Raw genomic sequence first — 72,089 nt, forward strand, 5'->3', positions numbered from 1 at the left:
CCACCACTGACACGACCGCTGCTGCTTACAGCTGCTGCTGAGAAACCAGGGGAGACTGAAGTACTAACACTAATTGATAATTGCCTCACAGAGGTGGAGAGCACACCTTCCTGTACTAATTACTGATTGCCTTGGAGAGGTGAAACCACTTCCTCTCCAATACAGCCACTGATTACCAAAACTAGTCACAAATTTCCCTGCCCCTTGATCCTGGATGATGTGTCAACAACTATCTGCAAATACTGAGCAGTCAGCAGCTCTCACACACCAAGTAGGCTGCTGGGAAGACAGGCCCTAGTTTGCAAAAAGACAGTACTATACCACAACAGTAAAGACAACAAAAAATGATACTTCTCACTCCTGGAGATATCAGGAGTCCTCTAGCTATAGAATGAAGTCCCAAGCCGTTGCAGCTTTCAGGAGTTGCCTGTGTTACAATGAGTTGTCTTTCAATTCAGTTCATACAATAAGTTATATAACATATTATAACGTTTTCCCCACATGTAGTTATCTATTTCTATTATCACTGCTAGTCTTGGGTGGCAAGTAGCCTCGTGGTTAGAATGTTGGGCCAGTAATCAAAAGGTTGCTGGATCAAATCCCAGAGCTGACAAGATAAAAATCTGTCATTCTGAACAAGCCAATTAACCCATTGTTCCCCAGGATGCCGTCATTGTAAATAATAATTTGTTCTTAATTGACTTGCCAAGTTAAATAAAGGTTTCATTTAAAAAAATGGTCTGTACCTTGTAGTTAACTCTCCATCCACATAGAGGCGCTGTGGTATTGTCTTGCCACCCGCTGATACAGGCGGAAGTGAGCTTGCGAGTGGACTTTTCTTTCTTGTGAACATCGTTGTTTCCTCGTGGAAGAAGCTAGCAGCTGAATAGCTAACTAGCTACCAGTCAACTTAAAATGTCGAAACAACAGTCGTTTCGTGTGTTTTTAAATGAGCGCTTAACTTCGGCTGCTGTGGAGATTTTCGGGGAAGTTGAGAAAACGGTAGTGAAATACCAGGAGGAGAATGATCGGCTACGGAGACTGCTGGAGATCACATCAGAGGTTCAGCTATGTAGAACAGGTACGTATGTACAGTGCATTCGGAAAGTATTCAGACCCCTTCACTATTTCCACATTAGGTTAAAAATCTGTCCATGTGCACTTGAGCAAAGCACTTAACCCTGATGTATCCTGTAATTGCTGCAGATAAGAGCGTCTGCTAAATGACACACATTTCAAGTGTAACGTATTGTACTTTTGCAGTCATTGTTTTTTATTGTAAATAAGAATATAATGTTTCTGAACACTACTACATTCATGTGGCTGCTACTATGATTACGGATAATCACGAATAAATCGTGAATAATGAAGATCATACACCCCTCCCCAATAACAGGGGAGGTCAGCATTTTGGGATGGATGTTTATTTATTTTTTATTTCACCTTTATTTAACCAGGTAGGCCAGTTGAGAATACGTTCTCATTTACAACTTTGACCTGGCCAAGATAGTGCAAAGCAGTGGGACACAAGCAACAACACAGAGTTACACATGGAATGAACAAACTTACAGTCAATAACACAATAGAAAAATAAATCTATATGCAGTAAGATTACAATTACAATTTAGCAATAAACACTGGAGTGATAGATGTGCAGAAGATGAATGTGCTAGTAGAGATACTGGGGTGCAAAGGAGAAAAAAATAACAATATGGGGATGAGGTAGTAGGATGGGCTATTTACAGATGGGCTATGTACAGGTGCAGTGATCTGTGAGCTGCTATGACAGCTGATGCTTAAAGTTAGTGAGGGAATTATCAGTCTCCAGCAAATTTTATAAATTTTTTATATAAAAAAAACATTCATAAAAAATGTTTTGCAATTCGTTCCAGTCATTGGCAGCAGAGAACTGGAAGGAAAGGCGGCCAAATTAGGAATTGGCTTTGGGGATGACCAGTGAAATGTACCTACTGGAGCGCGTGCTATGGGTGGGTGCTGCTATGGTGACCAGTGAGCTGAGATAAGGCGGGGCTTTACCTAACAAAGACTTATAGATGACCTGGAGCCAGTGGGCTTGGCGACGAATATGAAGCGAGGGCCAGCCAATGAGAACGTACAGGACGCAGTGGTGGGTAGTATATTGGGCTTTGGTGACAAAATGGATGGCACTGTGATAGACTGCATCCAGTTTGTTGAGTAGAGTGTTGGATGCTATTTTGTAAATGACATCACCGAAGTCAAGGATCGGCAGGATAGTCAGTTTTACGAGGGAATGTTTGGCAGTATGAGTGAAGCATGCTTTGTTGCGATATAGGAAGCCGATTCTAGATTTCATTTTGGATTGGAGATGCTTAATGTGAGTCTGGAAGGAGAGTTTACAGTCAAACCAGACACCTAGGTATTTGTAATTGTCCACATATTCTAAGTCAGAACCGTCCAGAGTAGTGATGCAGGACGGGCGGGCAGGTGCTGGCAGCGATCGGTTGAAGAGCATGCATTTAACCTCTTACATCTAGACGTTCCGCTAGCGGAACACCTGCTCCAATATCCAATGATAGGCGTGGCGCGAATTACAAATTCCTCAAAAATACAAAAACTTCAATTTTTCAAACATATGACTATTTCACAGCATTTTAAAGACAAGACTCTCCTTTATCTAACCACACTGTCCGATTTCAAAAAGGCTTTACAGCGAAAGCAAAACATTAGATTATGTCAGCAGAGTACCAAGCCAGAAATAATCAGACACCCATTTTTCAAGCTAGCATATAATGTCACAAAAACCCAGAAGACAGCTAAATGCAGCACTAACCTTTGATGATCTTCATCAGATGACACACCTAGGACATTATGTTATACAATACATGCATGTTTTGTTCAATCAAGTTCATATTTATATTAAAAAACAGCTTTTTACATTAGCATGTGACGTTCAGAACTAGCATACCCCCCGCAAACTTCCGGGAATTTGCTAACAATTTACTAAATTACTCACGATAAACGTTCACAAAAAGCATAACAATTATTTTAAGAATTATAGATACAGAACTCCTCTATGCACTCGATATGTCCGATTTTAAAATAGCTTTTTGGTGAAAGCACATTTTGCAATATTCTAAGTACATAGCCCAGCCATCACGGGCTAGCTATTTAGACACCCGGCAAGTTTAGCCTTCACCAAAATCAGATTTACTATTATAAAAGTTTGATTACCTTTTGTTGTCTTCGTCAGAATGCACTCCCAGGACTGCTACTTCAATAACAAATGTTGGTTTGGTCCAAAATAATCCATCGTTATATCCGAATAGCGGCGTTTTGTTCGTGCGTCCCAGACACTATCCGAAATGGTAAATCAGGGTCGTGCGCATGGCGCAATTCGTGACAAAAAAAATCTAAATATTCCATTACCGTACTTGAAGCATGTCAACCGCTGTTTAAAATCAATTTTTATGCAATTTATCTTGTAAAAAGCGATAATATTCCGACCGGGAATCTCCCTTTTCGGCAAACAGAGGAAAAATCACAAAGACGGGGGCAGCCAGGGCACACGCCTAAGCCCGCAGTCCCTTGATCGGCCACTTGAGAAAGGCGATAATGTGTTTCAGCCTGGGGCTGGGATGACGACATTCAGGTTTTTTCCGGGCTCTGAGCGCCCATGGAAGACGTAGGAAGTGTCACGTTAGAGCAGAGATCCTTTGTAAAAGATAGAGATGGCAAAGAAGTTCAAGAAATGGTCAGACAGACCACTTCCTGTAAAGGAATCTCTCAGGTTTTGACCTGCCATTTGAGTTCTGTTATACTCACAGACACCATTCAAACAGTTTTAGAAACTTTGGAGTGTTTTCTATCCAAAGCCAATAATTATATGCATATTCTAGTTACTGGGCAGGAGTAGTAAGCAGATTAAATCGGGTACGTTTTTTTATCCAGCCGTGAAAATACAGAATGCGGTCGGATCATCACATAATTGGCATATATATTACTCTTACAGAATTTCCACGTGGTCGAGGGTATTGGAAATTTAATCAAAGCTTACTAGATGATAAATTGTTTAGAACTAGGACAGAAGAATTTATAACTGACTTTTTCAGACATAACATAGGTACAGCAGATCCCCTTATTGTATGGGACACTTTTAAATGTGCCTTTAGAGGCCATGCAATTCAGTACTCATCTATAAAACAAAAGCAATTTAGATCATAAGAGTCCATATTAACAAAGGAAATTGAAGGACTAAATGTACAGTTAGATAGCAATAAAAACGGTTCCATAGAGGCACAGAATAAGTTAGAGGAAAATAAAAATAAATGAAGGAACTTATTCAAGAAAGATCCAGTGTTATATATTAGAAAATTAAAGCGAACTGGATGGAATCTGGGAAAAAATGCACCAAATTATTTTTCAATCTTCAATATAGAAATGCTTCCAAAAAAATGTATTAAAACTTGTTACAAATGGAGTCACGCATGATTCACCAAATTATATTTTGAAAGAGGAAGTAAAGTACTTTTTAAGAATATGTTTTAGTTTTAGTCTCCTACATCTCCACTAACTGAAACAAATTTTATGGATTTTTTTCCTAATAATAATGTAAAATTAACATCTGTACAGAAAGACTCATGTGAAGGCCAAATTACAGAGGAGGAACTTCTTGATGCAATTGGGGCCTTTAAGGCTGGGAAATCTCCAGGGCTGGATGGCATACCAGTGGAAGTATACAAAACTTTTTTTGATATAATCAGAGGACCATTATTAGCATGTTTTACCACTCCTATATAAACGGTAGATTATCAGACACGCAACAAGAAGTTCTGATTTCATTATTACTGAAACAGGATCCAAGTGGTATATATAAAGATCCAGTCCATTAAAAAAATTGGAGACCTCTTACACTTCAGTGTTGTGATGCAAAAATCCTAGCAAAATGCTTGGCGCATGGAATTAAAAAAGTATTGTCAGATATTATTCATCCTAATCAGACAGGTTTTTTACATGGGCGATACATTGGAGATAATATACAACAGTTAATGGAAGCAATAGAACACTATGAAATATCGGGGACACCAGGCCTGGTTTTCATAGCTGATTTTGAAAAGGCTTTTGATGAAGTACGACTGGAGTTTATATATAAATGCCTAGAATATTTCAATTTTGGGGAATCTCTTATAAAATGGGTTAAAGTTATGTATAGTAACCCTAGGTGTAAAATAGTAAATAATGGCTACATCTCAGAAAGTTTTAAACTATCTAGAGGAGTAAAACAAGGTTGTCCACTGTCGGCATATTTATTTATTATTGCCATCGAAATGTTAGCTGTTAAGATTAGATCAAACAATACCATTAAGGGATTAGAAATCTGTGGCTTAAAAACTAAGCTGTCATTGTACGCTGATGATTTATGTTTTCTTTTAAAATCACAATTAGAATCCATCCACAGCCTCATAAAGGATCTAGATACTTTTACTGTCCTCTCTGGATTAAAACCAAATTATGATAAGTGTACTATATTATATTGGATCACAAAAAAATGCTAATTATACATTATCATGTAGTTTACCAATTAAATGGTCTGACGGAGATGTGGACATACTCTGTATACAAATCCCAAAAGAAAGAAATGATCTCACTCCAATACATTTTTATAGAAAGTTAGCAAAAATAGATAAGATCTTGCTACGATGGAAAGGAAAATACCTGTCTATATGTGGAAAAATCACCCTGATTAACTCTCTAGTCATATCACAGTTTACCTATTTGCTTATGGTTTTGCCTACACCTAGTGACCTGTTTTTAAATTATATGAACAAAAAATATTCATTTTCATTTGGAACGGCAAGCCAGACAAAATTAAAAGGGCCTATTTATATAATGAATATATGAATTCGGACGGCAGAAATTATTAAATATTGAAGCATTAGACCTCTCACTAAAGGCATCAGTCATACAAAAGTTATACTTAAATCCAAACTGGTTCTCTAGTAAATTGGTTGCAATGTCTCATCCTATGTTCAAGAATGGTCTTTTCCCCTTTATTCAGATTACACCTGCCCACTTTCGGTTGTTTGAAAAAGAAATAATCTCCAAAATATCTTTATTTTTTAAACAAGCCTTAGAAGGTTGGTTTCAATTTCAGTTTAATCCACCTGAAAAGACAGAACAAATAATACAACAAATATTGTGGTTAAATTCAAATATACTAACTGATTAAAAAAATGTATTTTTCAAATAAATGTTTAGAACAGGTATAATTTTAGTGAATGATATTATAAATAGGACCGGTGGAGTTATGTCACACATGCAGCTAACACAGACATATTGAAATGTCTGCTCTACCCAAAATTACAACCAATTAATTGCAGCATTACCACAAAAATGGAAGAGGCAAGTAGAAGGGGAAAAAAGTAAGGAACTTGTATGTCGGCCTTGTATTAAAGAACATAAATGGTTAAACTCTAAGAGGAAAAAAGAATAAAAAGAATAAGCAACGTGGTGAGTTGATGCCTATTCGGCAGCTAGTTAGCTAGGTGGTGAGTTGATGCCTATTCGGCAGCTAGTTAGCTGGGTGGTGAGTTGATGTCTATTCGGCAGCTAGTTAGCTAGGTGGTGAGTTGATGCCTATTCGGCAGCTAGTTAGCTAGGTGGTGAGTTGATGCCTATCCGGCAGCTAGTTAGCTAGGTGGTGAGTTGATGCCTATTCGGCAGCTAGTTAGCTAGGTGGTGAGTTGATGCCTATTCGGCAGCTAGTTAGCTAGGTGGTGAGTTGATGCCTATTCGGCAGCTAGTTAGCTAGGTGGTGAGTTGATGCCTACTCGGCAGCTAGTTAGCTAGGTGGTGAGTTGATGCCTATTCGGCAGCTAGTTAGCTGGGTGGTGGGTTGATGCCTATTCGGCAGCTAGTTAGCTGGGTGGTGGGTTGAAGCCTATTCGGCAGCTAGTTAGCTAGGTGGTGAGTTGATGCCTTTCGGCAGCTAGTTAGCTAGGTGGTGAGTTGATGCCTATTCGGCAGCTAGTTAGCTGGGTGGTGAGTTGATGTCTATTCGGCAGCTAGTTAGCTAGGTGGTGAGTTGATGCCTATTCGGCAGCTAGTTAGCTAGGTGGTGAGTTGATGCCTATCCGGCAGCTAGTTAGCTGGGTGGTGAGTTGATGCCTATTCGGCAGCTAGTTAGCTGGGTGGTGAGTTGATGCCTATTCGTCAGCTAGTTAGCTGGGTGGTGAGTTGATGCCTATTCGTCAGCTAGTTAGCTAGGTGGTGAGTTGATGCCTACTCGGCAGCTAGTTAGCTAGGTGGTGAGTTGATGCCTACTCGGCAGCTAGTTAGCTGGGTGGTGGGTTGAAGCCTGTTCGGCAGCTAGTTAGCTGGGTGGTGAGTTGATGCCTTTTCGGCAGCTAGTTAGATAGGTGGTGAGTAGATGCCTATTCGGCAGCTAGTTAGCTAGGTGGTGAGTAGATGCCTATTCGGCAGCTAGTTAGCTAGGTGGTGAGTAGATGCCTATTCGGCAGCTAGTTAGCTAGGTGGTGAGTAGATGCCTATTCGGCAGCTAGTTAGCTAGGTGGTGAGCAGATGCCTATTCGGCAGCTAGTTAGCTAGGTGGTGAGCAGATGCCTATTCGGCAGCTAGTTAGCTAGGTGGTGAGCAGATGCCTATTCGGCAGCTAGTTAGCTAGGTGGTGAGCAGATGCCTATTCGGCAGCTAGTTAGCTAGGTGGTGAGTTGATGGTGAGTTGATGCCTATTCGGCAGCTAGCTAGGTGGTGAGTTGATGCCTATTCGGCAGCTAGTTAGCTAGGTGGTGAGTTGATCAGGCTACGTTGTATGCATTGTTTGTTGACATCCTTGTTATTTACGTAGTTTTGAGAACAGATTCCTGTTGGAACGTTCCCCAAGTTATACCCACCCCTGCTAATGTATTCAACAAGTATGTGGTTTCACAAGCTTAATGTGTGTAAGGAATATGGGATCAAATACTACACTTCTGACTACTGTAATACACTAAGTTAATTTATCCAAACGCTTTTGACTTCTTCACGTTGGGGGACTAGATGCATAAAGTGCTTTGATTTCTAAATGGTTAAAACAGATCTTATGAAAATTCCCTCAAATAAAAGGTGACATTCTGTATTGTCACCACATATAAAACATTTGATCTCAAATCCCAAATTCTGGAGTATAGAGCCACATTTGTAAATGTTAGTTTCACTGTCTAAATAAATACATAGGGGAGTGTAAACCTCTGCTATTCCTCTCCTTCCCTCCAGACTCCCTGCAGCTCTCTGTCTCTGAAGAGGAGGTTCCCCCTGAGCAGCAGGAGTGGAGCCCCAGTCTGGGACAGAAGGACCCAGAGACCAGAAAGATGAAAGAGGAACAAGAGGAAGTCAGGACCAGTCAGCAGGAAGAGCAGCTTCAAGGGTTCTTTGATACCAAAGACTCCACATTCACTCCTTCCTGTGTGAAAAGTGAATGTGATCAGATGGACCCACATCAAGAAGCCATACTAGCTGAACACCCAACTCTCAGTCCACTGAAAACGTCTAAACTACAGTTGTTTCGTGTGTTGTTAAATGAATGTTTAACGGAATCTGCTGCTGTGGAGATTCTTGGTGCGGTTGAGGAAACTGTAGCAGAGTACCAGGAAGAGAATGATCTGCTACGGAGACTGCTGGGGAGGACACCAGAGATAAAACTATGTAGAATAGGTTTGTACGTAGATCTACCGTAATTTCCGGACTATTAAGCCCACCTGAATATAAGCCGCACCCACTGAATTTAAAAAATATATATTATTTGGAATATAAATAAGCCGCACATGTCTATAAGCCGCAGGTGCCTACCAGTACATTGAAACAAATTAACTTTACACAGGCTTTAATGAAACACGGCTTGTAACAAAAATAAAAAATTAGCAGTAAGCTTTAGTTGTCTTTTTGCACTGAGTCAATTCCTCACGCTGCTGTTTCCAACGTCTTATCATCGACTCATTAAGACCAAGCTCCCGTGCAGCAGCTCTATTTCCTTTTCCAACAGCCAGATCAATCGCCTTCAACTTGAAAGCTGCATCATATGCATTTCTCTGTGTCTTTGACATGATGAGGGTGACAAAATGACTACCGTAATCAGAATGATGGGAAATTTGAGAGCGCTCAATTTAATCTAAACAGTAAACAAAAAAGTTGTTTGACCTTAACCCGTTCGGCAATTTCATTGGTCTAATGAAAGCTTCATGCCGCCAAAAAACTGAGCACGTCACAGAATGTGCGTTTTTTTGAAAAAAATTTTGAAAGCGGGAAAAATCCATATATTAGCCGCGTCATTGTTTAAGCCGCGAGGTTCAAAGCGTGGGAAAAAAGTTGCGGCTTATAGTCCAAAATTTACGGTAATACCTAGCTAGCTACGGTTCTACTTAGTTAATAAATTGTTTCCGGTGTCGTGTCTTTGGCTATGCCGGATTAAGTGATATGACATGCTAACTTATAAAATGATTTCTCTGTAATTAATATTACCTGATTAAGCTAATCATGTAAATGTAATTAACTAGAAAGTCGGGGCACCACGGAAGAACGCTTTACAGAGCCGTTATCTTCCGAATAAACTCTTAAAATACTTTGTAATATTTTACATCGATAGCAGTCAATATTAACCCTTGTTTTATTTTCAGTCTCATAATGAAAGTTGTAAATTCTTGGTTATCTTCACGAACCCTGGCTAACAAGTTGAATCAGCAATACAAAATTGGGTTTAATTATTTATTTACTAAATACCTAACTAATCACACAGAATTACAAATACACAGAATACAATGATGTCATACAGAAAACGTCCTGGTGGACGGAACCTGTATGAAAGCTGGTTACACAAAGGAAAGGGGGATGGGCTTGAATGAAAGAGCGGGAAGATTTAGGAACACAGAAACAGCAGCTATGCTATCGTAAATACATTATCTTATGCATTCTAAATTACTGCCCATTTGGAAAAGGAAAATGCAATAAATATTTACTCTGAGCTGCGCTCGGTAGATTGGTCGTAGATGCTGGCCGGGTTGGCCAACAGACCTTCCTGTCCTCGCAAGAATGTCTCTGGTGGTAAATTGGATACGTGGTGGTATCTTCGTCCGTCTGTTAGACTGGATCCGTCGTCCGTCCTTTCCTAGCCCACGTTACAGCGGCTAGGAAGTAGCACTTCTGTAGTGAATAAGCTCAAAGTTCATACCAGTTCATACCATAGCTCACGCCGAGGTTGGCTTAGTTCTGTCCTTGACATGTGTGTCCTTCTAACGTAGAGGCTGCAGACCTCCTGTACTGGAACAACGTGGTTATCTTTTCATCAAAGGCTTATATAGTGGAGAGGGGGAGGGAGGTGTTTCATCGTTTATAACCCCTGACTCTTCACAGGGGTGGGCCACTGATCAAGCAGGGCACTTTCCTTATGAAAACCCAATTCTCTCATTTGGAAGCTAAAATTACATTTCATCTCCTAACAAACATTTTCAATATCAAACATTTCAATTGCATAACAATTCCATGTGACTCTGATAACTAGAGGGCGTATACTTTCTCAGGTACAGTTTATGTCGTCCTGTCATCAATCATAATGTCTCAGATGACAACTGATATGAAATCCATACTCATTACGTTATCAAGCATATTTCCAACTGGTTTTATTAACAAAATATGGTTCCTTTCCCCATTTGTTTGATGTTCCCAGACTCTCTATATTTAACACAGGCTATTCAAGTCCTTCAGTAGATTCAGAGAGGGGAAGGGAGAAATGTATTTATTGGGGGGGGGGTGTCATAAAACTTACCCACAGGCCAACGTCATGACACCGGTAACAGGGATCTCCATTGCATCCATTTTTAAAGAACAGTTTATAATATAGCTAAGATTCACCGGGCATAATTAAAAAGTTATTTGTCAGGGAAAGATTATTTAAAATAGCTTATATAGCACAGCCTTTCTGACTCCAATGCATTTCATTAGAGACTGTGAGTACGTTTACGTTCACACTAGTAATTCAATATTATATTGATGATGGCAGTAGGCAGAGTACGGCTTCAGTCCTGTAGACCCCTGACTCTGCTCATCTTAAACGCCGTGAGGTCATAATAGAAGTAAGCATACGGTGATCAAAACATCTAGTTTTCTGAGAAATATCTCAAATTATTAGGACGTGTACAAGCTTTATTAAAATATCAAGTTTGGGAGCAGTAAAAAATGTTTTATCTGTTTTGCACATTATTTTAGCTCCTGTTATTATGTTGGATCAATGCCAATAAAGACGTTTTCAATTAAAAAATATATATAATTCACATTTGTGATTCAAGTGTTCTATTTAATTCTGTAGTATATAAATAACATCTGTTCCTCCTCTCCTTCCCTCCAGACTCCCTGCAGTTCTCTCTTTCTCTCTCTGAAGAGGAAGTTCCCCCCTGAGCAGCAGCACTGTGAGCTGGAGTGGAGCCCCAGTCTGGGGCAGGAGGACCCAGAGCCCACACAGATTAAAGAGGAACAGGAGGAAGTCAGGACCAGTCAGGAGGAAGAGCAGCTTCAAGGGCTCTTTGATACCAAAGACTCCATATTCACTCCTTCCTGTGTGAAAAGTGAATGTGATCTGGAGGACCCACTTTGGTCCTTGACTCTTCCCCAAACCCGGACTGTGGAGAACGGAGAGAGTGACTCTAAACCAGTGGATCTGAAACCTTTTGTCACTGTGACCCACATTAAGGGTCTCAACATTCCCTGTGACCCTCCAGATAATCAAAACAATGCCTCCAGCCACAGCTCAGCTGTAAGCAGCGACACAGTAGGACTTGACAGCAGCCCACCATTGGATCCAAGCCCACCATTGGAGAAACACTGTTCCAAACCCAGCACCACAGCTAGAAAAACTCATCACTGCCGTGACTGTGGAGAAACGTTTGCTCTGAAAGCTGATCTGCAGAGACATGTGACTCTCAGCAAGAAGAGACCCAGTGAATGTAGATTCTGCAAACAACGCTACAATTCCACCTGTAAACTGAAGGCCCATGTCCGACTCTGTCACGGTGGGAAACCCTATACCTGCCCTGTTTGTAGCAAGACCTTCAAACACAAAGGTGGTCTCCCCAGGCACATGAGGATTCACAAAGGAGAGAAACCTTTTAGCTGTGGTGACTGTGGGAAAAGCTTCAATCAGAAGATGAGCCTAACTGAACATTTACTGATTCACACAGGAGAGAAACCATTTAGCTGTGGTGACTGTGGGAAAAGCTTCAGTCAGAAGGGATCCCTTACTGTTCATAAACTGATTCACACAGGTGAGAAACCTTTTAGCTGTGGTGACTGTGGGAAAAGCTTCAGTGTCAAGCAGAACCTAGCCAGGCATAAACTGACTCACACAGGAGAGAAATCATTTAACTGTGGTGACTGTGGGAAAAGCTTCAGTGTCAAGCAGCACCTAACCAGGCATAAACTGACTCACACAGGAGAGAAATCATTTAGCTGTGGCGACTGTGGGAATAGCTTTAGTCGCAGAGCGAACCTAACCTTCCACATATTGACTCACACAGGAGAGAAACCATTTAGTTGTAGTGACTGTGGGAAAAGCTTCACTCAGAAGGGGGACCTACAGAAGCATAAACTGATTCACACAGGAGAGAAACCTTTTAGTTGTGGTGACTGTGGGAAAAGCTTCACTCAGAAGGGGGACCTACAGAAGCATAAACTGATTCACACAGGAGAGAAACCATTTATGTGTGGTGACTGTGGGAAAAGTTTCAATCGCAAGGAGGCCTTAACTACGCACAAACTGACTCACAGCAAAGAGAAACCATTTAGCTGTGGTGACTGTGGGAAAAGTTTCCGTGTCAAGCACAACCTAACCACTCATAAACTGACTCACACGGGAGAGAAATCATTTAACTGTGGTGACTGTGGGAAAAGCTTCAGTGTCAAGAGCTACCTAACCAGGCATCAACTGACTCACACGGGAGAGAAATCATTTAGCTGTGGTGACTGTGGGAAAAGCTTCCTTGTCAAGCGCAACCTAACAGCTCATAAACTGACTCACACGGGAGAGAAACAACATGGCTGCTCAGTCTGTGAGAAAAGATTCACTCGTAAGACTCATCTGCTGAGGCATGTAGATTCCGTCCACAAAGGAAAGAACGGATGAAAACGGGTAGACGAAAGAAAACAAGGACAGAGTGGAAAAACTTCCTGCTTCCAAAATAACCTAACTATTCATATAATGACTCACACAGGAGAGAAATCATTTAGTTGTGGTTGCTGTGGGAAGAGCTTCAATCGCGGGGAGACCTTAACCACGCACAACTGACTCAAATGGGAGAGAAACCCTTTAGCTGTGGTGACTGTGGGAAAAGCTTCAGTCAGAATGGGATAGTTTTACCATGTTTTGAGGCTATAGCATAAAGTGTGTTCGTAATTACATTGCTTACAAACCATGGAGTAAAACAATCTTAGCATTTTTGTATTTTTATTTTTTGAATTAGAATCATTTATTTACAATACAACATATCTCAGACACATTACAACATTGTTTGTCGCTCATCCTGGTGAAAATAGATTAAGGGATGAATACAATTGTTTTTTTTGTTGTTTTTATATGTAAGAATGTTAGTTCCCATCAAGGTGAATGCTGCATTTGTGTGTAGTCTACACTGAGTATACCAAAGGACATCCAGCCAACTTGCCACAACTGTGGGAAGCATTAGAGTCAACATGGGCCAGCATCCCTGTGGAAAGCTTTCAGCACCTTGTAGAGTCCATGTCCAGACGAATTGAGGCTGTTCTGAGGGCATAAAGGGATTCAACTCAATATTAGGAAGGTGTTCTTAATGTTTTGTCCACTCCGTGTATAATTCATTATCATTTTTTTTTTTTTTATGGATGTGGCAAATGCATAACGGCCTTCCCTGTGGCTCAGTTGGTAGAGCATGGTGTTTGCAACGCCAGCATGGTGTGCAACGCCAGGGTTGTGGGTTCGATTCCCACGGGGGCCAGTACAAAAACAAATGCATGAAATGAAATGTATGCATTCACTACTGTAAGTCGCTCTGGATAAGAGTGTCTGCTAAATGACTAAAATGTAAATATTTAACATTTCCCTAATTAAACTTGTGTTGACCTGCTTCCTCGTTCTGAACTATTGCTCAACTTACAGTACCAGTGCAGTAATAGCACCAAGCGACCACTAGATGGGGGTGTAGGACCACTACATAAGGAAGAGCAGTGTACTGTACTGTGTAGTATAGTAACAGTCTACCCACAACTAGGCTTCTGCAGCCACAGAGGAGCTTTACAAGTCAACTCTGCATTACAAGCCAACATCTCATCAAAACACAAAAATAACTTATTAACTGTATAACTGATCAACGCACCATTATACCAGGTCATGTAATGCTTAACCCCCCCCAAAGAGATGAATATGATATTTGGCTACAGAAGTGGTATTTATTACTGATCTCTACAGCTTTTGTTTAAAAATAAATCCTGTGAAATGATGTCAACACATACTGGAGGAGTTACTGACTAGCTACAGTGGCTAGCTTAGCTAACGAACTAGCTACATCACATCAACACATACTGGAGGAGTTACTGACTAGCTACAGTGGCTAGCTTAGCTAACGAAGTAGCTACATCACATCAACACATACTGGAGGACTTACCGACTAGCTAGAGTGGCTAGCTTAGCTAACAAACTAGCTACATCACATCAACACATACTGGAGGAGTTACTGACTAGCTACAGTGGCTAGCCTAGCTAACGAACTAGCTACATCACATCAACACATACTGGAGGAGTTACTGACTAGCTACAGTGGCTAGCTTAGCTAACGAACTAGCTACATCACATCAACACATACTGGAGGAGTTACTGACTAGCTACAGTGGCTAGCTTAGCTAACGAACTAGCTACATCACATCAACAAGTTATTCAATCGTTGCACCCACACTGCTCGCGCACGTCGAGCATCTATACTGGACTAAACTATACTGGACTGAACTGAACTGGACTATACTGGACTAAACTATACTGGACTGGACTATACTGACTGAACTATACTGGACTGGACTGGACTATACTGGACTAAGCTATACTGGACTAAACTAGACTGGACTATACTGGACTAAGCTATACTGGACTGGACTAAACTATACTGGACTGGACTATACTGGACTGGACTATACTGGACTAAACTAAACTATACTGACTGGACTATACTGGACTGGACTATACTGGACAAAACTAAACTATACTGGACTGAACAAAACTATACTGGACTGGACTATACTGGACTGAATTAAACTCTACTGAACTAAACTTTTCTGGACTGAACTATACTAGACTGGACTATACTGAACTATACTGGACTGGACTATACTGAACTATACTGGACTGAACTATACTGGACTATACTGGACTAAAATAAACTATACTAGACTGGACTATAGTGGACTATACTGGACTATACTGAACTAAACTTTTCTGGACTGGACTATACTGAACTATACTGGACTATACTGAACTATACTGAACTATACTGGACAAAACTAAACTATACTAGACTGAACTAAACTATACTGGACTGGACTATACTGGACTAAAATAAACTATACTGGACTATGCTGAACTATACTGGACTAAACTATACTGGACTATACTGGACTGAACTACACTGAACTGAACTATACTGGACTGAACTATACTGGACTGAACTATACTGGACTAAAATAAACTATACTGGACTATGCTGAACTATACTGGACTAAACTATACTGGACTATACTGGACTAAAATAAACTATACTAGACTGGACTATAGTGGACTATACTGAATAAACTTTTCTGAACTGAACTATACTGGACTATACTGAACTATACTGGCCTGGACTAAACTATACTGGACTGGACTATACTAGACTGGACTATACTGGACAAAACTAAACTATACTAGACTGAACTAAACTATACTGGACTGAACTATACTGGACTAAACTATACTGGACTAAACTATACTGGACTAAACTGGACTATACTGGACTATACTGGACTAAACTATACTGGACTATACTGGACTAAAATAAACTATACTAGACTGGACTATAGTGGACTATACTGGACTAAACTGTACTGGACTGAACTAAACTATACTGGACTGGACTATACTGGACTGGACTATACTGGACTGAACTATACTGAACTATACTGGACTGGACTATACTGAACTATACTGGACTGGACTATACTGAACTATACTGGACTGGACTATACTGAACTATACTGGACTGAACTATATTGGACTGGACTATACTGGACTATACTGGACTGGACTATACTGAACTATACTGGACCGGACTGGACTGAACTATACTGAACTATACTGGACTGAACTATACTGGACTGGACTATACTAGACTATACTGGAATAAACTGAACTCTACTGGACAGGACTGGACTAAACTATACTGGACTGGACGATACTGGATTGAACTGGACTGGACTATACTGGACTATACTGGACTGAACTATACTGGACTAAACTCTACCTGACCGGACTGGACTAAACTATACTGGACTGGACTGGACTATACTGGACTGCACTGAACTATATTGGACTGAACTATACTGTACTGAACACTACTGGACTGAACTATACTGGACTGAACTATACTGGACTGAACTATACTGGACACAACTGGACTGTACTATACTGGACTGGGCTATACTGAACTATACTGGACTGGACTATACTGGACTATACTGAACTGGACTATACTGGACTGGACTATACTGAACTATACTGAACTATACTGGACTGAACTATACTGGACTATACTGAACTAAACTGTACTGGACTGAACTATACTGTACTTTACTGAACTGAACTATACTGGACTATACTGAACTAAACTGAACTGAACTATACTGGACTGGACTATACTGGACTGGACTGAACTGGACTGAACTATACTGGACTGAACTATACTGGACTGGACTATACTGGACTGGACTACACTGAAGTATACTGGACTGAACTATACTGGACTGGACTACACTGAACTACACTGGACTGAACTATACTGGACTGGACTACACTGAACTATACTGGACTGAACTATACTGGACTGGACTACACTGGACTGGACTATACTGGACTATACTGAACTAAACTGAACTGAACTATACTGGACTGGACTATACTGGACTATACTGAACTAAACTGAACTAAACTATACTGAACTATACTGGACTGGACTATACTGGACTGGACTATACTTGACTGAACTATACTGGACTGGACTATACTGGACTAAACTATACTGGAATGGACTATACTGGACGGAACTAAACTATACTGGACTAAACTATACTGAACTATACTGGCCCGGACTATACTGGACCGGACTGGACTGAACTATACTGGACTGGACTATGCTGAACTATACTGGACTGAACTATACTGAACTATACTGAACTAAACTATACTTTACTGAACTAAACTATACTTGACTGAACTGGACTGAACTATACTGGAATGGACTATACTGAACTATACTGGACTGGACTGGACAATACTGGACTGAACTAAACTATACTGGACTGAACTGGACTGAACTATACTGGACCGGACTGGACTGAACTATACTGGACTGGACTATACTGGACTGAACTATACTGGACTGAACTATACTGGACTATACTGGACTGAACTAAACTGGACTGGACTATACTTAACTAAACTATACTGGACTATACTGGACTGGACTATACTGAACTATACTGGACTGAACTAAACTATACTGGACTGGACTATACTGGACTGAACTCTCCTGGACCAGACTGGACTAAACTATACTGGACTAAACAATACTGGACTGAACTATACTGGACTATACTGGACTATACTGGACTGGACTATACCGGACTGAACTATACTGGACTGGACTATACTGAACTACACTGAACTATACTGGACTATACTGGACTGAACTATACTGAACTGAACTATGCTGGACTATACTGGACTGGACTATACTGGACTGAACTATACTGGACTGAACTATACTGGACTACACTGAACTACACTGAACTATACTGGACTGGACTATACTGGACTGGACTATTCTGTACTGGACTATACTGGACTATACTTAACTCTACTGGACGGAACTGGACTATACTGGACTGAACTATACTGGACTGAAATACACTGGACTGGTCAAGATGTATAGTGGCAGTTTCTTGAGAACAGGAGGCACCACCAGGGACATCAGCTGCAGGCACCAACTTTCCTCAGAAAGTAACAGGGTCACAATCACCAGCCTGCTCCTTCAAATATAAAGGGTTTGGCCGGGGGGCTTTAATTGGCTCATCACGCTCTAGCGACTCCTTGAGGCGGGCCGGGCGCCTGCAGGCTGACTTCAGTTGAACAGTGTTTCCTCCGACACATTGGTGCAGCTGGCTTCTGGGTTAATCAGGTGGGTGTTAAGAAGCGCGGTTTGGCGGGTCATGTTTCAGAGGACGCATGACTCAACCTTCGCATCTCCCGAGCCCTTTGGGGAGCGGCAGCGATGAGACAAGATCGTAATTGGATATCAGGAATTGAGGAGAAAGGAATATTTTTTTTAAACACATTTGAAAAAAATACAAAAGAGCAAAATGGGAATCTGTAAATAACTAGGTAAGATAATGAAGTGATTGAGTGGTGTGGAGAGTTCCTACAATAACTCGGCAGAACCGTCGTTGTTTCGGTGACGGTCTTAGTTTTGCCACAAAACCACCACTGACACGACCGCTGCTGCTGAGAAACCAGGGGAGACTGAAGTACTAACACTAATTGATAATTGCCTCACAGAGGTGGAGAGCACACCTCCCTGTACTAATTGCTGATTGCCTTGGAGAGGTGAAACCACTCCCTCTCCAATACAGCCACTGATTACCAAAACTAGTCACAAATTTCCCTGCCCCTTGATCCTGGATGATGTGTCAGCAACTATCTGCAAATAATGAGCAGTCAGCAGCTCTCACACACCAAGTAGGCTGCTGGGAAGACAGGAAGCACCTAAAGTAGATGGCCCTAGTTAGCAAAAAGACAGTACTATACCACAACAGTAAAGACAACAAAAAAATGATACTTCTCACTCCTGGAGATATCAGGAGTCCTCCAGCTATAGAATGAAGTCCCAAGCCGTTGCAGCTTTCAGGAGTTGCCTGTGTTACAATGAGTTGTCTTTCAATTCAGTTCATACAATAAGTTATATAACATATTATAACGTTTTCCCCACATGTAGTTATCTATTTCTATTATCACTGCTAGTCTTGGGTGGCAAGTAGCCTCGTGGTTAGAATGTTGGGCCAGTAATCAAAAGGTTGCTGGATCAAATCCCAGAGCTGACAAGATAAAAATCTGTCATTCTGAACAAGCCAATTAACCCACTGTTCCTCAGGATGCCGTCGTTGTAAATAATAATTAGTTCTTAATTGACTTGCCAAGTTAAATAAAGGTTTCATTTAAAAAATGGTCTGTACCTTGTAGTTAACTCTCCATCCACATAGAGGCGCTGTGGTATTGTCTTGCCACCCGCTGATACAGGCGGAAGTGAGCTTGCGAGTGGACTTTTCTTTCTTGTGAACATCGTTCTTTCCTCGTGGAAGAAGCTAGCAGCTGAATAGCTAACTAGCTACCAGTCAACTTAAAATGTCGAAACAACAGTCGTTTCATGTGTTTTTAAATGAGCGCTTAACTTCGGCTGCTGTGGAGATTTTCGGGGAAGTTGAGAAAACGGTAGTGAAATACCAGGAGGAGAATGATCGGCTACGGAGACTGCTGGAGATCACATCAGAGGTTCAACTATGTAGAACAGGTACGTATGTACAGTGCATTCGGAAAGTATTCAGACCCCTTCACTATTTCCACATTAGGTTAAAAATCGGTCCATGTGCACTTGAGCAAAGCACTTAACCCTGATGTATCCTGTAATTGCTGCAGATAAGAGCGTCTGGGAAATTACACACATTTCAAGTGTAACTTATTGTACTTTTGGAGTAATTAAAAAAAAATGTAAATAAGAATATAAATGTTTCTGAACACTACTACATTAATGTGGCTGCTACTATGATTACGGATAATCACGAATAAATCGTGAATAATGAAGATCATACATTGGGGAGGTCAGCATTTTGGGATGGATGTTTATTTATTTTTTATTTCACCTTTATTTAACCAGGTAGGCCAGTTGAGAATACGTTCTCATTTACAACTTTGACCTGGCCAAGATAGTGCAAAGCAGTGGGACACAAGCAACAACACAGAGTTACACATGGAATGAACAAACTTACAGTCAATAACACAATAGAAAAATACATCTATATACAGTGTGTGCAAATGCAGTAAGATTACAATTACAATTTAGCAATAAACACTGGAGTGATAGATGTGCAGAAGATGAATGTGCTAGTAGAGATACTGGGGTGCAAAGGAGAAAAAAAATAACAATATGGGGATGAGGTAGTAGGATGGGCTATTTACAGATGGGCTATGTACAGTGATCTGTGAGCTGCTCTGACAGCTGATGCTTAAAGTTAGTGAGGGAAATATCTGTCTCCAGCAAATTTTATTAATTTTTTATTAAAAAAAACATTCATAAAAAAATGTTTTGCAATTCGTTCCAGTCATTGGCAGCAGAGAACTGGAAGGAAAGGCGGCCAAATGAGGAATTGGCTTTGGGGATGACCAGTGAAATGTACCTACTGGAGCGCGTGCTATGTGTGGGTGCTGCTATGGTTACCAGTGAGCTGAGATAAGGCGGGGCTATCTAGCAAAGACTTATAGATGACCTGGAGCCAGTGGGTTTGGCGACGAATATGAAGCGAGGGCCAGCCAACGAGAACGTACAGGTCGCAGTGGTGGGTAATATATGGGGCTTTGGTGACAAAATGGATGGCACTGTGATAGACTGCATCCAGTTTGCTGAGTAGAGTGTTGGATGCTATTTTGTAAATGACATCGCCGAAGTCAAGGATCGGCAGGATAGTCAGTTTTACGAGGGTATGTTTGGCAGCATGAGTGAAGCATGCTTTGTTGCGATATAGGAAGCCGATTCTAGATTTAATTTTGGATTGGAGATGCTTAATGTGAGTCTGGAAGGAGAGTTTACAGTCAAACCAGACACCTAGGTATTTGTAATTGTCCACATATTCTAAGTCAGAACCGTCCAGAGTAGTGATGCAGGACGGGCGGGCAGGTGCTGGCAGCGATCGATTGAAGAGCATGCATTTAAGAGCAGTTGGAGGCCACGGAAGGAGAGTTGTATCGCATTGAAGCTCGTCTGGAGGTTAGTTAACACAGTGTCCATAGAAGTGCCAGAAGTATACAGAATGGTGTCGTCTGCATAGAGGTGGATTAGGGAATCACCAGCATCAAGAGCGACATCATTGATGTATACATAGAAAAGAGTCGGCCCAAGAATTGAACCCTGTGGCACCCCATAGAGACTGCCAGAGATCCGGACAACAGGCCCTCCGATTTCTGTCAGAGAAGTAGTTGATGAACCAGGCCAGGCAGTTGTTTGAGAAACCAAGGCTGTTGAGTCTGCCAATAAGAATATGGTGATTGACAGAGTCGAAAGCCTTGGCCAGGTCTATGAATACAGCTGCACAGTATTGTCTCTTATCGATGGCGGTTATGATATCGTTTAGGACCTTGAGCGTGGCTGATTTGCTCCCATGACCAGCTCGGAAACCAGATTGCATAGCGGAGAAGGTACGGTGGGATTCAAAATGGTCGGTGATCTGTTTATTAACTTGGCTTTCGAAGACCTTAGAAAGGCAGGTTAGGATAGATATAGGTCTGTAACAGTTTGGGTCTAGATGAACGCAGCAGCTTTCCAATCTTTAGGAATCTCCGGCGATACGAAAGAGAGGTTGAACAGACTGGTATTAGGTGTTGCAACAATTGTGGCGGATAATTTTAGAAAGAGAGGGTCCAGATTGTCTAGCCCAGCTGATTTGTAAGGGTCCAGATTTTGCAACTCTTTCAGAACATCAGCTATTTGGGTGAAGGATAAATGGGGGAGGCTTGGGCAAGTTGCTGTGGGGGGTGCAGTGCTGTTGACCGGGGTGGAAAGCATAGCCAGCCTTGTTCATGTGATGATCATTCTTTTAACTTTCTCACTTGTCGTCATTGAAGATTCATTCATAATTATCCAGAAACAGATTCTATTGTATTTACAATAAAAGGGACTCCAAAGTTACACAATACATTATTCACCATTCACTTCCTATTGGGCAAAACCCACAACACAGCCAAAACAAACTGCAAATGGGGTGGGTATAATTTGTGGAACGTTCCAACAGGAATCTGTTCCAAAAACTTCGTAAACAACGCATACAAAATTGTATAGTGGCAGAGTAAGATACCAGGTAGGGAGTGAGCAATTTTGTTGAGTTTTTCACTCACCGTGTTGATAAGAGAATGATCTAATAAAGGTAAATGAATCAATAATCCATTATTAATTAGTAGTTATGTAGCATGGATAATGAATAATTAAAGTACTGAACGTTAGTCCCATAAGGTCTAGTAGAGACCCGGAAGGGAGAGAAATGTGTGTGTGTGATTAGTGGGCCTAAGGGAACTGTGGACATGTGTGTGGGTGAAGAGACCGGGAGTAGCCTTCAAGGTTCTCCTAATCTCGGGAGAAAGGAACAGGCAGCGCTGGATAGTGATTAACAGTGGTGGGAAGTCAGGGGAGAGATACTATTCACCTACTGTATGTGTGGAGGTGTGTGCGTAAACGGAGAGAGAAGATAAAATGAACTTCTTTGTTAATGTTGGGCAGAACGTTCTCTGAACAAACCGTACGAACCTTTTGCAGATGCTGAGTCTTTGAAGATCTGACCTGACTAAAATGTACCTGGTTAAAAGAGAAGGAATATAATATCTATTGTTTACAGGAAACCCATTCAACAATTTTAGAGGAAGTTTTGTGGGAAAAGAACTGGGGGGGCAAAATATATTTCTCCCATGGGCAAAGAAATTCAAAAGGGTTGATGGTTTTAATTAACAGTAATTTTGATCCAAATGTGCAAATTGTCCAAACAGATTATCAAGGTAGATGGATTATTTAAAATATGTTATTGGACAATAAACAGATATGGCTTATTAACCTATACGGTCCGAATAATGATGATCCAAGCTTCTTTGAAAATATATATAAGAATTGATCAACTCTACAAGCAACACTACACTCTATTATTATGGTGGGAGATTTGAATACGGTCTTAAATACCTCTATGGACCGGAAAGGAAATCACACTACAAACTATCACCCTCAGGCACTTAAGTAAATCATGAATGTCATGGATATATTGGAATTAGTGGATATATGGAGACTTAAATACCCTGACCAAGTGAGATATACATGGTGGAGGCTTAATCAAGCTAGTCGTCTTGACTACTTTCTTATGCCATTCTCTCTGGCACAAAAAGTTTAAAAAGTGTTGCTAGGGGACAGAATGCGGTCGGATCATCACATAATTGGCATATATATTACTCTTACAGAATTTCCACGTGGGCGAGGGTATTGGAAATTTAACCAAAGCTTACTAGATGATAAACTGTTTAGAACTAGGACAGAAGAATTTATAACTGACTTTTTCAGACATAACATAGGTACAGCAGATCCACTTGTTGTATGGGACACTTTTAAATGTGCCTTTAGAGGCCATGCAATTCAGTACTCATCTATAAAACAAAAGCAATTTAGATCATAAGAGTCCATATTAACAAAGGAAATTGAAGGACTAACGGTACAGTTAGATAGCAATAAAAACGGTTCCATAGAGGCACAGAATAAGTTAGAGGAAAAATAAAAATAAATGGAGGAACTTATTCAAGAAAGATCCAGTGTTATATATTAGAAAAATAAAGCGAACTGGATGGAATATGGGGAAAAAATGCACCAAATTATCTTTCAAACTTCAATATAGAAACGCTTCCAAAAACAATGTATTAAAACTTGTTACAAATGGAGTCACGCATGATTCACCAAATTATATTTTGAAAGAGGAAGTACTTTTTAAGAATATGTTTTCGTCTCCTACATCTCCACTAACTGAAACAAATTGTATGGATTTTTTTCCTAATAGTAATGTAAAATGAACATCTGTACAGAAAGACTCATGTGAAGGCCAAATTACAGAGGAGGAACTTCTTGATGCAATTGGGGCCTTTAAGGCTGGGAAAACTCCAGGGCTGGATGGCATACCAGTGGAAGTATACAAAACTTTTTTTGATATAATCAGAGGACCATGTTTTAACCACTCCTATATAAACGGTAGATTATCAGACACGCAACAAGAAGGTCTGATTTCATTATTACTGAAACAGGATCCAAGTGGTATATATAAAGATCCAGTCCATTAAAAAAATTGGAGACCTCTTACACTTCAGTGTTGTGATGCAAAAAAACTAGCAAAATGCTTGGCGCATAGAATTAAAAAAGTTTTGTCAGATATTATTCATCCTAATCAGACAGGTTTTTTTACATGGACGATACAATGGAGATAATATACGACAAGTAATGGAAGCAATAGAACACTATGAAATATCGGGGACACCAGGCCTGGTTTTCATAGCTGATTTTGAAAAGGCTTTTGATAAAGTACGACTGGAGTTAATATATAAATGCCTAGAATATTTCAATTTTGGGGAATCTCTTATAAAATGGGTTAAAGTTATGTATAGTAACCCTAGGTGTAAAATAGTAAATAATGGCTACATCTCAGAAAGTTTTAAACTATCTAGAGGAGTAAAACAAGGTTGTCCACTGTCGGCATATTTATTTATTATTGCCATCGAAATGTTAGCTGTTAAGATTAGATCAAACAATACTATTAAGGGATTAGAAATCCGTGGCTTAAAAACGAAGCTGTCATTGTACGCTGATGATTCATGTTTTCTTTTAAAATCACAATTAGAATCCATCTACAGCCTCATAAAGGATCTAGATACTTTTGCTATCCTCTCTAGATTAAAACCAAATTATGATAAGTGTACTATATTATATTGGATCACTAAAAAAATGCTAATTATACATTACCATGTAGTTTACCAATTAAATGGTCTGACGGAGATGTGGACATACTTGGTATACAAATCCCAAAAGAAAGAAATGATCTCACTCCAATACATTTTTATAGAAAGTTAGCAAAAATAGATAAGATCTTGCTACGATGGAAAGGAAAATACCTATCTATATGTGGAAAAATCACCCTGATTAACTCTTTAGTCATATCACAGTTTACCTATTTGCTTATGGTTTTGCCTACACCTAGTGACATGTTTTTAAATTATATGAACAAAAAATATTCATTTTCATTTGGAACGGCAAGCCAGACAAAATTAAAAGGGCCTATTTATATAACGAATATATGAATTCGGAGGGCAGAAATTATTAAATATTAAAGCATTAGACCTCTCACTCAAGGCATCAGTCATACAAAAGTTATACTTAAATCCAAACTGGTTCTCTAGTAAATTGGTAGGAATGTCTCATCCTATGTTCAAGAATGGTCTTTTTCCCCTTTATTCAGATTACACCTGCCCACTTTCGGTTGTTTGAAAAGAAATTAATCTCCAAAATATCTTTATTTTTTAAACAAGCCTTAGAAGGTTGGTTTCAATTTCAGTTTAATCCACCTGAAAAGACAGAACAAATAATACAACAAATATTGTGGTTAAATTCAAATATACTAACTGATAAAAAAAAATGTATTTTTCAAAGAAATGTTTAGAACAGGTATAATTTTAGTGAATGATATTATAAATAGGACTGGTGGAGTTATGTCACACATGCAGCTAACACAGACATATTGAAATGTCTGCTCTACCCAAAATTACAACCAATTAATTGCAGCATTACCACAAAAATGGAAGAGGCAAGTAGAAGGGGAAAAAAGTAAGGAACTTGTATGTCGGCCCTGTATTAAAGAACATAAATGGTTAAACTCTAAGAGGAAAAAAGAATAAAAAGAATAAGCAACGTGGTGAGTTGATGTCTATTCGGCAGCTAGTTAGCTAGGTGGTGAGTTGATGCCTATTCGGCAGCTAGTTAGCTAGGTGGTGAGTTGATGCCTGTTCGGCAGCTAGTTAGCTAGGTGGTGAGTTGATGCCTGTTCGGCAGCTAGTTAGCTAGGTGGTGAGTTGATGCCTGTTCGGCAGCTAGTTAGCTAGGTGGTGAGTTGATGCCTATTCGGCAGCTAGTTAGCTAGGTGGTGAGTTGATGCCTGTTCGGCAGCTAGTTAGCTAGGTGGTGAGTTGATGCCTATTCGGCAGCTAGTTAGCTAGGTGGTGAGTTGATGCATATTCGGCAGCTAGTTAGCTAGGTGGTGAGTTGATGCCTATTCGGCAGCCAGTTAGCTAGGTGGTGAGTTGATGCCTATTCGGCAGCTAGTTAGCTTGGTGGTGAGTTGATGCCTATTCGGCAGCTAGTTAGCTGGGTGGTGAGTTGATGCCTATTCGGCAGCTAGTTAGCTAGGTGGTGAGTTGATGCCTATTCGGCAGCTAGTTAGCTAGGTGGTGAGTTGATGCCTATTCGGCAGCTAGTTAGCTAGGTGGTGAATTGATCAGGCTACGTTGTATGCATTGTTTGTTGACATCCTTGTTATTTACGTAGTTTTGAGAACAGATTCCTGTTGGAACGTTCCCCAAGTTATACCCACCCCTGCTAATGTATTCAACAAGTATGTGGTTTCACAAGCTTAATGTGTGTAAGGAATGTGGGATCAAATACTACACTTCTGACTACTGTAATACACTAAGTTAATTTATCCAAACGCTTTTGACTTCTTCACATTGGGGGACTAGATACATAAAGTGCTTTGATTTCTAAATGGTAAAACAGATCTTATGAAAATTCCCTAAAATAAAAGGTGACATTCTGTATTGTCACCTCATATAAACATTTGATCTCAAATCCCAAATTCTGGAGTATAGAGCCACATTTGTAAATGTTAGTTTCACTGTCTAAATAAATACATAGGGGAGTGTAAACCTCTGCTATTCCTCTCCTTCCCTCCAGACTCCCTGCAGTTCTCTGTCTCTGAAGAGGAGGTTCCCCCTGAGCAGCAGGAGTGGAGCCCCATTCTGGGACAGAAGGACCCAGAGACCAGAAAGATGAAAGAGGAACAAGAGGAAGTCAGGACCAGTCAGCAGGAAGAGCAGCTTCAAGGGTTCTTTGATACCAAAGACTCCACATTCACTCCTTCCTGTGTGAAAAGTGAATGTGATCAGATGGACCCACATCAAGAAGCCATACTAGCTGAACACCCAACTCTCAGTCCACTGAAAACGTCTAAACTACAGTTGTTTCGTGTGTTGTTAAATGAATGTTTAACGGAATCTGCTGCTGTGGAGATTCTTGGTGCGGTTGAGGAAACTGTAGCAGAGTACCAGGAAGAGAATGATCTGCTACGGAGACTGCTGCGGAGGACACCAGAGATAAAACTACGTAGAATAGGTTTGTACGTAGATGTACCGTAATTTCCGGACTATTAAGCGCACCTGAATATAAGCCGCACCCACTGAATTAAAAAATATATATTATTTTGAATATAAATAAGCCGCACATGTCTATAAGCCGCAGGTGCCTACCGGTACATTGAAAAAAAATTAACTTTACACAGGCTTTAACGACACACGGCTTTAGTTGTCTTTTTGCACCGAGTCAATTCCTCACGCTGCTGTTTCCAACGTCTTATCATCGACTCATTAAGACCAAGCTCCCGTGCAGCAGCTCTATTTCCTTTTCCAACAGCCAGGTCAATCGCCTTCAACTTGAAAGCTGCATCATATGCATTTCTCCGTGTCTTTGCCATGATGAGGGTGACAAAATGACTACCGTAATCAGAATGATGGGAAGTTTGACAGCGCTCGATTTAATCTAAACAGTAAACAAAAAAGTTGTTTGACCTTAACCCGTTAGGCAATTTCATTGGTCTAATGAAAGCTTCATGCCGCCAAAAAACTGAGCACGTCACAGAATGTGTTATTTTTTTAGAGAGAAAAAAAAAATTGAAAGTGGGAAAAGTCCATATATTAGCTGCGTCATTGTTTAAGCCGCGAGGTTCAAAGCGTGGGAAAAAAGTTGCGGCTTATAGTCCGAAATTTACGGTAATACCTAGCTAGCTACGGTTCTACTTAGTTTTTAAAGAACAGTTTATAATATAGCTAAGATTCACCGGGCATAATTAAAAAGTTATCTGTCAGGAAAAGATGATTGAAATAGCTTATATAGCACAGCCTTTCTGACTCCAATGCATTTCATTAGAGACTGTGAGTACGTTTACGTTCACACTAGTAATTCAATATTATATTGATGATGGCAGTAGGCAGAGTACGGCTTCAGTCCTGTAGACCCCTGACTCTGCTCATCTTAAACACCGTGAGGTCATAATAGAAGTAAGCATACGGTGATCAAAACATCTAGTTTTCTGAGAAATCTCTCAAATTATTAGGACGTGTACAAGCTTTATTAAAATATCAAGTTTGGGAGCAGTGAAACTATTTTTTATCTGTATTGCACATTATTTTAGCTACTGTTGTTATTTTGGATCAATGCCAAAAAAGACGTTTTCAATTAAAAAATATATATAATTCACATTTGTGATTCAAGTGTTCTATTTAATTCTGTAGTATATAAATAACATCTGTTCTTCCTCTCCTTCCCTCCAGACTCCCTGCAGTTCTCTCTTTCTCTCTCTGAAGAGGAAGTTCCCCCTGAGCAGCAGCACTGTGAGCAGGAGTGGAGCCCCAGTCTGGGGCAGGAGGACCCAGAGCCCACACAGATTAAAGAGGAACAGGAGGAAGTCAGGACCAGTCAGGAGGAAGAGCAGCTTCAAGGGCTCTTTGATACCAAAGACTCCATATTCACTCCTTCCTGTGTGAAAAGTGAATGTGATCTGGAGGACCCACTTTGGTCCTTGACTCTTCCCCAAACCCGGACTGTGGAGAACGGAGAGAGTGACTCCAAACCAGTGGATCTGAAATCTTTTGCCACTGTGACCCACATTAAGGGTCTCTACATTCCCTGTGACCCTCCAGATAATCAAAAAAGGGAGGGATCCCTTACTGTTCATAAACTGATTCACACAGGTGAGAAACCTTTTAGTTGTGGTGACTGTGGGAAAAGCTTCCGTGCCAAACCCAACCTAACTGCTCATAAACTGACTCACACTGCTCAGTCTGTGAGAAAAGATTCACTCGTAAGACTCATCTGCTGAGGCATGTAGATTCAGTCCACAAAGGAAAGGAAGGATGAAAACGGGTAGAAGAAAGAAAACAAGGACAGAGTGGAAAAGCTTCCTGCTTCCAAAATAACCTAACTATTCATATAATGACTCACACAGGAGAGAAATCATTTAGTTATGGTTGCTGTGGGAAGAGCTTCAATCGCGGGGAGACCTTAACCACGCACAACTGACTCAAATGGGAGAGAAACCCTTTCGCTATGGTGACTGTGGGAAAAGCTTCAGTCAGAATGGGATAGTTTTACCATGTTTTGAGGCTATAGCATAAAGTGTGTTCGTAATTACATTGCTTACAAACAATGGAGTAAAACAATCTTAGCATTTTCGTATTTTTATTTTTTGAATTAGAATCATTTATTTACAATACAACATATCTCAGACACATTACAACATTGTTTGTCGCTCATCCTGGTGAAAATAGTTTAAGGGATAAATACTATTTTTTTTATGTAAGAATGGACTCTACAAGGTGAAGGCTGTATTTGTGTGTAGTCTACACTGAGTATACCAAAGGACATCCAGCCAACTTGCCACAACTGTGGGAAGCATTAGAGTCAACATGGGCCAGCATCCCTGTGGAAAGCTTTCAGCACCTTGTAGAGTCCATGTCCAGACGAATTGAGGCTGTTCTGAGGGCATAAAGGGATTCAACTCAATATTAGGAAGGTGTTCTTAATGTTTTGTCAACTCCGTGTATAATTCATTATAAAGTTGTTTTTTTTTTAAATGGATGTGGCAAATGCATAACGGCCTTCCCTGTGGCTCAGTTGGTAGAGCATGGTGTTTGCAACGCCAGCATGGTGTGTGCAACGCCAGGGTTGTGGGTTCGATTCCCACGGGGGCCAGTACAAAAACAAATGCATGCATTCACTACTGTAAGTCGCGCTGGATAAGAGTGTCTGCTAAATGACTAAAATGTAAATATTTAACATTTCCCTAATTAAACTTGTGTTGACCTGCTTCCTCGTTCTGAACTATTGCTCAACTTACAGTACCAGTGCAGTAATAGCACCAAGCGACCACTAGATGGGGGTGTAGGACCACTACATAAGGAAGTGCAGTGTATTTACAAGTCAACTCTGCATTACAAGCCAACATCTCATCAAAACACAAAAATAACGTATTAACTGTATAACTGATCAACGCACCATTATACCAGGTCATGTAATGCTTAACCCCCCCCAAAGAGATGAATATGATATTTGGCTACAGAAGTGGTATTTATTACTGATCTCTACAGCTTTTGTTTAAAAATAAATCCTGTGAAATGATGTCAACACATACTGGAGGAGTTACTGACTAGCTACAGTGGCTAGCTTAGCTAACGAACTAGCTACATCACATCAACACATACTGGAGGAGTTACTGACTAGCTACAGTGGCTAGCCTAGCTAACGAACTAGCTACATCACATCAACACATACTGGAGGAGTTACTGACTAGCTACAGTGGCTAGCTTAGCTAACAAACTAGCTACATCACATCAACACATACTGGAGGAGTTACTGACTAGCTACAGTGGCTAGCTTAGCTAACGAACTAGCTACATCACATCAACACATACTGGAGGAGTTACTGACTAGCTACAGTGGCTAGCTTAGCTAACGAACTAGCTACATCACATCAACACATACTGGAGGAGATACTGACTAGCTACAGTGGCTAGCTTAGCTAACAAACTAGCTACATCATATCAACACATACTGGAGGAGTTACTGACTAGCTACAGTGGCTAGCTTAGCTAACGAATTAGCTACATCACATCAACAAGTTATTCAATCGTTGCACCCACACTGCTCGCGCACGTCGAGCATCTATACTGGACTAAACTATACTGGACTGAACTGAACTGGACTATACTGGACTGGACTATACTGGACTGGACTATACTGGACTGGACTATACTGGACTAAGCTATACTGGACTGGACTAAACTATACTGGACTGGACTAAACTATACTGGACTGGACTATACTGGACTGGACTATACTGGACTAAACTAAACTATACTGGACTGAACTAAACTATACTGGACTGGACTATACTGGACTGGACTATACTGGACTAAACTTTTCTGGACTATACTGAACTATACTGGACTATACTGAACTATACTAGACTGAACTAAACTATACTGGACTGGACTAAAATAAACTATACTGGACTATACTGGACTATACTGGACTGAACTACACTGAACTGAACTATACTGGACTGAACTATACTGGACTGAACTATACTGGACTAAAATAAACTATACTGGACTATACTGGACTATACTGGACTATACTGGACTATACTGGACTATACTGAACTATACTGGACTAAACTATACTGGACTAAAATAAACTATACTAGACTGGACTATAGTGGACTATACTGAACTAAACTTTTCTGGACTGGACTATACTGAACTATACTGGCCTGGACTATACTGGACTAAACTAAACTATACTGGACTATACTGGACTGGACTATACTGGACTATACTGGACAAAACTAAACTATACTAGACTGAACTAAACTATACTGAACTGAACTATACTGGTCTGAACTATACTGGACTGGATTAAACTATACTGGACTGGATTAAACTATACTGGACTAAACTATACTGGACTAAACTGGACTATACTGGACTAAACTATACTGGACTATACTGGACTAAAATAAACTATACTAGACTGGACTGGACTATAGTGGACTATACTGGACTAAACTGTACTGGACTGAACTAAACTATACTGGACTGGACTGAACTATACTGGACTGAACTATACTGAACTATACTGGACTGAACTATATTGGACTGGACTATACTGGACTGGACTATACTGAACTATTCTGGACCGGACTGGACTGAACTATACTGGACTATACTGAACTATACTGGACTGAACTATACTGGACTGGACTATACTAGACTATACTGGAATAAACTGAACTCTACTGGACAGGACTATACTAGGCTGAACTATACTGGACTATACTGGATTGAACGAAACTGGACTGGACTATACTAGACTATACTGGAATAAACTGAACTCTACTGGACAGGACTATACTAGACTGAACTATACTGGACTATACCGGACGGAACTATGCTGGACTGGACTACACTGAACTATACTGGACTATACTGAACTACACTGAACTATACTGGACTATACTGGACTGAACTATACTGAACTGAACTATGCTGGACTACACTGAACTATACTGGACTGGACTATACTGGACTGAACTATACTGGACTGAACTATACTGGACTACACTGAACTACACTGAACTATACTGGACTGGACTATACTGGACTGGACTATTCTGTACTGGACTATACTGGACTATACTTAACTCTACTGGACGGAACTGGACTATACTGGACTGAACTATACTGGACTGAAATACACTGGACTGGTCAAGATGTATAGTGGCAGTTTCTTGAGAACAGGAGGCACCACCAGGGACATCAGCTGCAGGCACCAACTTTCCTCAGAAAGTAACAGGGTCACAATCACCAGCCTGCTCCTTCAAATATAAAGGGTTTGGCCGGGGGGCTTTAATTGGCTCATCACGCTCTAGCGACTCCTTGAGGCGGGCCGGGCGCCTGCAGGCTGACTTCAGTTGAACAGTGTTTCCTCGGACACATTGGTGCAGCTGGCTTCTGGGTTAATCAGGTGGGTGTTAAGAAGCACGGTTTGGCGGGTCTTGTTTCAGAGGACGCATGACTCAACCTTCGCACCTTCGCACCTTCCGAGCCCTTTGGGGTGTGGCAGCGATGAGACAAGATCGTAATTGGATATCAGGAATTGAGGAGAAAGAAAATTTTTTTTAAACACATTTGACAAAGCTACAAAAGAGCAAAATGGGAATCTGTAAATAACTAGGTAAGATAATCAAGTGATTGAGTGGTGTGGAGAGTTCCTCAAATAACTCGGCAGAACCGTCGTTGTTTCGGTGACGGTCTTAGTTTTGCCACAAAACCACCACTGACACGACCGCTGACACGACCGCTGCTGCTTACAGCTGCTGCTGAGAAACCAGGGGAGACTGAAGTACTAAAACTAATTGATAATTGCCTCACAGAGGTGGAGAGCACACCTTCCTGTACTAATTACTGATTGCCTTGGAGAGGTGAAACCACTTCCTCTCCAATACAGCCACTCATTACCAAAACTAGTCACAAATTTCCCTGCCCCTTGATCCTGGATGATGTGTCAACAACTATCTGCAAATACTGAGCAGTCAGCAGCTCTCACACACCAAGTAGGCTGCTGGGAAGACAGGCCCTAGTTAGCAAAAAAGACAGTACTATACCACACCAGTAAAAACAACAAAAAATGATACTTCTCACTCCTGGAGATATCAGGAGTCCTCCAGCTATAGAATGAAGTCCCAAGCCGTTGCAGCTTTCAGGAGTTGCCTGTGTTACAATGAGTTGTCTTTCAATTCAGTTCATACAATAAGTTATATAATATATTATAACGTTTTCCCCACATGTAGTTATCTATTTCTATTATCACTGCTAGTCTTGGGTGTCAAGTAGCCTCGTGGTTAGAATGTTGGGCCAGTAATCAAAAGGTTGCTGGATCAAATCCCAGAGCTGACAAGATAAAAATCTGTCATTCTGAACAAGCCAATTAACCCACTGTTCCCCAGGATGCCGTCGTTGTAAATAATAATTAGTTCTTAATTGACTTGCCTAGTCAAATAAAGGTTTCATTTAAAAAATGGTCTGTACCTTGTAGTTAACTCTCCATCCACATAGAGGCGCTGTGGTATATTCTTGCCACCCGCTGATACAGGCGGAAGTGAGCTTGCGAGTGGACTTTTCTTTCTTGTGAACATCGTTGTTTCCTCGTGGAAGAAGCTAGCAGCTGAATAGCTAACTAGTTATCAGTCAAATTAAAATGTCGAAACAGTCGTTTCGTGTGTTTTTAAATGAGCGCTTAACTTCGGCTGCTGTGGAGATTTTCGGGGAAGTTGAGAAAACGGTAGTGAAATACCAGGAGGAGAATGATCGGCTACGGAGACTGCTGGAGATCACATCAGAGGTTCAACTATGTAGAACAGGTACGTATGTACAGTGCATTCGGAAAGTATTCAGACCCCTTCACTATTTCCACATTAGGTTAAAAATCTGTCCATGTGCACTTGAGCAAAGCACTTAACCCTGATGTATCCTGTAATTGCTGCAGATAAGAGCGTCTGCTAAATGACACACATTTCAAGTGTAACGTATTGTACTTTTGGAGTCATTGTTTTTTATTGTAAATAAGAATATAATGTTTCTGAACACTACTACATTCATGTGGCTGCTACTATGATTACGGATAATCACGAATAAATCATGACTAATGAAGATCATACACCCCCTCCCCAATAACAGGGGAGGTCAGCATTTTGGGATGGATGTTTATTTATTTTTTATTTCACCTTTATTTAACCAGGTAGGCCAGTTGAGAATACGTTCTCATTTACAACTTTGACCTGGCCAAGATAGTGCAAAGCAGTGGGACACAAGCAACAACACAGAGTTACACATGGAATGAACAAACTTACAGTCAATAACACAATAGAAAAATAAATCTATATGCAGTAAGATTACAATTACAATTTAGCAATAAACACTGGAGTGATAGATGTGCAGAAGATGAATGTGCTAGTAGAGATACTGGGGTGCAAAGGAGAAAAAAAATAACAATATGGGGATGAGGTAGTAGGATGGGCTATTTACAGATGGGCTATGTACAGGTGCAGTGATCTGTGAGCTGCTATGACAGCTGATGCTTAAAGTTAGTGAGGGAATTATCAGTCTCCAGCAAATTTTATAAATTTTTTATATAAAAAAACATTCATAAAAAATGTTTTGCAATTCGTTCCAGTCATTGGCAGCAGAGAACTGGAAGGAAAGGCGGCCAAATTAGGAATTGGCTTTGGGGATGACCAGTGAAATGTACCTACTGGAGCGCGTGCTATGGGTGGGTGCTGCTATGGTGACCAGTGAGCTGAGATAAGGCGGGGCTTTACCTAACAAAGACTTATAGATGACCTGGAGCCAGTGGGCTTGGCGACGAATATGAAGCGAGGGCCAGCCAATGAGAACGTACAGGACGCAGTGGTGGGTAGTATATTGGGCTTTGGTGACAAAATGGATGGCACTGTGATAGACTGCATCCAGTTTGTTGAGTAGAGTGTTGGATGCTATTTTGTAAATGACATCACCGAAGTCAAGGATCGGCAGGATAGTCAGTTTTACGAGGGAATGTTTGGCAGTATGAGTGAAGCATGCTTTGTTGCGATATAGGAAGCCGATTCTAGATTTCATTTTGGATTGGAGATGCTTAATGTGAGTCTGGAAGGAGAGTTTACAGTCAAACCAGACACCTAGGTATTTGTAATTGTCCACATATTCTAAGTCAGAACCGTCCAGAGTAGTGATGCAGGACGGGCGGGCAGGTGCTGGCAGCGATCGGTTGAAGAGCATGCATTTAACCTCTTACATCTAGACGTTCCGCTAGCGCAACACCTGCTCCAATATCCAATGATAGGCGTGGCGCGAATTACAAATTCCTCAAAAATACAAAAACTTCAATTTTTCAAACATATGACTATTTCACAGCATTTTAAAGACAAGACTCTCCTTTATCTAACCACACTGTCCGATTTCAAAAAGGCTTTACAGCGAAAGCAAAACATTAGATTATGTCAGCAGAGTACCAAGCCAGAAATAATCAGACACCCATTTTTCAAGCTAGCATATAATGTCACAAAAACCCAGAAGACAGCTAAATGCAGCACTAACCTTTGATGATCTTCATCAGATGACACACCTAGGACATTATGTTATACAATACATGCATGTTTTGTTCAATCAAGTTCATATTTATATTAAAAAAACAGCTTTTTACATTAGCATGTGACGTTCAGAACTAGCATACCCCCGCAAACTTCCGGGAATTTGCTAACAATTTACTAAATTACTCACGATAAACGTTCACAAAAAGCATAACAATTATTTTAAGAATTATAGATACAGAACTCCTCTATGCACTCGATATGTCCGATTTTAAAATAGCTTTTTGGTGAAAGCACATTTTGCAATATTCTAAGTACATAGCCCAGCCATCACGGGCTAGCTATTTAGACACCCGGCAAGTTTAGCCTTCACCAAAATCAGATTTACTATTATAAAAGTTTGATTACCTTTTGTTGTCTTCGTCAGAATGCACTCCCAGGACTGCTACTTCAATAACAAATGTTGGTTTGGTCCAAAATAATCCATCGTTATATCCGAATAGCGGCGTTTTGTTCGTGCGTCCCAGACACTATCCGAAATGGTAAATCAGGGTCGTGCGCATGGCGCAATTCGTGACAAAAAAAATCTAAATATTCCATTACCGTACTTCGAAGCATGTCAACCGCTGTTTAAAATCAATTTTTATGCAATTTATCTTGTAAAAAAGCGATAATATTCCGACCGGGAATCTCCTTTTCGGCAAACAGAGGAAAAATCACAAAGACGGGGGCAGCCAGGGCACACGCCTAAGCCCGCAGTCCCTTGATCGGCCACTTGAGAAAGGCGATAATGTGTTTCAGCCTGGGGCTGGGATGACGACATTCAGGTTTTTTCCGGGCTCTGAGCGCCCATGGAAGACGTAGGAAGTGTCACGTTAGAGCAGAGATCCTTTGTAAAAGATAGAGATGGCAAAGAAGTTCAAGAAATGGTCAGACAGACCACTTCCTGTAAAGGAATCTCTCAGGTTTTGACCTGCCATTTGAGTTCTGTTATACTCACAGACACCATTCAAACAGTTTTAGAAACTTTGGAGTGTTTTCTATCCAAAGCCAATAATTATATGCATATTCTAGTTACTGGGCAGGAGTAGTAAGCAGATTAAATCGGGTACGTTTTTTTATCCAGCCGTGAAAATACAGAATGCGGTCGGATCATCACATAATTGGCATATATATTACTCTTACAGAATTTCCACGTGGTCGAGGGTATTGGAAATTTAATCAAAGCTTACTAGATGATAAATTGTTTAGAACTAGGACAGAAGAATTTATAACTGACTTTTTCAGACATAACATAGGTACAGCAGATCCCCTTATTGTATGGGACACTTTTAAATGTGCCTTTAGAGGCCATGCAATTCAGTACTCATCTATAAAACAAAAGCAATTTAGATCATAAGAGTCCATATTAACAAAGGAAATTGAAGGACTAAATGTACAGTTAGATAGCAATAAAAACGGTTCCATAGAGGCACAGAATAAGTTAGAGGAAAATAAAAATAAATGAAGGAACTTATTCAAGAAAGATCCAGTGTTATATATTAGAAAATTAAAGCGAACTGGATGGAATCTGGGAAAAAATGCACCAAATTATTTTTCAATCTTCAATATAGAAATGCTTCCAAAAAAATGTATTAAAACTTGTTACAAATGGAGTCACGCATGATTCACCAAATTATATTTTGAAAGAGGAAGTAAAGTACTTTTTAAGAATATGTTTTAGTTTTAGTCTCCTACATCTCCACTAACTGAAACAAATTTTATGGATTTTTTTCCTAATAATAATGTAAAATTAACATCTGTACAGAAAGACTCATGTGAAGGCCAAATTACAGAGGAGGAACTTCTTGATGCAATTGGGGCCTTTAAGGCTGGGAAATCTCCAGGGCTGGATGGCATACCAGTGGAAGTATACAAAACTTTTTTGATATAATCAGAGGACCATTATTAGCATGTTTTACCACTCCTATATAAACGGTAGATTATCAGACACGCAACAAGAAGTTCTGATTTCATTATTACTGAAACAGGATCCAAGTGGTATATATAAAGATCCAGTCCATTAAAAAATTGGAGACCTCTTACACTTCAGTGTTGTGATGCAAAAATCCTAGCAAAATGCTTGGCGCATGGAATTAAAAAGTATTGTCAGATATTATTCATCCTAATCAGACAGGTTTTTTACATGGGCGATACATTGGAGATAATATACAACAGTTAATGGAAGCAATAGAACACTATGAAATATCGGGGACACCAGGCCTGGTTTTCATAGCTGATTTTGAAAAGGCTTTTGATGAAGTACGACTGGAGTTTATATATAAATGCCTAGAATATTTCAATTTTGGGGAATCTCTTATAAAATGGGTTAAAGTTATGTATAGTAACCCTAGGTGTAAAATAGTAAATAATGGCTACATCTCAGAAAGTTTTAAACTATCTAGAGGAGTAAAACAAGGTTGTCCACTGTCGGCATATTTATTTATTATTGCCATCGAAATGTTAGCTGTTAAGATTAGATCAAACAATACCATTAAGGGATTAGAAATCTGTGGCTTAAAAACTAAGCTGTCATTGTACGCTGATGATTTATGTTTTCTTTTAAAATCACAATTAGAATCCATCCACAGCCTCATAAAGGATCTAGATACTTTTACTGTCCTCTCTGGATTAAAACCAAATTATGATAAGTGTACTATATTATATTGGATCACAAAAAAATGCTAATTATACATTATCATGTAGTTTACCAATTAAATGGTCTGACGGAGATGTGGACATACTCTGTATACAAATCCCAAAAGAAAGAAATGATCTCACTCCAATACATTTTTATAGAAAGTTAGCAAAAATAGATAAGATCTTGCTACGATGGAAAGGAAAATACCTGTCTATATGTGGAAAAATCACCCTGATTAACTCTCTAGTCATATCACAGTTTACCTATTTGCTTATGGTTTTGCCTACACCTAGTGACCTGTTTTTAAATTATATGAACAAAAAATATTCATTTTCATTTGGAACGGCAAGCCAGACAAAATTAAAAGGGCCTATTTATATAATGAATATATGAATTCGGACGGCAGAAATTATTAAATATTGAAGCATTAGACCTCTCACTAAAGGCATCAGTCATACAAAAGTTATACTTAAATCCAAACTGGTTCTCTAGTAAATTGGTTGCAATGTCTCATCCTATGTTCAAGAATGGTCTTTTTCCCCTTTATTCAGATTACACCTGCCCACTTTCGGTTGTTTGAAAAAGAAATAATCTCCAAAATATCTTTATTTTTTAAACAAGCCTTAGAAGGTTGGTTTCAATTTCAGTTTAATCCACCTGAAAAGACAGAACAAATAATACAACAAATATTGTGGTTAAATTCAAATATACTAACTGATTAAAAAAAATGTATTTTTCAAATAAATGTTTAGAACAGGTATAATTTTAGTGAATGATATTATAAATAGGACCGGTGGAGTTATGTCACACATGCAGCTAACACAGACATATTGAAATGTCTGCTCTACCCAAAATTACAACCAATTAATTGCAGCATTACCACAAAAATGGAAGAGGCAAGTAGAAGGGGAAAAAAGTAAGGAACTTGTATGTCGGCCTTGTATTAAAGAACATAAATGGTTAAACTCTAAGAGGAAAAAAGAATAAAAAGAATAAGCAACGTGGTGAGTTGATGCCTATTCGGCAGCTAGTTAGCTAGGTGGTGAGTTGATGCCTATTCGGCAGCTAGTTAGCTGGGTGGTGAGTTGATGTCTATTCGGCAGCTAGTTAGCTAGGTGGTGAGTTGATGCCTATTCGGCAGCTAGTTAGCTAGGTGGTGAGTTGATGCCTATCCGGCAGCTAGTTAGCTAGGTGGTGAGTTGATGCCTATTCGGCAGCTAGTTAGCTAGGTGGTGAGTTGATGCCTATTCGGCAGCTAGTTAGCTAGGTGGTGAGTTGATGCCTATTCGGCAGCTAGTTAGCTAGGTGGTGAGTTGATGCCTACTCGGCAGCTAGTTAGCTAGGTGGTGAGTTGATGCCTATTCGGCAGCTAGTTAGCTGGGTGGTGGGTTGATGCCTATTCGGCAGCTAGTTAGCTGGGTGGTGGGTTGAAGCCTATTCGGCAGCTAGTTAGCTAGGTGGTGAGTTGATGCCTTTCGGCAGCTAGTTAGCTAGGTGGTGAGTTGATGCCTATTCGGCAGCTAGTTAGCTGGGTGGTGAGTTGATGTCTATTCGGCAGCTAGTTAGCTAGGTGGTGAGTTGATGCCTATTCGGCAGCTAGTTAGCTAGGTGGTGAGTTGATGCCTATCCGGCAGCTAGTTAGCTGGGTGGTGAGTTGATGCCTATTCGGCAGCTAGTTAGCTGGGTGGTGAGTTGATGCCTATTCGTCAGCTAGTTAGCTGGGTGGTGAGTTGATGCCTATTCGTCAGCTAGTTAGCTAGGTGGTGAGTTGATGCCTACTCGGCAGCTAGTTAGCTAGGTGGTGAGTTGATGCCTACTCGGCAGCTAGTTAGCTGGGTGGTGGGTTGAAGCCTATTCGGCAGCTAGTTAGCTGGGTGGTGAGTTGATGCCTTTTCGGCAGCTAGTTAGATAGGTGGTGAGTAGATGCCTATTCGGCAGCTAGTTAGCTAGGTGGTGAGTAGATGCCTATTCGGCAGCTAGTTAGCTAGGTGGTGAGTAGATGCCTATTCGGCAGCTAGTTAGCTAGGTGGTGAGTAGATGCCTATTCGGCAGCTAGTTAGCTAGGTGGTGAGCAGATGCCTATTCGGCAGCTAGTTAGCTAGGTGGTGAGCAGATGCCTATTCGGCAGCTAGTTAGCTAGGTGGTGAGCAGATGCCTATTCGGCAGCTAGTTAGCTAGGTGGTGAGCAGATGCCTATTCGGCAGCTAGTTAGCTAGGTGGTGAGTTGATGGTGAGTTGATGCCTATTCGGCAGCTAGCTAGGTGGTGAGTTGATGCCTATTCGGCAGCTAGTTAGCTAGGTGGTGAGTTGATCAGGCTACGTTGTATGCATTGTTTGTTGACATCCTTGTTATTTACGTAGTTTTGAGAACAGATTCCTGTTGGAACGTTCCCCAAGTTATACCCACCCCTGCTAATGTATTCAACAAGTATGTGGTTTCACAAGCTTAATGTGTGTAAGGAATATGGGATCAAATACTACACTTCTGACTACTGTAATACACTAAGTTAATTTATCCAAACGCTTTTGACTTCTTCACGTTGGGGGACTAGATGCATAAAGTGCTTTGATTTCTAAATGGTTAAAACAGATCTTATGAAAATTCCCTCAAATAAAAGGTGACATTCTGTATTGTCACCACATATAAAACATTTGATCTCAAATCCCAAATTCTGGAGTATAGAGCCACATTTGTAAATGTTAGTTTCACTGTCTAAATAAATACATAGGGGAGTGTAAACCTCTGCTATTCCTCTCCTTCCCTCCAGACTCCCTGCAGCTCTCTGTCTCTGAAGAGGAGGTTCCCCCTGAGCAGCAGGAGTGGAGCCCCAGTCTGGGACAGAAGGACCCAGAGACCAGAAAGATGAAAGAGGAACAAGAGGAAGTCAGGACCAGTCAGCAGGAAGAGCAGCTTCAAGGGTTCTTTGATACCAAAGACTCCACATTCACTCCTTCCTGTGTGAAAAGTGAATGTGATCAGATGGACCCACATCAAGAAGCCATACTAGCTGAACACCCAACTCTCAGTCCACTGAAAACGTCTAAACTACAGTTGTTTCGTGTGTTGTTAAATGAATGTTTAACGGAATCTGCTGCTGTGGAGATTCTTGGTGCGGTTGAGGAAACTGTAGCAGAGTACCAGGAAGAGAATGATCTGCTACGGAGACTGCTGGGGAGGACACCAGAGATAAAACTATGTAGAATAGGTTTGTACGTAGATCTACCGTAATTTCCGGACTATTAAGCCCACCTGAATATAAGCCGCACCCACTGAATTTAAAAAATATATATTATTTGGAATATAAATAAGCCGCACATGTCTATAAGCCGCAGGTGCCTACCAGTACATTGAAACAAATTAACTTTACACAGGCTTTAATGAAACACGGCTTGTAACAAAAAATAAAAAATTAGCAGTAAGCTTTAGTTGTCTTTTTGCACTGAGTCAATTCCTCACGCTGCTGTTTCCAACGTCTTATCATCGACTCATTAAGACCAAGCTCCCGTGCAGCAGCTCTATTTCCTTTTCCAACAGCCAGATCAATCGCCTTCAACTTGAAAGCTGCATCATATGCATTTCTCTGTGTCTTTGACATGATGAGGGTGACAAAATGACTACCGTAATCAGAATGATGGGAAATTTGAGAGCGCTCAATTTAATCTAAACAGTAAACAAAAAAAGTTGTTTGACCTTAACCCGTTCGGCAATTTCATTGGTCTAATGAAAGCTTCATGCCGCCAAAAAACTGAGCACGTCACAGAATGTGCGTTTTTTTTAGAAAAAAAATTTTGAAAGCGGGAAAAATCCATATATTAGCCGCGTCATTGTTTAAGCCGCGAGGTTCAAAGCGTGGGAAAAAAGTTGCGGCTTATAGTCCAAAATTTACGGTAATACCTAGCTAGCTACGGTTCTACTTAGTTAATAAATTGTTTCCGGTGTCGTGTCTTTGGCTATGCCGGATTAAGTGATATGACATGCTAACTTATAAAATGATTTCTCTGTAATTAATATTACCTGATTAAGCTAATCATGTAAATGTAATTAACTAGAAAGTCGGGGCACCACGGAAGAACGTTTACAGAGCCGTTATCTTCCGAATAAACTCTTAAAATACTTTGTAATATTTTACATCGATAGCAGTCAATATTAACCCTTGTTTTATTTTCAGTCTCATAATGAAAGTTGTAAATTCTTGGTTATCTTCACGAACCCTGGCTAACAAGTTGAATCAGCAATACAAAATTGGGTTTAATTATTTATTTACTAAATACCTAACTAATCACACAGAATTACAAATACACAGAATACAATGATGTCATACAGAAAACGTCCTGGTGGACGGAACCTGTATGAAAGCTGGTTACACAAAGGAAAGGGGGATGGGCTTGAATGAAAGAGCGGGAAGATTTAGGAACACAGAAACAGCAGCTATGCTATCGTAAATACATTATCTTATGCATTCTAAATTACCGCCCATTTGGAAAAGGAAAATGCAATAAATATTTACTCTGAGCTGCGCTTCGGTAGATTGGTCGTAGATGCTGGCCGGGTTGGCCAACAGACCTTCCTGTCCTCGCAAGAATGTCTCTGGTGGTAAATTGGATACGTGGTGGTATCTTCGTCCGTCTGTTAGACTGGATCCGTCGTCCGTCCTTTCCTAGCCCACGTTACAGCGGCTAGGAAGTAGCACTTCTGTAGTGAATAAGCTCAAAGTTCATACCAGTTCATACCATAGCTCACGCCGAGGTTGGCTTAGTTCTGTCCTTGACATGTGTGTCCTTCTAACGTAGAGGCTGCAGACCTCCTGTACTGGAACAACGTGGTTATCTTTTCATCAAAGGCTTATATAGTGGAGAGGGGGAGGGAGGTGTTTCATCGTTTATAACCCCTGACTCTTCACAGGGGTGGGCCACTGATCAAGCAGGGCACTTTCCTTATGAAAACCCAATTCTCTCATTTGGAAGCTAAAATTACATTTCATCTCCTAACAAACATTTTCAATATCAAACATTTCAATTGCATAACAATTCCATGTGACTCTGATAACTAGAGGGCGTATACTTTCTCAGGTACAGTTTATGTCGTCCTGTCATCAATCATAATGTCTCAGATGACAACTGATATGAAATCCATACTCATTACGTTATCAAGCATATTTCCAACTGGTTTTATTAACAAAATATGGTTCCTTTCCCCATTTGTTTGATGTTCCCAGACTCTCTATATTTAACACAGGCTATTCAAGTCCTTCAGTAGATTCAGAGAGGGGAAGGGAGAAATGTATTTATTGGGGGGGGGTGTCATAAAACTTACCCACAGGCCAACGTCATGACACCGGTAACAGGGATCTCCATTGCATCCATTTTTAAAGAACAGTTTATAATATAGCTAAGATTCACCGGGCATAATTAAAAAGTTATTTGTCAGGAAAAGATTATTTAAAATAGCTTATATAGCACAGCCTTTCTGACTCCAATGCATTTCATTAGAGACTGTGAGTACGTTTACGTTCACACTAGTAATTCAATATTATATTGATGATGGCAGTAGGCAGAGTACGGCTTCAGTCCTGTAGACCCCTGACTCTGCTCATCTTAAACGCCGTGAGGTCATAATAGAAGTAAGCATACGGTGATCAAAACATCTAGTTTTCTGAGAAATATCTCAAATTATTAGGACGTGTACAAGCTTTATTAAAATATCAAGTTTGGGAGCAGTAAAAAATGTTTTATCTGTTTTGCACATTATTTTAGCTCCTGTTATTATGTTGGATCAATGCCAAAAAAGACGTTTTCAATTAAAAAAAATATATAATTCACATTTGTGATTCAAGTGTTCTATTTAATTCTGTAGTATATAAATAACATCTGTTCCTCCTCTCCTTCCCTCCAGACTCCCTGCAGTTCTCTCTTTCTCTCTCTGAAGAGGAAGTTCCCCCTGAGCAGCAGCACTGTGAGCAGGAGTGGAGCCCCAGTCTGGGGCAGGAGGACCCAGAGCCCACACAGATTAAAGAGGAACAGGAGGAAGTCAGGACCAGTCAGGAGGAAGAGCAGCTTCAAGGGCTCTTTGATACCAAAGACTCCATATTCACTCCTTCCTGTGTGAAAAGTGAATGTGATCTGGAGGACCCACTTTGGTCCTTGACTCTTCCCCAAACCCGGACTGTGGAGAACGGAGAGAGTGACTCTAAACCAGTGGATCTGAAACCTTTTGTCACTGTGACCCACATTAAGGGTCTCTACATTCCCTGTGACCCTCCAGATAATCAAAACAATGCCTCCAGCCACAGCTCAGCTGTAAGCAGCGACACAGTAGGACTTGACAACAGCCCAGCATTGGATCCAAGCCCACCATTGGATCCAAGCCCACCATTGGAGAAACACTGTTCCAAACCCAGCACCACAGCTAGAAAAACTCATCACTGCCGTGACTGTGGAGAAACGTTTGCTCTGAAAGCTGATCTGCAGAGACATGTGACTCTCAGCAAGAAGAGACCCAGTGAATGTAGATTCTGCAAACAACGCTACAATTCCACCTGTAAACTGAAGGCCCATGTCCGACTCTGTCACGGTGGGAAACCCTATACCTGCCCTGTTTGTAGCAAGACCTTCAAACACAAAGGTGGTCTCCCCAGGCACATGAGGATTCACAAAGGAGAGAAACCTTTTAGCTGTGGTGACTGTGGGAAAAGCTTCAATCAGAAGATGAGCCTAACTGAACATTTACTGATTCACACAGGAGAGAAACCATTTAGCTGTGGTGACTGTGGGAAAAGCTTCAGTCAGAAGGGATCCCTTACTGTTCATAAACTGATTCACACAGGTGAGAAACCTTTTAGCTGTGGTGACTGTGGGAAAAGCTTCAGTGTCAAGCAGAACCTAGCCAGGCATAAACTGACTCACACAGGAGAGAAATCATTTAACTGTGGTGACTGTGGGAAAAGCTTCAGTGTCAAGCACCACCTAACCAGGCATAAACTGACTCACACAGGAGAGAAATCATTTCGCTGTGGCGACTGTGGGAATAGCTTTAGTCGCAAAGCGAACCTAACCTTCCACATATTGACTCACACAGGAGAGAAACCATTTAGTTGTAGTGACTGTGGGAAAAGCTTCACTCAGAAGGGGGACCTACAGAAGCATAAACTGATTCACACAGGAGAGAAACCTTTTAGTTGTGGTGACTGTGGGAAAAGCTTCACTCAGAAGGGGGACCTACAGAAGCATAAACTGATTCACACAGGAGAGAAACCATTTATGTGTGGTGACTGTGGGAAAAGTTTCAATCGCAAGGAGGCCTTAACTACGCACAAACTGACTCACAGCAAAGAGAAACCATTTAGCTGTGGTGACTGTGGGAAAAGTTTCCGTGTCAAGCACAACCTAACCACTCATAAACTGACTCACACGGGAGAGAAATCATTTAACTGTGGTGACTGTGGGAAAAGCTTCAGTGTCAAGAGCTACCTAACCAGGCATCAACTGACTCACACGGGAGAGAAATCATTTAGCTGTGGTGACTGTGGGAAAAGCTTCCTTGTCAAGCGCAACCTAACAGCTCATAAACTGACTCACACGGGAGAGAAACAACATGGCTGCTCAGTCTGTGAGAAAAGATTCACTCGTAAGACTCATCTGCTGAGGCATGTAGATTCCGTCCACAAAGGAAAGAACGGATGAAAACGGGTAGACGAAAGAAAACAAGGACAGAGTGGAAAAACTTCCTGCTTCCAAAATAACCTAACTATTCATATAATGACTCACACAGGAGAGAAATCATTTAGTTGTGGTTGCTGTGGGAAGAGCTTCAATCGCGGGGAGACCTTAACCACGCACAACTGACTCAAATGGGAGAGAAACCCTTTAGCTGTGGTGACTGTGGGAAAAGCTTCAGTCAGAATGGGATAGTTTTACCATGTTTTGAGGCTATAGCATAAAGTGTGTTCGTAATTACATTGCTTACAAACAATGGAGTAAAACAATCTTAGCATTTTCGTATTTTAATTTTTTGAATTAGAATCATTTATTTACAATACAACATATCTCAGACACATTACAACATTGTTTGTCGCTCATCCTGGTGAAAATAGTTTAAGGGATAAATACTATTTTTTTTATGTAAGAATGGACTCTACAAGGTGAAGGCTGTATTTGTGTGTAGTCTACACTGAGTATACCAAAGGACATCCAGCCAACTTGCCACAACTGTGGGAAGCATTAGAGTCAACATGGGCCAGCATCCCTGTGGAACGCTTTCAGCACCTTGTAGAGTCCATGTCCAGACGAATTGAGGCTGTTCTGAGGGCATAAAGGGATTCAACTCAATATTAGGAAGGTGTTCTTAATGTTTTGTCCACTCGTGTATAATTCATTATAACGTTTTTTTTTTTTTTAATGGATGTGGCAAATGCATAACGGCCTTCCCTGTGGCTCAGTTGGTAGAGCATGGTGTTTGCAACGCCAGGGTTGTGGGTTCGATTCCCACGGGGGCCAGTACAAAAACAAATGCATGAAATGAAATGTATGCATTCACTACTGTAAGTCGCTCTGGATAAGAGCGTCTGCTAAATGACTAAAATGTAAATATTTAACATTTCCCTAATTAACCTTGTGTTGACCTGCTTCCTCGTTTTGAACTATTGCTCAACTTACAGTACCCGTGCAGTAATAGCACCAAGCGACCACTAGATGGGGGTGTAGGACCACTACATAAGGAAGTGCAGTGTACTGTACTGTGTAGTATAGTAACAGTCTACCCACAACTAGGCTTCTGCAGCCACAGAGGAGCTTTACAAGTCAACTCTGCATTACAAGCCAACATCTCATCAAAACACAAAAATAACGTATTAACTGTATAACTGATCAACGCACCATTATACCAGGTCATGTAATGCTTAACCCCCCCCCCAAAGAGATGAATATGATATTTGGCTACAGAAGTGGTATTTATTACTGATCTCTACAGCTTTTGTTCAAAAATAAATCCTGTGAAATGATGTCAACACATACTGGAGGAGTTACTGACTAGCTACAGTGGCTAGCTTAGCTAACGAACTAGCTACATCACATCAACACATACTGGAGGAGTTACTGACTAGCTACAGTGGCTAGCTTAGCTAACGAACTAGCTACATCACATCAACACATACTGGAGGAGTTACTGACTAGCTACAGTGGCTAGCTTAGCTAACGAACTAGCTACATCACATCAACACATACTGGAGGAGATACTGACTAGCTACAGTGGCTAGCTTAGCTAACAAACTAGCTACATCACATCAACACATACTGGAGGAGTTACTGACTAGCTACAGTGGCTAGCTTAGCTAACGAACTAGCTACATCACATCAACACATACTGGAGGAGTTACTGACTAGCTACAGTGGCTAGCTTAGCTAACGAACTAGCTACATCACATCAACACATACTGGAGGAGATACTGACTAGCTACAGTGGCTAGCTTAGCTAACAAACTAGCTACATCACATCAACACATACCGAAGGAGTTACTGACTAGCTACAGTGGCTAGCTTAGCTAACGAACTAGCTACATCACATCAACACATACTGGAGGAGTTACTGACTAGCTACAGTGGCTAGCTTAGCTAACGAACTAGCTACATCACATCAACACATACTGGAGGAGATACTGACTAGCTACAGTGGCTAGCTTAGCTAACAAACTAGCTACATCACATCAACACATACTGGAGGAGTTACTGACAGTTATTCAATCGTTGCACCCGCACTGCTCGCGCACATCGAGCATCTGCGTAGCCAGGCGCTAAAATAAAACTTGGTTCTATTTGTGACTCTTGACACGCTGCAAATCCCGCCTGTCCCATCTCCTCATTGGTTTTTAGAAGCATATACCCACGTGGGTGATTGAAAGGACCTGAGGTCTACAGTCCAGTCCAGTTGGTGGTGGTAATGTACCTTAAAGTTGGTTGCCAACCGCCATATAAAGTCCACAGAAGAAGAAGAACCATGAAGGAGGAGAGGTTACGAGAAACGATCTCGGTTTCCCTTTTTAATCTGAGGATTCATTGTCAGAGTAGAGAACACCATTTTGCGTGACTCGAAATGGGTCAAAATTCTATAAGGATCCAGAAAAAAGGACCTTGTGCATTTCAGGTAAAATAACAACCCAATGTTTATATCCCAGGACAAATTAGCTAGCAACAGCTAGCTAGCTACATTGCCATAAATGTTTAATGCTTTTTGACCTGTCCACAAATGAATATAGTTGGTTTAGAGTTTGTTTTCATATTTCAACCGTGTGTCCTGATCTGCTGTAGAAGGACAAAATCAGCATGCAGACGCACACACCTGGTGTACTGAGCATGTTATACCAAGGAGGAAAGCCAAACTGCAAAATCTTATTTTCAGCTGGCACACAAAGATGGGAGTGTTTTTGAAGAAACAGGTGAACATAACCGTGAAGTCATGGAGTGACACAAGATGGGAGAGTTCATGCAATCAGGTATCAGGCTTCTGAGGTTCGGGAGGCATTACTGGAAGCCAGACAGACGATCAACGATCCTGTGGCCAAAGTGGAGGCACGAGTACTTGCAGAGGAAGTTGGATCCTTACCGCTTCTTGATTTGCTGTATCGTATGGTGTGAGATATTGACAATGACAAACAAGGTGAAGAAGCTCCTCCAATCCGCCTCAATGTAGTTGATATCACAGTGAATTTAATCTCAAATGCAAAGGCCTCCCTCACTATATACCGGGAAGCTGGATTCTCTGAGGTCCAGACAACAGCCAAAAGCATTTGTGAAGAAATGAATGTGGAGGCTGTTCTGAAAGAGAAGAGACTGAGAAACAGCAAAAGACATTTCAGCTATGAGGCTCCTGATGAACCAGTGACTGACGCACTGAAAAACCTTGAAGTCAACTACTTCAACATTGTGGTCGACTCTGCTGTGACATCCACGGATGAGAGATTTGAAACACTCAACCATGTGAAAACCAAATATGGAGTGCTGCTGAACTTCGGCACTGCCTCTCAGATGTCCAGTGAATCTTTAAAGGCTCACTGCATGGAAGTTGAAAACACTCTTAACCTTCAGAGATGACTGTGACATCAGTGGAATGGATCTGACACACGACATTTAGAATTGACCTGATCTGCCATCAGATAAGATGGCTGCCTTTGAGCTGCTTTCCTTTCTCTGTGAGAACAACCTGGAGGAACTCTATCCTAACCTTTGGATGGCCCTAAGAATTGCAGTCTCCCTACCAGTAACAGTAGTATCGGCAGAGAGGAGCTTTTCAAAATTAAAGCTCATCAAAAGCTACCCGAGGTCTTCCATGTCACAGGAATGTTTGAGTGGTCATTACGTGGGGAAATGCATGTCCTATGATGACATCATGGATGATTTTTGCCTCAAGAAAGTGCAGAAGAGGACATTTTGATGGTATGATTTTAATTTGAACATTCAAATGTTTACACACTTTGTAACATTTAAGATTGTATGGCAGAAGTGCATTTGTGTAAATGACTGCTTAACTAAGTATGTGACATACTTTCTCAATTTCTTCCAGACAGTCCAGATAGACTGGTGCCCATGCTGATGCTGAAAATGCCCAGGCTGTAGAGGGAACCAAAGTTAATCACACGTCTGTCTGTATAGGTTTTATTTGACTATTTTGAGACGTATAGCTGCAGCCATAGTCTATAGGCTTATGTTTACATTGTATAGACAAAGCTAATTGTATAATATTGTGAGGACTGGACTCATTACCAAGCAGCAGAACCAAAGCTCAGTGTTATATTTCATTATTTTCTACATTTTAGATTTTCTACAATTTCTTATTTATGTTAATATTAATATTCACTTATCTTAAGATTCTATAGAAAATATTATATTCAATGAATATTGTTTGTTTATACCTCATTCTGTTCTGTATTGGTCTACTTATTCTTCGACTGACAGATGGAGCAAACTGTTTTAAAGGAAGGAGGTGTCATGTCCTGACCCTTGTAAGAGGTCATTTTCCATAGTAGAGTGGTCAAGGCGTGACAGGGGGGTGTTTTGGGTGGTTTTGGTTTTCTGTTTCTATGTGGGGGTTTTCTAGATTTTTGTTTTCTATGTTTTTGGCCAGGTATGGTTTCCAATCAGAGGCAGCTGTCTATCGTTGTCTCTGATTGGAAGCCATACTTAGGCAGCCTGTTTTTCATGTGTGGGTGTGGGTAGTTGTTTTCCGTTTAGTCAAGTGTACCTGACGGGAACTGTTGTCGGTTGTTTGTTGTTTTGTTGAAGTGTTTTTTCATTAAAGAAAAGAATGAAGAACTATACACGCTGCGCCTTGGTCTCCTTGAGACGACCCACGTTACAGGAGGATTGTAGTGGGAGCACTGAGATGTCAGGTGTGACTGTGTGGCAATGGCAAATGGTTTACATGTTCTCACGGGTCAGGTAGGAGGGCCCCTTAACAGAATGTTGCTTAGGGCCCCAGGGAGGTCAGGACCGGCTCTGTGTGCAAGATTGGCTGAGGAACAACGGCTGTCTGGTGGCTCCTTGAGGGAACGCGGTTAAACCTGAATGCTGTCATATATTGGTTCACTTATGCCCTAAAATAAATGTATTAATATAGGCAAAATATTGTATATCAATTCATTCATATGGGCAGAATATTGTATATCAATTTGTTGAGCTGGGTAGAATATCAAAATCAAATGAAATTTATTTTCACATACACGTGTTTAGCAGTTATGCTACTGCGGGTGTAGCGAAATGCTTGTGTTTCTAGCTCCGACAGTGCAGTAATATATTGTATGTACATTTGTTCATATGGGCAGAGCATGGTGTTTGCAACACCAGGGTTGTGGGTTCGATTCCCACGGGGGACCAGTACGGAGAAGGAAAAAATGTATGTAATGAAATGAAATGTATGCATTCACTACTGTAAGTCGCTCTGGATAAGAGCGTCTGCTAAATGACTAAAATGTAAAAACAACATAAACATTGTATTTTTGAATGCGCTCCATTGAATGCACTTCCTTCTTAGACAGAATAAATGAAACAGAGTTGGCGAATAACTGAAACGTTTATCCATAAGCCTACTAATACGTTAATTCAACTAGGTCCATGTTATTTCATTGAATAAGCCTAGCCTACTCAATTAGCTTCTGCGAGGGCATTCATTTTCAGCACAATCTTTTCATCGATTGGAGGAGTATTAGGCTAAAGGAATCAAGACCAATGTAAAGTCTGTGTCAATAGACTACCAGTTGTATTTTTTTTGTTGTTGTTTTATATGAAAGTAGACGGAAATGATTGACCTGCACAGAAAGTGTCCAGATGACTATGGCTCTGTGCTGAATCACCAGGTAGGTGTGAATGTTCTGGAAGCTTCATTCTAATCAGTTATGAAAACAATAACAAACCATTCAACCTCTTATGGGCCACCAGCGGGACAAAAAGTCTTGCAGAGTCTACGAGATGGTGTGTTTTTAAACCGTTTTATGAAAATGTTCATATTGATATTTTAAGCTACGTTGTGAAACCGATTTATGGGCACACAAATACAAAATGATGTATGCAATTGTAAAATCGAATGCTTCTAACCGAAAGAGTCACCTAACTTGTGTCCCACTGGGCAATGTTGATTCTACCAGTTTTTGCCCAGTGTGGTCTGGTAGACTGTAATGGAAATGATATGATTAAAGGTTTGACTAAATTATTTCACTCGGAAACCCTATAACCTGTTGAAATGTATTCGAAATAAGGCTATAATAAGGTGTTAAAGACTATAATCCAATACTGTGTGTGAGTAAGACACTGGTACGACTTAAAAATGAGCAGGGCAGAGTTGATAAGACGACCTTGGGAAAGGAACAGGAGAAGATGCCTCCCTAAGTTAGGGAGAGAAACAACGGCCTGGGAACGGGTAGTTGGCAGGAGATTAGAAGACAGGTGGCAAGGTTGATAAGGAATGTATGTGTACTGTGGAAAAATACAGCCGCCTAAAGCGGGGTGGAGTTCTCTACTGATATGTGTGTGTGTGTGTGTGTGTGTGTGTGTGTGTGTGTGTGTGTGTGTGTGTGTGTGTGTGTGTGTGTGTGTGTGTGTGTGTGTGTGTGTGTGTGTGTGTGTGTGTGTGTTAATATAAAAGGCTTTGTACATTGTAAGGATTTCAGAGCTCTCATAAATAAATGTTCTGACCATTGTTAGCTGGGTCTCAGTCTGTTTATTTCAACCGGAACCTTACACCTTGTGGTATACAAGCTGAGTAGTTTAAATTGAAGTTCGGTTTAAGAACATTGACAACTTAATTCACGTAACATAGACCTATTTGTTGGATGTGCAATTTGGTATCCAGCTGTTTTGTTAGGCCTAGTGATACTGTTGAAACATCGTCAGCTGATCAAGGAAATCTTTTTCTGAATGACAGTCAAGTACCAAAATGGTGTTCGGGAAGGACTGTCCAGAATATGTTGATGTCTCATTCGTTGTGGGCCGCTAGTGAAGACAGTTCCCAATGGGCAAAAACTGGTTGAATCAACATTGTTTCCACGTCATTTCAACCCCCCCCCCAAAAAAGAAAATGTCTATGTTATGACATCTAATCAATGTGGAAAACTGTTTGGATTTGCAAAAAGTCATCAATGTAACGGTATTTTGTCTTTTTTGTTGTTACCAACTTTTAACTGAAGTCCAATGACATGGTGACATTTTTGTTATTGATTTCATGTTCAATTCAAGTTAGTTGACAACCAAATGTAAATACAAACAAGGCAACAGTATAAGGATAATGCAGCGCCCCCCTTGGGCCAATCAGTGTAATTTTGTAAATGACGCATCATTCACCCAAGTTTCATCAAAATCAGGCCAGTGGTTTCTGATATCGCGTTAGCTAGCCTCAGAAACAACCAAACGATGGCTTTTTACCAGATCCAAATATTTTCACGTGAACTGTTTATTTTCATAAATTCGGTATCCTAAGATACAAAATATAATATTCTGCCCATATGAACAAATTGATTTTAGGCCACGGCCCAAAGAACAGCTACATGATTTAATGAAAAGCAAAAAATAGACAAAACATTGGTTTACATTCTTTAATAAAAGACAAACAGAAGCAGGCAATAAGCTATAGAGCTGGATTCAGTTTCCCCGTAAAAAAAAAATATGCCAACAAGTTAAGTCGATGTATCTCAACGACAGGGCTGTACGCACAAACAGTTTTCCACATAAAGACACGTAAGTGCATGAAACCTGTACAACACAAACTGGGCGTCGCTATGGGGTCACTGTGTGTGCCTGTGTCTGTGTGAGAGAGATACTTGGCCCATAATGAAGTTATACTCGCACGTCATCAGTTGCTAGGTGATGCCCGTTGCTAGGATGTTGACGGTCAGAGCTGACTGGATCTCTGTTGCTACGGTACCAATGTTTACTATGTTCACCTGAACAGGTGAGATAAGAGAAGAGGAGAGGAAAGGAGGAAGATGGAGGGAAAGAGAGCAAGAGGGAGAGTGAGTTGGAGGAGAAGGAAAGAGGTGAGAGAAGAGGAAAAAGTAGATGAGTGAACTTTTGATATTTATTTTCCTCAAATAAGAGGCAAAATAAATATTTTAAATCCCCAGACAACTGTGATAAAGATGACAGAGATATGAAGACTGTTCTAAAACGCTGTGAATGCAACCAGGAACCACTTCTTTCAACGTCTGACTGGTAAAACAATCACACACACCTGGCATGTAAATTAAACCCATAATCTCCTAATCTGTCAACCACAACTCTGCCTCCTTGTGGACTATTAAATTATTTAGCCATTTAAATATTACTTTTTTGAAAAAAGCTCAGTTTTGCCATAGCCCTCACTGACCTTCATATGATATAAAGTGAGTTTGTCCGAGCTGTCGGACTCAACGACAGTCAGGGTTGCCAGGTCAAGCTAAAATGTCTAGCCCAATGACCACTCAACACCCCCCCCCAAAAGGCCTGAAAACTAGCCCCATTTTAGTTTTTTTTCACATCAAGAGAGGAGTTGTCATATCTATACAATAAACCCTTTTTCCATTACGCTAACGAGCCAATTAAGAAGGAATATGAATATCATAGTAACTTGTATCGATGATAGAAGCTAAATTTAGGTTTCCTCAAAATAACAATTATTGCTAGCTGTGACATGAAGTAAGAAAACAATTTGAATATGTGGCAAGAGAAAAGATAATTCTCCTCTATTAAACTCCTCAGATCATTTTCCATCAATGGATGTCGATTTAACTCGTTTGACTGTTCTGATTAAGCAATAAGGCACAAGGGGGTGTGGTATATGGCCAATATACCACGGCTAAATGCTGTTCTTAACATGACGCAAAGCAGAGTGCCTGGATACAGCCGTTAGCTGTGGTATGTTGGCCATATACTACAAACCCCTGGTTACCACTGTAATTAGAACAGTAGAAATAAATATTTTGTCATACCCGTGGTATATGGTCTGATATACCACGGCTTTCAGCCAATCAGCATTCAGGGCTCGAGCCAGGTTTATAAATGTAATCATAAACTTCCTGTTTCTGTTTGTCTTTTATTAAAGAATGTGAAACAATGTTTTGTCTATTTGCTGCTTTTCATTAACTCATGTAGATGTTGTTAAGGCCATGGCCTAATATCAATTCAATACATTATACATTATGAAAGTTGGTTAGCCCCATAGCCTATACTGTACATTATACATTATGAAAGTTGGCTAGCCCAGCCCATAGGCTATACTGTACATTATTATACATTATGAAAGTTGGCTAGCCCCATAGCCTATACTGTACATTATTATACATTATGAAAGTTGGCTAGCCCCATAGGCTATACTGTACATTATTATACATTATGAAAGTTGGCTAGCCCAGCCCATAGGCTATACTGTACATTATACATTATGAAAGTTGGCTAGCCCAGCTCATAGGCTATACTGTACATTATACATTATGAAAGTTGGCTAGCCCAGCCCATAGGCTATACTGTAGATTATTATACATTATGAAAGTTGGCTAGCCCCATAGGCTATACTGTACATTATACATTATGAAAGTTGGCTAGCCCCATAGGCTATACTGTACATTATTATACATTATGAAAGTTGGCTAGCCCCATAGACTATACTGTACATTATTATACATTATGAAAGTTGGCTAGCCCAGCCCATAGGCTATACTGTACATTATACATTATGAAAGTTGGCTAGCCCAGCCCATAGGCTATACTGTACATTATACATTATGAAAGTTGGCTAGCCCAGCCCATAGGCTATACTGTACATTATTATACATTATGAAAGTTGGCTAGCCCAGCCCATAGGCTATACTGTACATTATTATACATTATGAAAGTTGGCTAGCCCAGCTCATAGGCTATACTGTACATTGCATCTACCTTATATTATACGCTTTGGTGAAACGAGATTGTTATATTGTCTGCCCATGTAAAAGAGGAGTTGGAGAAGTAGGGCATCACAGCATTTGTTTACAGAAGTTTTACCTGTCATTATCAGGGAATAAAAGATGAATCCTATGTTCATAGATAAGCATTACAAAACATAACACAATCTACACCGGTCATATGGTGCCTTCAGAAAGTTCAGAAAGTATTCACACCCCAGCCTGATTTTATTACTGGTCTGGATCTTGTAGAAAAAAGCCCAGATTATATAAAAAATATTGATCCATTTCAAATATGATTTCAAGAAAACATATTGCATTTCTCCGATAGTGTTTCATATCAGTTCTGACCTAATGCTGCTCATTAACGATATTGATTTCATCTTGTATAGAGTAATGATAAACTGTTGACTCCTGGGGAAGAATTGATTCTCCCAGATCATCCTATACTTATGATAACCACTGTTTGTCTACATGTAGTCGTCGTTTTCCTTTACTAGTGGTCTGTAGGCTGCCTTGCACAGTAAACTCCCATCCAGCTGGGGCCGCTGCTCACCCTCACTAGAACTATTGACTCTTTCTAAAATGATTTCACTACAACACGGAAGTAGGATTGGAGACGAGTTTGTTGGTTTTTGCATTCCTTGTGTGGAGTAAAGAAAGACATATTGACTGAACTAAATAGGCTACCCAATTCTAAGTCGACTGAAAATGTCTAAACTACAGTTGTTGCGTATGTTTTTAAATGAGCGTTTAACGGCGGCTGCTGTGGATATTTTTGGGGAAGTTGAGAAAACGGTAGTGGTGTACCAGGAGGAGAATGATCGGCTACGGAGACTGCTGCGGAGGACACCAGAAATACAACTATGTAGAATAGGTTCGTAATCGTATTAAGTTATACCTATAGCTAGCTATAGTTCTACTCAATTAATTAAACTTGTAAGAGATCACCATTTCAACAATTTAAAGAATTATTATTATTTTTTATTTGTTTTAATTTTACAGTTGTCTTTGTCACGAAAAGCTGATTGATATAGCGTACAGCTATCTATCTGCACTCGGTAACGTCTTAAGGCAGGTAAGAGCCAATTTATGCTCGACTCCAAAATGTGGTCGTAGACGTTGTATGGATGATGTGGCGCAATTCGCGACCCCTCCAGAGGCACACACAGGCCAGATTTGTTTTATTGTTCACATCTGTTCACATCTGTTGTCTAGTTTGTCTTTTAATGCAGGAGTTTGTTTTAATGCTAGGGGTTTGAGAGATCTTACAAAAAAAGGAAAAGCTTTATTGTTATATTGTAAACGCAGTAACGCAGACTTTGCCCTTCAGGGAAACTCATTGGTGTGAAAGTGATTTGAAATTTTGGAAGTCACAATGTGGAGACGTGGCCTATTTCAGTCATGGATCAAACCATTCTGCTGGTGTTTTGACGCTTATCAACCAGTTTAAATGCGACATTCCACGTCTTCACAGGATGGGAGATGGGTCATAGTAACTGTTAAAACATGGCAATGCTATTTTCATCATCTGTAATGTGTATGGACACATGCTCCATATAAGCAGGGGCGGAAATCCCGGGGGACACACGACCCCCCCATCCTGGGAAAAATATGATTTGTCCCCCCCAATATATCTCTGAAACATAACTATGTAATTTAAATAATATTAATAATACGCAATGAAAGCAATTGTGCTGATTATAGACACTTAATAGCGCATTTTTAAGTTTCAAAAGATTGCAACCCCCCTCCACCCCCACCCTTTGCCTCACAATGGTTTGATCCACTGCCAGTTCCTTAGCTTGCTAGGTAACAGAGAGGTCGTATCTACTGTCTGAAAGGCACTCAATGCACGTAACTGACGTGAGGTTAATCCAGTCAATCGCGCACACACACTAGCTGAATATGCAGAGCTAGCGCGCAAATATTAACTATTAAGCTAGCTAGTACCTATTCCATTTATGTGGCGTCGTCAAAGATGGAATCAGCATGCAGATGATGTAAGTTAGTGCTTCAAAGTCCCTGTGATAAGGTTAGCGATAAACTGAAGTCCAAACTGAACAGAACTACACTCTCATCTACCATTGTCTTAAATATATTTAATGGTCTCGTTGCAAAAGCTAAATTGTCGCAAGGGAACTTTTATTTATTTAATTTCACCTTTATTTAACCCGGGTAGCAAAGATTATAGCAAACACCACTGAAACTGAATTGGTGCTCGCTAGCTTTGCAAATTCAGCTATTGTTGGAAGCCAGCCAATATGAAACAAACTATTAAAATTACAAAAGGTTGCAGCATATGTTGTGTAAATGGTGAACTCATACAGCTGTCAACTCTTGTCATTTTAATCCGTTTCACATTTGCTAGCTACCTTTTTAGATCGAAGCCCAAATAGAATGATTGAAGATGATAGAAGCCCATCTCCTACTGTAAATAACCTACACCCGGTGTGTGTAGCCAGCCAGCCAGGTAGAAAAATGGCAGAAAAAGAAAAGACGGACATCAGAATATTTTTCAATACACCAAAACGCATAGTAAGAACCTTAGTAGCCTAATATCTCAAAGACTAGTTGATAAAATGTTCATAAGAAAGAAATGAAATTCTAATGGAAATGTTTCACAATGATGTCATTAGGCAGAGCAGGCTACAGATGGCACACAGACAGCAGAGTTGGGGACAGATATGCAGGGACAGACTGGCAGAGACAGGGAGTGTCAGGTAAGCTTGTTGAGTCTTTGTTTGGCAACATTATGAAAGGTTCTCAATTTTTTTGACTTGTAAAATAGGAACATAATTGGAAAATGCCATGGATACCCCCACTCTCAACTTAAACTGGTGACTGAACTAAGATTTGTTAAAGGCAATGGTATTGCTGTTGTGAGTAGTTGTGTAGTTTTGGGTACCGGTAGTTAGGAGTACGGCAAACACCTTATTTCTTTGGTTCCTCAATATACATTTACCATATTATAATGTAGGCTGTGTGTTACAGCACTACTTTTGGTGTCCCCCTCAGGAATTGCTCTTGAGAAAATTTCATGTAATTGTCCCCTCCAAAGTTCATATCAGATTTTCGCCAATGCATATAAGACCCCCTTTTGCCCAACTTCCTAGAAAATGAGAGGGTTTACTCAAAACAAATACTCAGAGGCTTTTCTAATTCTCTCAGGGGATTTTAATCAAAACACCTGATGCATCTGCTGATCGTTTTCCTCCTAGAATGAGTCAAAGCTCTCAAAATAACAATCTCGTTACAACGTTATGCAATGATCTCTCTGTTGATGCCTGGTGTTAATTCAATCCGGATATAAAGGGTTATACCTGGACCAACAAAAATATGTCATGAAAATCTAGAATAGATTAACCTAATTTCTCCCGTTTTGTTACAGATATAGATCATCAGTTGGCTCCCTTTTCTGATCCTCATTTGATTTCCCTGAATTTAAAAGCTACTAAAAAAAATCTAAAGGTATTCAAAGATATTGGACATTTTAACCAACACACTTCTTAAAGATCCTATTTTCATTGGAAACATCAAATCGCAAGAAAAGACTTGGGTCCTGGAAGTAGATGGGGAATTCTTCAAATATAAAGTCAGAGTTGTAGACGTTCCAAAGAGCATGAAGCACCTGAAGAATCTTAAGAGAAAAATGGTTTTGATGAGCAAGCTTGACAGTTATCTACAGAAAGATAATCTATCTCAAGAAGAAGAGTCTGTATCTAAATCTTTACAACTAGAATTAGAACAGTTTTGCACAGATCAAAAGCAAAATGGATTGAAGAGGGGGAAAGAGGGGGAATATTCTAGCATTGAATGAGTTTCCAATACCTTTCAGAGAGTTTATTTCTGTGATCAAAGCCATTCCCAGTGGTCTAACTACACTAATGAAAACTCATCTTAGCTTTGGTGATGATCACAGAGTTTATCCAGAACTCAGATTGGAAGGCGTGAGCTTTAAGAAATTTTGTTGTAACAAATACATAAGACACATTTTTTTTCATTCACGGAACCAACTTATGCCTAGAGGGAGAAAATTCTGGAACATGCTTATTCCTGACATTGTCACGTATACAAGGCCATCACGTGATGGCGTGATGGCCTTGTATACCAAACACAGTTAAGGAAGTGCACTTTAAGATTCTACATAAGATATATCCATGTAATTCTATGTTGTCCAAATTTGCTGATATTGATCATATCTGTGGAGGTGAAAATCTGTGATAGATTTGAAAAAAAAATAAAAAAATACTTATTTACCTTTTTGAACCATACCCATGTTTTTGACATGAAGGATATAATATGTTACTATTGCAGTGATAACAAGACCATTGAAATTATTGTGCTTTCTTTCCCTTCTTGTTGCCGAATACTTTATACACAAACAAAAATTACAGAATTCTATACCAAAATTACAAATATTTTTGATTAGAATTTAATTATTACATTTACATTTTACATTTAAGTCATTTAGCAGACGCTCTTATCCAGAGCGACTTACAAATTGGTGCATTCACCTTATGATATCCACTGGAACAACCACTTTACAATAGTGCATCTAAATCTTTTAAGGGGGGGGTTAGAAGGATTACTTTATCCTATCCTAGGTATTCCTTAAAGAGGTGGGGTTTCAGGTGTCTCCGGAAGGTGGTGATTGACTCCGCTGTCCTGGCGTCGTGAGGGAGCTTGTTCCACCATTGGGGTGTCAGAGCAGCGAACGGTTTTGACTGGGCTGAGCGGGAACTGTGCTTCCTCAGAGGTAGGGGGGCCAGCAGGCCAGAGGTGGATGAACGCAGTGCCCTTGTTTGGGTGTAGGGCCTGATCAGAGCCTGAAGGTATGGAGGTGCCGTTCCCTTCACAGCTCCGTAGGCAATCACCATGGTCTTGTAGCGGATGCGAGCTTCAACTGGAAGCCAGTGGAGAGAGCGGAGGAGCGGGGTGACGTGAGAGAACTTGGGAAGGTTGAACACCAGACGGGCTGCGGCGTTCTGGATGAGTTGTAGGGGTTTAATGGCACAGGCAGGGAGCCCAGCCAACAGCGAGTTGCAGTAATCCAGACGGGAGATGACAAGTGCCTGGATTAGGACCTGCGCCGCTTCCTGTGTGAGGCAGGGTCGTACTCTGCGAATGTTGTAGAGCATGAACCTACAGGATCGGGTCACCGCCTTGATGTCAGTGGAGAACGACAGGGTGTTGTCCAGGATCATGCCAAGGTTCTTAGCACTCTGGGAGGAGGACACAAGGGAGTTGTCAACCGTGATGGCGAGATCATGGAACGGGCAGTCCTTCCCCGGGAGGAAGAGCAGCTCCGTCTTGCCGAGGTTCAGCTTGAGGTGGTGATCCGTCATCCACACTGATATGTCTGACAGACATGCAGAGATGCGATTCGCCGCCTGGTTATCAGAAGGGGGAAAGGAGAAGATTAATTGTGTGTCGTCTGCATAGCAATGATAGGAGAGACCATGTGAGGATATGACAGAGCCAAGTGACTTGGTGTATAGCGAGAATAGGAGAGGGCCTAGAACAGAGCCCTGGGGGACACCAGTGGTGAGAGCGCATGGTGCGGAGACAGATTCTCGCCACGCCACCTGGTAGGAGCGACCTGTCAGGTAGGATGCAATCCAAGCGTGGGCCGCGCCGGAGATGCCCAACTCGGAGAGGAGGATCTGATGGTTCACAGTATCAAAGGCAGCAGATAGGTCTAGAAGTATGAGAGCAGAGGAGAGAGAGTTAGCTTTAGCAGTGCGGAGAGCCTCCGTGACACAGAGAAGAGCAGTCTCAGTTGAATGCCCAGTCTTGAAACCTGACTGATTAGGATCAAGAAGGTCATTCTGAGAGAGATAGCAGGAGAGCTGGCCAAGGACGGCACGAGTTTTGGAGAGAAAAGAAAGAAGGGATACTGGTCTGTAGTTGTTGACATCGGAGGGATCGAGTGTAGGTTTTTTCAGAAGGGGTGCAACTCTCGCTCTCTTCAAGACGGAAGGGACGTAGCCAGCGGTCAAGGATGAGTTGATGAGCGAGGTGAGGAAGGGGAGAAGGTCTCCGGAAATGGTCTGGAGAAGAGAGGAGGGGATAGGGTCAAGCGGGCAGGTTGTTGGGCGGCCGGCCGTCACAAGACGCGAGATTTCATCTGGAGAGAGAGGGGAGAAAGAGGTCAAAGCACAGGGTAGGGCAGTGTGAGCAGGACCAGCGGTGTCGTTTGACTTAGCAAACGAGGATCGGATATCATCAACCTTCTTTTCAAAATGGTTGACGAAGTCATCCGCAGAGAGGGAGGAGGGGGGGGGGAGGGGGAGGAGGATTCAGGAGGGAGGAGAAGGTAGCAAAGAGCTTCCTAGGGTTAGAGGCAGATGCTTGGAATTTAGAGTGGTAGAAAGTGGCTTTAGCAGCAGAGGAGAATGTAGAGAGGAGGGAGTGAAAGGATGCCAGGTCCGCAGGGAGGCGAGTTTTCCTCCATTTCCGCTCGGCTGCCCGGAGCCCTGTTCTGTGAGCTCGTAATGAGTCGTCGAGCCACGGAGCAGGAGGGGAGGACCGAGCCGGCCTGGAGGATAGGGGACAGAGAAAATCAAAGGATGCAGAAAGGGAGGGGAGGAGGGTTGAGGAGGCAGAATCAGGAGATAGGTTGGAGAAGGTTTGAGCAGAGGGAAGAGATGATAGGATGGAAGAGGAGAGAGTAGCGGGAGAGAGAGAGCGAAGGTTGGGACGGCGCAATACCATTTATTATAATATCATAATTAATAATACCATAATATCATTAATTATCTCTTAAAGACATTATCCTTAGTGAATAACGACAAGAATAACATCTTCCTGGATCATTAAGATTTTTTTCAGAGTGAATATAATTGCACTAGAATTGTCATATGTAAAAAAAATATATATATATAATACTTATTTATATATATATTTGTATTATTTAGTATTTTCTTGTTTATACCTGTATTGTTATTATTATTATTTGACATGTTTTATGTAGGGATGTAAGTTGTTAATTTTGTATAATGAATAAAAAATTTAATAAAATAAAAAAGGGCAAATTGAGCTCTGTACAGCATCACCGCGCACCTTTCAAATTTTGTGACAATGTGGATGGCGCCATATAGCTCCGCATTGACATGATTGGTTGACGGTAGGTGAGGGCGGGAGGTCTTGTATAAACACAAACTCACTTCCTTGACAACTTCCTTTGACAACTTCCTTGACAACAGCTCTGCGTTGTTCCGCGAAGCCAATGCAGACGTCGGATTGACAAATGCGGCTGCTGTCAGCCGACATTTACATTTTAATAATTTAGCAGACGCTCTTATCCAGAGCGACTTGCAGTAGTGAATGCATACATTTCATACATTTTTTTCCCCCGTACTGGTCCCCAGTTATTACTTTTTGATGTGCAACGGTCGATATGCAATCATTTGAATCTGTACTTGCATACGACGTTATTGGATCATTTTCAAAGCGTGGTACATTTTCAACCAACCTTTACTTGCCGGTACTTCCTTAATTCTCATATGGAAGGTAGTGATTTTTATTTATTTAACCTTTAATTTTGACAGGGAGTCAATGCTGAGACCAAGGTCTCTTTTCCAGATGAGCCCTCTATAGCATAATTTTCATTAGTCATTTAGCAAACTCTTATCCAGAGCGATTCACAGTTAGTGCATTCATTTTAAGATAGCTAGGTGGGACAAGCACATCTCACAGGCATAGTAAGTACACTTTTCCTTAAAATAGTTATGAGCAAAGTCAGAGCTGGGGGGGGTCAAGATCAAGTGTTGTTTATTTATATATGTGTGTATATGTCTATCTTTTTTGAGGAGGGGGGTATTTTTGGGGAGGGGGGGTATTTAAGATAATCTTTGAGCAATACAATACACATACAATAAGCATATTGAAATACACATTCATATATATGGCAGGTATCCTAGTGGTTAGAGCATTGGACCTGTAACCGAAAGGTTTCTAGGGATTCAGTTGCTAGATTGAATCCCCCGAGCTGACAAGGTAAAAATCTGTCGTTCTGCCCCTGAACAAGGCAGTTAACCCACTGTTCCCTGGTAGGCCGTCATTGTAAATAAGAATTTGTTCTTAACTGACTTGCCTAGTTAAATAAAGGTAAAATAAAAAAATATGTAGTTAGTTATACACAACAACACACGAAAAGCAAAACAGCCATTCTTCAGTAAAAACGTCTCCTAGCAACAGTCTGAAATTCCCTAGAGTCACCAATTCCTCCAATTTTAAAGTGTATTGCAGATCATTCCACACGTAAGGTGCGAGGAAGTTAAAGGCGGATTTACCAAAATCTATAGACACCAAAGGAGTCTCCAGAGTTAACCAACCCTGTGAACGGGTTTGATTACTTGTCATTTTGAAATCTTAACAGTGATGTTAGGTAAAGTTGGAAGTTTGTGGAGCAGGGCTTTGTAAACAAAATGAGAGTAATGATGCGATCTACGTAACTTCAGAGGTCTAGCCAACCTTCTGGTAAAGAATAACAGTGGTGAGTAATAAAACTGTGTCCTGTGATAAAACCGAAGGGCGTCATGACAAACGTCATCCAGGGGTTTAAGAGTAAAGGCAGCTGCACTTTGATAAAATAGTATCACCATAATCAAGAACAGGTAGAAAGGTTGATCGGACAATCTGCTTCCTGCTGACTAGAGAGATGCACGATCTGTTTCTGTAAAACAAGAAAGACCATTAACGAGCTCATTCCTATGTTTAAAAAAAAAAACGATAAATCATTGTCAATCCGAGTACCAAAGTATTTGTATACAGGGACTCGTTTGATTATAGAACCAGCCGATGAGTAAAGATGTAATCCGTCTGAGACTATCTTAGGAGAAATTGAAAACAACAAGTATTTAGTTTTTCCCGTAATAAGTAGCAGTTTTAAATCAGTAAGGGCTTCCTGCCCAGCTGCAAAATCAGACTGCAGCCTTGTCTCAGCCAGGTCAGCAGGGGGGGGGTAATCAGACTGCAGCCTTGTCTCAGCCAGGTCAGCAGGGGGTAATCAGACTGCAGCCTTGTCTCAGCCAGGTCAGCAGGGGGGTAATCAGACTGCAGCCTTGTCTCAGCCAGGTCAGCAGGGGGGGTAATCAGACTGTAGCCTTGTCTCAGCCAGGTCAGCAGGGGGGTAATCAGACTGCAGCCTTGTCTCAGCCAGGTCAGCAGGGGGGTAATCAGACTGCAGCCTTGTCTCAGCCAGGTCAGCAGGGGGGTAATCAGACTGCAGCCTTGTCTCAGCCAGGTCAGCAAGGGGGGGGTAATCAGACTGTAGCCTTGTCTCAGCCAGGTCAGCAGGGGGGTAATCAGACTGCAGCCTTGTCTCAGCCAGGTCAGCAGGGGGGTAATCAGACCGCAGCCTTGTCTCAGCCAGGTCAGCAGGGGGGTAATCAGACTGTAGCCTTGTCTCAGCCAGGTCAGCAGGGGGTAATCAGACTGCAGCCATGTCTCAGCCAGGTCAGCAGGGGGTAATCAGACTGCAGCCTTGTCTCAGCCAGGTCAGCAGGGGGGGTAATCAGACTGTAGCCTTGTCTCAGCCAGGTCAGCAGGGGGGGTAATCAGACTGTAGCCTTGTCTCAGCCAGGTCAGCAGGGGGTAATCAGACTGTAGCCTTGTCTCAGCCAGGTCAGCAGGGGGGTAATCAGACTGCAGCCATGTCTCAGCCAGGTCAGCAGGGGGTAATCAGACTGCAGCCTTGTCTCAGCCAGGTCAGCAGGGGGGTAATCAGACTGTAGCCTTGTCTCAGCCAGGTCAGCAGGGGGGGTAATCAGACTGTAGCCTTGTCTCAGCCAGGTCAGCAGGGGGGGGGGGTAATCAGACTGCAGCCTTGTCTCAGCCAGGTCAGCAGGGGGTAATCAGACTGCAGCCTTGTCTCAGCCAGGTCAGCAGGGGGGGGGTAATCAGACTGCAGCCTTGTCTCAGCCAGGTCAGCAGGGGGGGGTAATCAGACTGAAGCCTTGTCTCAGCCAGGCCAGCAGGGGGGGTAATCAGACTGCAGCCTTGTCTCAGCCAGGTCAGCAGGGGGTAATCAGACTGCAGCCTTGTCTCAGCCAGGTCAGCAGGGGGGTAATCAGACTGTAGCCTTGTCTCAGCCAGGCCAGCAAGGGGGGGGGTAATCAGACTGCAGCCTTGTCTCAGCCAGGTCAGCAGGGGGGTAATCAGACTGCAGCCTTGTCTCAGCCAGGTCAGCAGGGGGGTAATCAGACTGTAGCCTTGTCTCAGCCAGGTCAGCAGGGGGGTAATCAGACTGCAGCCTTGTCTCAGCCAGGTCAGCAGTTGCGTAATATAATAGTATCATCCGCATAGAGATTAAATGTACCACTTTTAACAGATTGACCAATAGCATTTATATAAATAGTGAAAAGAACAGGTCCTTCAGAACACCTTGATGTACTTCAGGAAATTCTGACTTAACCCCATCAATCACGATGGCCTGAGTTCTGCCACTGATATAATCATGAAACCATGAACAGGCGTCAGACCTCAGGCTTATCGAGGAAAACTTTATTCAATTAAATAGCATGATCGACAGTATCAAAAGCTTTAGACAGGTCCACAAACAAAGCAGCACATGTCATTTTAGAATCTCATTAACGACTAACATGGATGCTGTAATAGTGCTACCTGATTGGATGCCCCAGGACTAAACCCTGATTGGATGCCCCGGACTAAACCCTGAATGGATGCTGTCGTGTCTTTGGCTATGCCGGATTACGTGATATGACATGCTAACCTATAAAATTCTTTCTCTAATTAATATTACCTGATTAAGCTAATCATGTAAATGTAATTAACTAGAAAGTCGGGGCACCACGGAAGAACGTTTATAGAGACGTTATCTTCCGAATAAACTCTTAAAATACTTAGTAATACTTTACATCGATAGCAGTCAATATTAACCCTTATCTTATTTTCAGTCTCATAATGAAAGTTGTAAATTCTTGGCTATCTTCACGAACCCTGGCTAACAAGTTGAATCAGCAATACAAAATTGGGTTTAATTATCTATTTACTAAATACCTAAACTAATCACACAGAATTACAAATACACCGAATACATATGATGTCATACAAAAACGTCCTGGTGGACGGAACCTGTATCATGGCTGGTTACACAAAGGAAAGGGGGATGGGCTTGAATGAAAGAGCGGGAAGATTTAGGAACACAGAAACAGCAGCTATGCTATCGTAAATACATTATCTTATGCATTCTAAATTACCGCCCATTTGGAAAAGGAAAATGCAATAAATATTTACTCTGAGCTGCGCTTCGGTAGATTGGTCGTAGATGCTGGCCGGGTTGGCCAACAGACCTTCCTGTACTCGGAAGAATGTCACTGGTGGTAAATTGGATACGTGGTGGTATCTTCGTCTGTCTGTTAGACTGGATCCGTCGTCCGTCCTTTCCTAGCCCCCGTCTACAGCTAACTCAACGGCTAGGAAGTATCACTTCTGTAGTGAATAAGCTCAAAGTTCATACCAGTTCATACCATAGCTCACGCCGAGGTTGGCTTAGTTCTGTACTTGACATGTGTGTCCTTCTAACGTAGAGGCTGCAGACCTCACGTACTGGAACATGTGGTTATCTTTTCGTCAAAGGCTTATATAGTGGAGAGGGGGAAGGGTGTGTTTCATCGTTTATAACCCCTGTCTCTTCACAGGGGTGGGCCACTGATCAAGCAGGGCACTTTCCTTATGAAAACCCAATTCTCTCATTTGGAAGCTAAAATTACATTTAATCTCCTAACAAACAATTTCAATATCAAACATTTCAATTGCATAACAATTCCATGTTACTCTGATAACTTTCTCAGGTACAGTTTGTTGTCCTGTCATCAGTCATAATGTCTCAGATGACAACGAACTGACATCCATACTCATTACGTTCCCAAGCATATTTCCAACTGGTTTTATTACCAAAATATGGTTCCTTTTCCCCATTTGTTTGATGTTCCCAGACTCTGTATTTAACACAGGCTATTCAAGTCCTTCAGTTGGGTCACAAATATTGAGGGGAAGGGAGAAAGGTATTTATGGGGGGGGGGGGGTCATAAACCTTACCCACAGGCCAACATCATGACAATGCCCCAGGACTAAACCCTGATTGGATGCCCCAGGACTAAACCCTGATTGGATGCCCCAGGACTAAACCCTGATTGGATGCCCCCAGGACTAAACCCTGATTGGATGCCCAGCCCTAAACCCTGATTGGATGCCCCAGGACGAAACCCTGATTGGTTTACACTCAAAATACATTTCTCAGATAAAAAAAAAAGAGCAAAGTTGTACATTTGACCAGGGATTCTAGAATCTTATCTAGACAGGAAGCCTTGAAATGGGGCGATGAAGATCTGTACTGTCCCGTTCTTATGGAGAGGCAGAACAACAGCTGATTTCCATACTTATGGAATATTTCCTGATAACGTTAAATACAAAATAAAAAGTGGGTTATTGAGCCAACAATGATGGGCACTGCGCACTTAAACAAACCGGGATCCAAATTGGTCAGCTGCTGTGGATTTCTTGTTGTCTATTGCTAGCAAAGCATCCAGCACTTGTTTTTCTGTAAATAGCCTAAAAAGAATTGCTTTGACTATCATTTCTCTGATCATTCAGCAGGTTTCTCCTGTCAGCATCCAGCCCAGTATCATTGTGAATAGGTTTAGAAGTTCTTTCAAAAAGAGAGAGCCCGCTGAAATAAAATGGTGATTCAATACATCAACGATAACTTAATTCTTTCTGTGATGAGACCAGTGTCTGAATATATGTTGTGGCAGAGAGGACAAAGTAGAACTCTTCAGGGATAGTTTATCAAAGGGATAAAATCATATTTGGGGTGAAATGCCCCTTACAATGGATTTGTGTCAGAAGGCCCATGGTGTCAGAATCTACAATAAACCATTGTTTTCTTCAGCCTAGAGTTAGCATAATTAGCTAGCAGTGTCGAAATCCATGAATGGAAACGGTTGGGCCGCTATAGGAAATGCTGCATTGCAAGTCGAAAGTTCCTCAAAAACACTTCAAACTAAGTTTGATAGTTGATAGCAGTAGCAGGGATTTTTTTACATACATACTGCTGAAATAAATCACTGTAATATTGTTACTTAGAACTGTAACTTCATTCCTGACGTAGCCACAGAGCATTAGGTGCCTCATTTATGAACCCCAAAACATGCTTATGCCAATTTTTAACACAAAACTCAACATTTATAAAAACATTAACTTGACTTGAGAATGTGCTTATCCTCACAGACTTTCGACCATGAATAGATACTGTTTTCTAGTGGTGTATGTATTTGGATTACAAGAAAGCAAAAGCCTTGAGACTCTTATTCATTAAAAAAATAAACCGGTTAGCTAAATATAATAACAAGATGGAATAATTTGCTGTTAGTGAGAACAGCTAAAAGCGATTGATTTATCTTTGCATTCTAAAATAATTAGAAAGGCATGTACAGTGCATTCGGAAGGTATTCAGACCCCTTGATTTTTTTCCCCCCTTAATTTTGTTACGTTATAGAGTTATTCTAAAACTGTTTAAATAGTTTTTTTTCCGTCATCAATCTACACACAATACCCCATAATGACATCACAATACCCCATAATGACATCACAATACCCCATAATGACATCACAATACCCCATAATGACAAAGCAAAAACAGGACCTCAGACTGGGGAGAGAATGCCAAGAATGTGCAAAGCTGTCATCAAGGCAAAGGGTGGCTACTTTGAAGAATCTCAAATATATTTTGATTTATTTTAACACTTGTTTTTGGTTACATACATGATTCCATGTGTTATTTCATAGTTTTGATGTCTTCACGATTATTCTACAATGTAGAAAATAGTAAGAAATGAAGAAAAACCATTGAATGAGTAGGTGTGTCCAAATTTACTTTTGACTGGTACTGTATGTAAATAAGGTATTTCCGTTTTTTTTGGTTTAATACATTTGCACAAATTTCTAAAAACCTGTTTTCACTTTGTCATTATGGGTTATTGTATGTAGATTGCTGAGGATTTACTTCTTTTTTTTAATATTTATTGTAGAATAAGGCTTGTAGAATAATACTTCCCGAAAGCACTGTAGATCAGAGATCTATCATTTAAGTGTTCTATTTAATTCTGTAGCATATAAATTACCTCTGCTATTCCTCTCCTTCCCTCCAGACTCCCTGCAGTTCTCTGTCTCTGAAGAGGAGGTTCCCCCTGAGCAGCAGGAGTGGAGCCCCAGTCTGGGGCAGAAGGACCCAGAGACCAGAAAGATGAAAGAGGAACAGGAGGAAGTCAGGACCAGTCAGCAGGAAGAGCAGCTTCAAGGGTTCTTTGATACCAAAGACTCCATATTCACTCCTTCCTGTGTGAAAAGTGAATGTGACCAGGAGGACCCACATCAAGAAGCCATATTAGCTGAACACCCAACTCTCAGTCCACTGAAAACGTCTAAACTACAGTCGTTTCGTGTGTTGTTAAATGAATGTTTAACGGCGTCTGCTGCTATGGAGATTTTCGGGAAAGTTGAGGAAACTGTAGCAGAGTACCAGGAAGAGAATGATCTGCTACGGAGACTGCTGGGGAGGACACCAGAGATAAAACTATGTAGAATAGGTTAGTATGAATATCTACTGATAGTTAGCTATAGTTCTAGTAAATTAATAAACTCTTCAGGCTTTCAGACAATTTTAAGTAGTAGTTTTTTAAAAATACTTTTACTGTGATTGGATAAAAGTAGCACTGACGTACCAATGCTTGGACAGCATCGTCACACATTTTTTCCATTGACGAATGTTGAATAAAATTCTATTTCCAGAAAGTTCATCCTTATGTTGCCCTTCTGACTCCAGTGCTACATTGAAGTAATTCAACATCCATTTTGATTTAGCTGAGGACGATGATTTGGTCAAGTGTGAAACATTTTTATCTAGAAACAATTGATCTTTGATTGCAATAAGGTTTTGGAAACCTCGAAAACAAAACTTAATAATTTTCCTAAATAACTTTACAAATACAACACATACACTTTCAATTTTTGTATTTGTTTTTTAACACAAACCAATATTTTGTTTAGCGAGTTTTGTACATGTTGGCCACGGTGTGTTCCATAATAGGAATGAAAACCCAAGTGAATGAGAGCAAGTACCTAGATAACTTCACTCAGACATGTTTAAAGGCTGTGTTTTAAGGCTGCGTCGCTCATAGACATCCATGCCAAAAAAAGCATGTTTACATTTAATTTTTTAAATCATAGAGATCTATAATTCATGTGTATGATTCAAATGTTCTATTTAATTATGTGGTATATAGATAACCTCTACCCTCCTCTCCTTCCCTCCAGACTCCCTGCAGCTCTCTGTCTCTGAAGAGGAGGTTCCCCCTGAGCAGCAGCACTGTGAGCAGGATTGGAGCCCCAGTCCGGGGCAGGAGGACCCAGAGCCCACACAGATTAAAGAGGAACAGGAGGAAGTCAGGACCAGTCAGGAGGAAGAGCAGCTTGAAGGGCTCTTTGTTACCAAAGACTCCATATTCACTCCTTCCTGTGTGAAAAGTGAATGTGATCTGGAGGACCCACTTCAGTCCTTTACTCTTCCCCAAACCCAGACTGTGGAGAACGGAGAGAGTGACTCTAAACCAGTGGATCTCAAACCTTTTGTCACTGTGACCCATATTAATGGTCTTTACATTCCCTGTGACCCTCCAGATAATCAAAACAATGCCTCCAGCCACAGCTCAGCTGTAAGCAGTTACACAGTAGGACTTGACAGCAGTCCACCATTGGATCCGAACACGTCAATGGGGAAACAGTGTTCCAAACTCAGCCTCACATCGATAAAAACTCACAGCTGCCGTGACTGTGGTGAAACATTTGCTCTGAAAGCTGATCTGCAGAGACATGTGACTCTCACCAAGAAGAGA

The 72,089-nt window shown here is 40.9% G+C and overlaps 2 protein-coding genes and 1 non-coding gene across 5 annotated transcripts in view; all 3 read left to right on the plus strand.

The window, feature by feature from the left end:
- Window positions 1-825: 825 nt before the first annotated feature.
- LOC106560407 (oocyte zinc finger protein XlCOF6-like) lies at window positions 826-47,896 on the plus strand. Of its 2 annotated transcripts, XM_045701632.1 has the most exons (4): window positions 826-1,081; window positions 8,254-8,691; window positions 41,545-41,982; window positions 44,670-47,896. In XM_045701632.1, exons 1-4 carry the CDS (start codon window positions 916-918, stop codon window positions 46,454-46,456), a joined length of 2,829 nt encoding a protein of 942 aa, XP_045557588.1. In that variant the 5' UTR covers window positions 826-915; the 3' UTR covers window positions 46,457-47,896. The 2 variants fall into 2 exon arrangements, with proteins under 2 accessions (XP_045557588.1, XP_045557589.1); XM_045701633.1 differs by lacking the exons at window positions 826-1,081; window positions 8,254-8,691 and adding an exon at window positions 34,128-34,371.
- trnaa-ugc (transfer RNA alanine (anticodon UGC)) lies at window positions 47,193-47,269 on the plus strand. The gene has a single exon. It is a non-coding gene; the product is annotated as a tRNA-Ala (tRNA).
- Window positions 47,897-56,765: 8,869 nt separating the features above from the next.
- LOC106560491 (oocyte zinc finger protein XlCOF6-like) overlaps window positions 56,766-72,089 on the plus strand; it is an 18,829-nt gene continuing 3,505 nt past the window's right edge. Inside the window, exons 1-4 of one of the 2 annotated variants that reach the window (XM_014123466.2) lie at window positions 56,785-57,046; window positions 57,175-57,247; window positions 70,347-70,784; window positions 71,512-72,089. The exon at window positions 71,512-72,089 is cut by the window's right edge and continues 3,505 nt beyond it. In XM_014123466.2, the coding sequence (XP_013978941.2) occupies window positions 70,442-70,784; window positions 71,512-72,089 (921 nt within the window). In that variant the 5' untranslated portion in view covers window positions 56,785-57,046; window positions 57,175-57,247; window positions 70,347-70,441. Of the gene's footprint in view, window positions 57,047-57,174; window positions 57,248-70,346; window positions 70,785-71,511 lie in introns of both variants that reach the window. The other variant, XM_014123458.2, reaches the window with a different exon arrangement.

Source organism: Salmo salar, chromosome ssa18 (assembly GCF_905237065.1).
Source record: "Salmo salar chromosome ssa18, Ssal_v3.1, whole genome shotgun sequence".
NCBI classification, from domain to species: domain Eukaryota; kingdom Metazoa; phylum Chordata; class Actinopteri; order Salmoniformes; family Salmonidae; genus Salmo; species Salmo salar.

What these genes read in the sequence shown, in the direction of transcription:
- LOC106560407 (XM_045701632.1), top strand. Translation starts at nt 916, where the DNA reads ATGTCGAAACAACAGTCGTTTCGTGTGTTTTTAAATGAGCGCTTAACT. An exon ending in GGTTCAGCTATGTAGAACAG is followed by an intron (nt 1,082 to 8,253) that starts GTACGTATGTAC and finishes CCTTCCCTCCAG; the next exon opens with ACTCCCTGCAGCTCTCTGTC. An exon ending in GATAAAACTATGTAGAATAG is followed by an intron (nt 8,692 to 41,544) that starts GTTTGTACGTAG and finishes CCTTCCCTCCAG; the next exon opens with ACTCCCTGCAGCTCTCTGTC.